The 60,948-nt window shown below is 38.5% G+C and overlaps 1 protein-coding gene across 1 annotated transcript; it reads right to left on the bottom strand.

The window, feature by feature from the left end:
- Positions 1-17,283: 17,283 nt before the first annotated feature.
- On the bottom strand, positions 17,284-21,498 carry LOC113303017. Its single transcript, XM_026552003.1, has 2 exons — positions 18,217-21,498; positions 17,284-18,054 (listed from the first exon to the last, which is right to left on the bottom strand). Exons 1-2 carry the CDS (start codon positions 19,473-19,475, stop codon positions 18,021-18,023), a joined length of 1,293 nt encoding a protein of 430 aa, XP_026407788.1. The 5' UTR covers positions 19,476-21,498; the 3' UTR covers positions 17,284-18,020.
- Positions 21,499-60,948: the final 39,450 nt, after the last annotated feature.

Below are 60,948 nucleotides of genomic sequence, written 5' to 3'. Positions count from 1 at the left end.
CATCTAACGGTGAATATTGAATGCTTTGTTACCAAGGTAACTTGTTGGGAAACCTAATCCCCACACCTCCTGTGTGTTACTAGTTGCATAAATAGAGTCGATTCTCCTTTAACCTTAGGTTTCTTCTCTTCTGTAGGTTAACGACTTGAAGACTTCATTGGGATTGTGAAGCCAGACCCAACTATTATCTTTATAGTTACGTGATTTGATCTTGTTGTTTCTATCGTGTTGAGTGCAATTGAAATAATTGGCTCGAGATTTTATATCTCCGATAGGCAAGATAGAAAAGTAATCACAAACAAACTTCGTCTCATCGTTTGTGATTCCACAATAACTTGTTTCGCTAGTCGAATAAGTTTATTGTCAGGTGATTGATAATTCTAGGTCGTTCTTCGGAAATATAAGTCCGGATTATAAATTGGTTCCTGTTCACCTTGATTTATCAAAAGACGGAACAAAAACTCTTGGGTATTTTTGTGGGAGACATATTTATTCAATCCTAAAAGACTTTTCTGTGTGAGACAGATTTGTCTATCAAGTCTTTTATTTTGGGTCGTAGCAACTCTTATTTGTGGGTGAGATCAGCTAAGGGAATCAAGTGTGTAGTATCCTGCTGGGATCAGAGATGTAAGGAGCGCAACTGTACCTTGAATCAGTGTGAGATTGATTAGGGTTCAACTACAGTCCAGTCTGAAGTTAATTGGTAGTAGGCTAGTGTCTGTAGCGGATTAATACAGTGTGGTGTTCAATCTGGACTAGATCCCGGGGTTTTTCTTCATTTGCGGTTTCCTCGTTAACAAAATTCTGGTGTCTGTGTTATTTCTTTTACGCATTATATTTTGTTATATAATTGAAATATCACAGGTTGTGCGTTAAGATCAATCAATTAGAATATCCAACCTTGGGTTGTTGATTTACATTGATTGACACTTGAACATTGGTCTTTCATACCGTTCAAGTTACTCCTCTTATTCAATCGGGCTCACAGATTTCTATTTGCTGATTGCATATTGAATTAAGAGTTAGAGATATTAAACTCTTTGATATACTTTATTATAGATTGAGTTTGACTGTCTAGTTGATTCCATAGAAAGTGTATTGAAGTAAGTCCTCTCAGATTTCCAAACGAATTGTTGGGTGTGGTTGTTAGACCCCCGCATTTTCAATTGGTATCAGAGCAGGCAAACACATTTAAGACCTCATAAGTCTGTGTTTGTAGCGATCTAATGATGGACAATATTGTATCTAAACACGCATCATCAGTTCATGAAAGGTTGGCTAAAAATCCTAATACGCCTGAGTAATCGGTCACATCTTCTTCATCGTCTACACCCACTCTTGACTGGGAAGCTTGCCTTGACAAACAATTAGATGATCTCTCTGATGGGAGCGATTTAGAAAAGGGACAAGATGTTGAAGAAGAAGTGTCACAGTACATCCTCCTTTTTGATCGTCTTCTAAATAAAAAGAAGCCAACATCCTATTTGGCTGATTTTCTAACTCCTTTCTGCGTTGAAAACAGAAAATTGAGAAAATTCTTTAAGGATTATGATAGCCTATTACAAGCTACTCTTAAAGATCGTAAGGAAGATATATGTTCAAAAATGTCTGAATGTGATGATCTTCGTCAGAATCTCGTTGTGTTGAAAGAAAGACTTGCTGAAATCGATGCAAAGTATGTCTCTCAACAAGAATGTTTCAACGTTATAGAAAAGCTTTTCTCACACGGAAAAAAGAATTGGAGACTGATCTTAGTACGGCTCTTAAAAGGATCAAGGAATTAGAAGAGAATTTGAAAAAGTTCAATTCTAGCTCTACAAAACTACCTTCTACGCTTGGAGCGCGCAAAGAACATCGTGATACACGTGGTCTGGGCTATCAAGGTATAAAAGCTCCAGGTACAGGTAAGATAAGTTTTGTTAAGGCAAACAATCCTTCTTGAAAAAGCGGGGGTCTAACAACACCACCCAATATTTCGCTTAGCAATCTGTATGGACAAACTCGAATATACTTTTAAGAGAATCGACAAGACTCAATCAATTAAAAGTATATCAACGAGTTTATATCTCTCTTCTTGATTTGATTTACCCAAGCAAGAACTGCGAGTTCTAATCAAATATAAAGAATAACTTGGATGGTACCAAAGACCAATATCCAAGGATCAATCAAATCAATCAACAACCGAAGGTCGGATTTCCAATTGATTGATTCAAACGCACAACCTGTATTATTTCAATTATATAAACAAATATAATGCGGAAATAGAAATAACACGGACACCAGAAATTTTGTTAACGAGGAAACCGCAAATGCAGAAAAACCCCGGGATCTAGTCCAGATTGAACACACACTATATTAAGCCGCTACAGACACTAGCCTACTCCAAGCTAACTTCGGAATGTACTGTATTTGAACCCCAATCAGTATCCCACTGATCCAAGGTACAGTTGTACTCCCTACGCCTCTGATCTCAGCAGGATACTGCGCACTTGATTTCCTTAGCTGATCTTACCCACAACTAAGAGTTGCTACGACCCAAAATCGCAGGCTTTGACAATAAACAAATATTTCTCACACAGACAAGTTTATTAAAGGATCAATCTGTCTCCCACAGATAAACCCTAAAAGGTTTTGTTCAGTCTTTTGATAATAATCAAGGTGAACATGAACCAATTGATAATCCGGTCTTATATTCCCGAAGAATATAAGACCAGATAAGATGTTTCGGAATCATAAACAATGAGACGAAGATGTCTGTTATTAATTTTTATATCTTGCCTATCGGATATATCAATCTCAAGCCAATCAATCTGATTATACTCGTACGATAGAAGATGCAAGATCAGATCACACAACTACGATAAAAGTAGTATCGGTGTGGCTACACAATCCCAATGAAGTCTTTAAGTCGTTAAAATGGTTTTAGAAGAAGAAAACCAAAGGTTAAAGGAGAACCGACTCTAGCACGCAAACTAGTATCACACGCGAGGTGTGGGGATTAGTTTTGCACAGATACTAGAGTTCCCCTTATATAGTCTTTCAAATCCGGGTTTGTAATTAAGTTACCTAGGTGTAGATGGCGAAAAACGATTTGCTAGTTTTTACGGAATTGAAGAGACGTTCGTGTGGATACTCCTTGAACCGAGCGAAATGTTGAACCTCACACAGATGCAATGCAAAAAGGGAGTTCTTTAAGTTCCAGAGATCAATCTGTAGGACTCCGGCATAAACCAAGAAAAATGGCCGTTCCATAGTCAATTCGGTCACAAGAGAGGATGGGTTGATCTGTAGGAGGGAATCTGAGAAATGTGTGAGATCAATGGTGATATGAGATTGTAGGTGTGTTGTGAATTCAGCGTAAGAACGCTCTGAATGATTGAATTTTACTCAATTGAGAGTGATTGCTCAGACGATGAGTTCGTGTAGACGAAAGATTGTCTGTATGAACTTGCCGAGAAATTCCTTGTTTAGATGAATGTCCTTTTCAATCATGATTTAGAGGTCTTTTATATTGCTAAGTTGAAAACACCATGATCCCATGAAGTGTGACAGTTGCTGGAATCAGAGAGTGGGGAAGTGGGAAATCATGTCAAAGCCAGTTGCTCATCGTGCGGAGACTTGGTTAACTTTCCACCCACTACTTTGCTGACTCTTCCAACTGATTGCACGACTTTCTCACATTCTCGTCGTGTGTATGAACACACGTGTCGTAGAACGCCAAACCAATATCGTAGTTAATATCCCCCATGTGACACGATTGATGTCTCGTGATTGTGGAGTCAGTTGATGACTTTGTGGGACGATGAGTCCATGTATTGCTGAGTTGAACATGATTTGCAAATATTCTGAAACTCATGAATTAAATGCCTGCTGAGACGAGGTATTCTTATGTTGATAACCTAAGACGAGCAAGTGTTGTTGAATTGTTGAATATTGATAGTTGAACCAATATTCTTTCATCTGAGCAAATATGTTGGTTTGAGCAAATATTGCTAGTCTGAGCAAATATTGCCGGTTTGAGCAAATATTGATCGTTTGATGAATTGTTGGTAGCAGGACCAAATAAAATGTTAATTTAAGATACTGACTGCTGAGTCGAGTATAATAAATAAAAGTGTTGATCATGGGATCAACATAAAATTATCAGTATTTAAATTTGCTCAGAATCACGTTTTTGCAGAGCTCTGGATTCAAAAACCTTAATTTTAATTAAATTGATGATTTATTGAAAATCAGCTGCACATAGTGAAGGGACCGGCTACCTGGGATGATAAGTCCACCATGTAATGCCCATATTCTCGAATGAGCAAAATACCAAAGTCTGTTGGGGACCAGTTGGTGAAAGAATGATTAAATGCTGGTTTAATCATTTATTGTAATAATGCTCTTGTGAATGTCAGATAATAAAACCTAGTCATGAAAATATGAGGGACCGATCAAGAGGTCATGAGACCGGCTCTTGGTGGCCGTGGGACCAATTGATGGTCGTTTTAGCAAACCCTCAATTGTTTGAAAAGAGTTTGAACCTAATATGAGCAATTGAGCAAATTAGGTTAAAATCATTAAAACGTATGAGACTGGATGTTTGCAAGCCTTAGGGACACCCTTGGTCGGTCAAGGGGGTGTTTCAGTGTCACCATAGTGTCCGTGTCTCAGTCCTGAGAGTTTCAATATTTTCCGATGCGCGTTTGAGCAACATTTTGAAAAAATATGCAGAATCCAGGGTTTTGCTGAAACTAGGAAAAATACATGAGATGATGAAAAATAATAAATAAAACAGAGAATTGCAAGGGCATGGCCGACCGGCTCACAAGCACGGTCCCACACACTTTTCCCAGTTTTATGTAATTTTATGTATTTTCTCTGAATTGAGGGAAATTCCATGAAACTTGAGAGTTTTATGAAATTAAGGAACTTCCATGAGATGAGAGAAATAAAATAATAATAAAATAGGAAATGATGGAGTGTGGGACCGGAAATGGCCAAGGCATGGACGACCAACGGGCACGGTCCTAGGGCACTCTTCCCAATTTTGTGTAATTTTCATGATTTTAGGGAATTTTCATAAAATCAAAGAGATTTGTTGAAACCAAGGTATTTTGTTGAAATCAGGGAGTTTTTATGGAATGAGGAAAGCAAAACAGATAATAATAATAAAATAAAGAGCATGTGGGATCGGCTAGGGCATGACCGGCCGGCTAGAGCCCGGTCCCATGGTTTCCCTAATTTTATAATAATTTTCATGGGCTTAGGTAAAATTCATGAAATCAGAGAATTTTCATGGGATGAGAGAAATAATAATATAATAAGGAACCGTGAAGTGTGGGACCGGCCACGACCAGGGCACGGCCGGCCGGCTAGTAGGCTTGGTCCCGCGACACCTTTTCTAATTTTATTATTTCTTTGACATAAGGAAATATCATGAGATTAGGGAATTTCCTTGAAACGAAGGAGATTTGCTCGAATGAAAGGATTTTCATGAGATCAGAGAAAAATTGGGCGTGGGACTGGTCACGGCATGACTGGCCGGCTGGTAAGCCCAGTCCCCTGACGCCTTTGCAAATATTTTTTTATTATTATTTTTTTTCCTTCCTATTTTGCATAGGTTCATCGTTCTTTCGTGTTCTGAAATGCTCGTTCGCGCATTCAGATGCTGGTCTGTGCATTATTGCTAAATACACTTGCACCATTTTAGTCAGGGCTTATTCGATGCTCAGATGCCTGCACGCTGAATATTTATTACTAACCCATGGAATTCTGCTGGGAAAACTATAAATTGAAGTAACGAAACATTCAAAGAATCGTAAAATATAGTTGAATATTCAGATACGATTAGAGATAATTAATTAATGGCTCAGTACTAGCAGGGCTTCCTATCTAGGAGCATTAATTAGCTGAGAGTTGATCAGTAAGAACTTGCTGGAGTGTCATATTTCTCCAATATAATCAGGGAAAACCTGGTTGCATCATGAAGACGTTGTTGCTCTATACTAGCAGGCATGCTGTCTAGGAGCCGTCCAATCTTTCGATCCCATACAGAAATAATTACTGAAATTGCTCAGTATTCATGAGATGTGCCGTGGCCTCAGCTGGGAGACTACACATCTACATATACTCTGAGAGACAACCTTCTCAGTCAGAGGTTTTATGGCATGAGCTTTCACGCTTTATTGAGAGACATGAGTTTCAATACTCATCCGATTGCCGGATCCGGAGTATGTATAATTATGGTTTTACGATTTTTCCCCTGTCGAAAATCCACCATATACATTAAGTCCCCTGCTTAATGAGGGACAGTCATGTTCCTCAGTCAACATTAAATGGTGATTTTTAGTTATGAATGAAATAAGTAATTGAACTTAGCCGTAAGATAAGATAAGACGTTACTGTATTTTCGATTGTGCGAGGGGACCATGGCTTGAACGAATATCCCAGTGGCATGATAGAGCATCGTCTAATGAGCATGAATTGGTGTAGCACCGCTGATTTGGTGATGGGACCTTGGTCGATTTAGGATTCACGGGTCCGGGCCCATGAAAAGAAATCCTTGTCTTAGAAACAGACGCTCGTTCGTTCGTTAGTTTAAGGAACAAACAAAATAGACCTGAGTCTAATGATATAAAATTTTGTTTATGAGCTTTCACGAAAACCGAAATTTTATTTTTTAAATATGTGAGATTTCACAAAGTGGAATAAACTCTCGTTTCAAAGGTGGATGCTCGTACGAGAGAAAAGTTTTTTTTTTTTGAATAGACGTGCGTCTGTTAGTAATAAAATTTTGTTTATGAACTTTCATGAAAATTTTTATCTTCGAGCTTTCGGAAATCTTTGAAAATATACTCTCGTTTCAAAGACAGATGTTCATGCGAAGGAGCAAAAATATATAGATATATTTTTCAAATTTACGTGAGTTTCACGTTAAATATTTATATATTTTGTAAAATCATGTTTTGATTTTGAACAACTGTTGAAAGTAGACCATTATACATAGTGAAATAATGTTTGTATGTGAGTTTTCACAATTGTAGAATGGACGTCTGTCTAGTTTTTGAAAAACTAGTGGATGTTAAAATTCACGTGGGTTATTCACGGTTTTATGAAAATCAAGTCATGATTTTGAATAATGAATTTTGCTCTTCTTTGCAGGTTTGAGGGAACGAGCAAATTTTCGAAATTCTGACGTTATTATCACTACAGCTAGTGAAATTGTAAATAGGTAAGAGTTGGATTGTTACCATTTTGTTACACGTTTGTTATTTGTATATCCATGACTCCATGCCTTTCGCCTAAGATAGTGGTGACTTCTGGTTACAACCACTCTTCTGGCCCTTCCGGGGAACGCTCTAAAAATATCAAGTCAAAGATGAAGACTTCTGCAGATGTTCATGCTGAGGTGAATCAACCTTTCAGACGCTGGAAAGATGATACATTGTATGTCTCTCGATCATCTGGGAGTCATCCGTGATGGAATCAATGCTTTTTTAGCCTTAGCGGATGCAGAAGAGAAGCAGGGACGAGATGAGTTATTACTGAAAAGGAAAACTGAAGATGAAAGGCTTGCAGTTTATCAGCAAAACGCCGCCGGCTTTAGTAAATGAGACTAGCGGCTGAAGATGAAGTCTGATCTCGTGCGGAAGGCGTAGCTTCTGATTCAAATGTAGATGAATGAAGAATTTCGTCATAATTCGTCATCAGAAAATTCAGAAGTCAGGTCTTCATTGAAAATGTTGTAGAATCTTCGTCCGATGTCGGATTTTCGTGATCTATCCATGTTTCTTCATCCACAGAAAATTCTCAATCTTTAACAAAGAATATTTTCGGCTTTTAAGCACGTTTAAGGGCCGAAATTGACGAAACAGTAAACTTCCAGGAGACTTCCAGAAATTTTTCAGCTGGTATGTAGTCTAATGTTCTGGCCACATCCTTTTGCTCATTTCTCCAATTTTTATGAATTTTGGATATGTTGTAGAGGACATCTATACGAAGAGAATGGTATATGACTCATCCCTATATTCTTCACCAATTTCTCCCAGATCGCTGCTTTGTGCGTGATAGTGTAAAATCATCTCAGGCGAGCTTGTTGTAAAACACTCATGTTGTGTCTTTAGATCATTCGCTTGTGTCTGGAACGGTTGGTGAAGGATTTTAATGTCATTGATTCATTCGAGATCGGGACCCCTTGATTGATACATGAGCATGGTGCTTGCAGTGCCATCTTGTTTCTGTCAGTCGTAGAAACATCACTTCTGAAACCGTGGTCACGGGACCATAAATGAGGTTTCTCTCAAGAGGGGGTGATGTAATGACGATGGTTGCATGTACAGGTGGTAGCATTCCTTTTATGATGAATACTTAGCACATGAGAGTCTGGTTCCACGGGTCTTGGACTGTGAAACTGATCATCATGATCAGTGGACCGTCAATCCCCAGTATTTTGTTAAATCTCTCCCTTTCGTTTCCCTTCTTCCGGCAAGACCTAGATAGAGGACCCGGGTAGAAAAATTGATGCAAAGACCTAGGTGGTCGAGGTTGGAGGTACCCTGATGAAGGACTTGATGGAAAGACCTGGTGGACACCGATCGACTGTGGAAGTTATGAATCCCGTCCAGTAATTGTTGCCTGCATGTTGTATGCTCTGGAAGCTGTAGGAACCTCATACGATGTCGGAATTCGATGCTTGAACCCAACTTTTGAATCTATGAGACTGAGTTATCACATGAGAAAAGAATCACTCAATTTGGAGTTGTATAGGTCATCCAACGAAGCGTGCACATTTGTAATTTGTAATCCCGTACAAATTTTTCAGATTTCGTAGACCTGACGGTAAATGCCATATCTTTCAGCTCGTATGTCCGATTGAGGTGTACTTTTGATATGTTATAGAAGAGACATAGACGAACATCTTTTGTTGAGGAAGAATTATACCATTCCTCACCCATTGGTACGTTTTTGTAAACCCATGGCCTGAAGTGTGTTGTATCTCATTTGTAGAGGTGATGAGAACATCTTGTAGAAGACTTTGGATTGTGCCCACTAGTCGTGCAAGATTTGGGAAGACTTTCATGTGAGCATGTTATCAGCTCTACACATCTTGATATGAATCATTAGTGCTTGGAGAAGTCCGCTTCGTCGAGCAATACTTCAGAGAATGGTTAATTGATGAAGCCCTGTCATGAGGATGTTGCTCTTGAGACCATTGTTGATGCTCGATCATGATTGAAATTTCTACATAAATTCTTGTTGATGCTGAGACCATGAATGGAGTTCCTCCATATATCCTTGTTGATGTCGATACTATGGTTAGAGTTGCTCATTTGACCGAAAGAGGATATAACCATGATTATCGATATAGCCTTTTGCTCCTTCATTCAGTGAGACTTTTATATTCACGAACTAGTTGGCGAGTTGAGCATTCATAAGATGAAGATGTTCTAGGATTTCATCCCAAATTCTCCTGAATATGACTTTACTGTGAAGTGGCTTCGTCAGGGAATCGATGTTGTTGTGGCAGATAACAGCGGCAGTCTCCATTTTGTATGTGAGGAGAAAAAGTTCCTTGGTCGTGCAAGCCTGTGATGTAGAGAGGTTCCGTTAACGAAGTTTCATGGAATCACATCAGATTGCAAATTCCAAAAAGATCAAGTCCCCAGTGTATGTTGAAGGAGTTTATGCCATCCATGGATGAATGATGTTGCATCTGCTTCAGAAGTCTTATCATGGGATAATGAAGCATTAGTGATTGTAATTTGTGCTGAAGCCAGATGCGCCATTATCGAAGGTGTACTCTTTGATTAGGAGTACAATTTGATGGCTTCTTAGATGCTTGAGCGTTGAAGCGTACATTACTTAAGTATCGAATGTCTTAGGGGTTTGATCATCTCTGCCCTGAAGTATCTTCTGTTGATTCAGTATACCTTTCGTTGTTGTAGTGGGATTCGACAATTGTGCAGACATAAGAGCTTTCTGATTTTGTGGAACACATGGACTTGTAGGAGAAACGCCCAAAGTGTTCTTTGCCATGTTTGGACATCATCTCAGTAATGAATGTCTCAGTGAGATGCTCGATTCGGAGAAATGTCAGATTCAACCACTTGGTAAAATATTGCTGAAGTGAGATTACCCACTTATAGCGTCTTGCAATAGCAGAGATGCTAGCAGAATTGAGTCCCCATGCTAGAATAACATGTGACTAAATAAATGACATAGACATGGGAGGAACGAGACTTCCCTGAGTACAGGACCTTTTGATGAATGTTTATGCATATTTTGCAGGTTCTTGTTTCAACCTCGTCAAAGTTCGAAATTCTTCCAAGTGCTCTGATGATGGAACGTCCGCCAAACCTTCTGGATCGGAACTTTCTTCGTTGGAGAGATGTGTAACCAAAAGCGCTTTGTAAGTACCCATCTTTTCAATATGGATCCACGCTCGTTTGAAGGATATGTCATATCCTGGATCTCCTGATTATGTGAAACTTGGTTTCCATCCAGGTTGAACTTATGTTCACTTTGAGAGTGATGTAGCCATAAGTATTTCCGAGCGTTCCTTCAAGGTCTCTGATTGAGATGGGATCATAAGTATCTCCTTGTCGAGTGATGCCTGTGGATATATGGTTTTCAGTGGAATGTTGTTGATGGCGGTGCCATCATCGATCAACGTTCTTCCAAATTCGTTTCTTCTGGGATTGACTGTGGTAAGCAGTCCCAGTCGTACATCTCTTGGTCTGTGGCTGGAGGCTCAAGAAGTATTTTCGGAATGGACTTCTTGACACGATGTGGTTCAGTACTGTAAACATGTCTCTCCTTTGTGCCTTCGACAGATAAAGCAATTCACGTTCGACCAAGGATTGAACTGCCTCTTTGATAGGTTGTTTAGATAGTGTAAAGGTTCTGTCTGGGAGAGGATTCTTGTGTACTCCTTCAGTCCCCAGTTGAAGCTATTGTGGATCAACTTTTTCTTTGGAAATGTGCTTCAAAACTCCGCAGTCGCTTGTGGGATGATTGACGAACCTTTGGAAGCGGCAGCAACGAGGACTTTCCATGTCTTCTTCAGTTGGTTCTTTCTTGACATATGACAACTTTATTGCACCATATTGAACCCAGACATCCAGGAGTTCGATCACCTCTTCAGTGGAAAAAGGAAAGTTAGGTGATTCTTGATCAGGAACTCTTGTGCGTTGGTAAGAGGCTTGTGCATCTTACTTATCCTTCCTTTGTGCTTTTGAAGGAGCTGAGGTATGCTTGCGTGGCGGTTTGGCTTTCCGTTTGTTCCCTTCTGCAATAGTGTTTGTGGAAGGCTGGAGGTTTTACTGCTTCTTGATCAGACGCCTGCTACCTCGAGTGTCTCGCGGTTCTTCAGCCTTTGTAACTTTTGTTCTTTCCCGTAAAGCGGGTGCAGTAGTTTTCGATCTCTTCAACGCTTCATGAAGCTCTGAGAAGGCCTGAAAACGAAGATTTTCCAATAAATCTCTATAGACTGGGATCATGCCGTTGATACACAAGTCTACCAGTTTTTGTTCCGTGACGTTTGGATCATGACAGTCCAGGGCCTGGACTCTAAATCTTTTCACGTTATCATTGGGATGTTCATTGTTCCTCTGAAACATTCTTTCAAGATCAGAGAGAGTAATTTGCTCTGACACAAAGAAGTACTTTCTGTAGAAGGTGTTAATCATTTCTCCCCAATTGTTGATAATTCCTGGTGCGATGTTGTTGTACCAGGTGTATTCCCTGCCTTTCAAGGATTTTGAAATTTTTTTGAGGCGAACAACATGGTTATGTACATGTTCACCCAAGGATTCCAGGAACCAAGAAATATGTTCCCGAGCATTGCATGTTCCGTCATACAAAGTGAAGGTTGGAGAGGTATAACCTTTTGGAAGAGAAATCCTTTGCGTAGCAGCAGGGTATGGAGGATGGTGACGATGGACATGTGATGTATTATCCTTTCCACGGATCTCCAAATATTCCCGGGTAATGAAATTTGGTGATTCCTTTGCTGATGGATCGTCTGCAGCTTTGCGGACTTCGTCGTCATCCACTGTATGAATTGGAACTACCTCAGGATCATCGTATGAGGATTTCTCCTTTTCTTTTCCCTTTCCTTGAGTTTTCTCTAACATCTTGCCAGTGAGAGTCTTCAGATAGTCAAATAGCTCATTCTGTGCAGTAGCCATATCGTTTTGATTATTTGCAAGAGTTTCTTGCACTTTGATAAGATCAACGATGGTAGGTGGTGGGTTTCCTCTGACTTCCTCAGGGTGTCGGCCAAACATAGGATGACCTTCCGTGTTAGCGTGAGGAGGAATAACATCACCACCGTCAGTGTTAGAGGCCGGAATGGTTTCCGGGATATCCTCATTATTGTTGTTGCTAGTGCTAGCATCGTTTGTGTTGGAACATGTAACTAACCCAGACCTAAGACCAGCCATCTTGTGAAATGGTGAGATTGCAACCAAGAGATTAATCTCCCACTGTGGTCGCCAATCTGTAGATGGGGAAAAACAATTTGCTGGTTTTTACGGAATTGAAGAGACGTCCTTATGGATACTCCTTGAACCGAGCGAAATGTTGAACCTCACACAGATGCACTGCAAAAAGGGAGTTCTTTAAGTTCGAGAGATCAATCTGTAGGACTCCGGCCTAAACCAAGAACAATGGTCGTTCCAGAGTCAATTCGGTCACAAGAGAGGATGGGTTGATCTGTAGGAGGGAAGCTGAGAAATGTGTGAGATCAATGGTGATCAGAGATTGTAGGTGTGTTGTGAATTCAGCGTAAGAACGCTCTGAATGATTGAATTTTACTCAATTGAGAGTGATTGCTCAGAAGATGAGTTCGTGTATACGAAAGATTGTCTGTATGAACTTGCCGAGAAATTCCTTGTTTAGATGAATGTCCTTTTCAATCATGATTCAGAGGTCTTTTATATTGCTAAGTTGAAAATACCATGATCCCATGAAGTGTGACAGTTGCTGGAATCAGAGAGTGGGGAAGTGGGAAATCATGTCAAAACCAGTTGCTCATCGTGCGGAGACTTGGTTAACTTTCCACACACTACTTTGCTGACTCTTCCAACTGATTGCACGACTTTCTCACATTCTCGTAGAACGCCAGACCAAAACTCTAGTTAATATCCCCAATGTGAGACGATTGATGTCTCGTGATTGTGGAGTCAGTTGATGACTTTATGGGACGATGAGTCCATGTATTGCTGAGTTGAACATGATTTACAAATGATCTGAAACTCATAAATTAAATGTCTGTTGAGACGAGGTATTGTTATGTTGATAACCTAAGACGAGCAAGTGTTGTTGAATTGTTGAATATTGATAGTTGAACCAATATTCTTTAATCTGAGCAAATATGCTGGTTTGAGAAAATATTGCTAGTCTGAGAAAATATTTCCGGTTTGAGCAAATATTGCTCGTTTGATGAATTTTTGGTAGCATGACCAAATAAAATATTAATTTAAGATACTGACTGCTGGGTCGAGTATAATAAATAAAAGTGTTGATCATGGGATCAACATAAATTATAGTAAATAGACTTTTGAGTGATAGATAAGTTCAAGTCTTCACATACCTTTTTGTCGAGAAGTTCCACCGGTTCCTTGAGTAGTTCTTCTACTTGTATGATGAATCGCCATGAAGTCCTTGAGCTCAACTACACTTTCTATCCTAGTCCGAGACTTAGATATAATAGACTAGAAATCAAGACTTATAGTTTTGATCACTAGCATTGACAAACATGCTTGAGATAGCAACGCATGCGAGTTCGACCGAGCAATGCTCTAAAAATATCCCCCTTTTTCAATTTTAGTAACAAAACTATCAATACATATGGAATAGAGAAAAGATAAAGAAACTTTAGTAGCTCCTATTCCATATGTCTAATCTTCAACATTTCTCGAAATCTTCGTCACTTCCAAGTACTCCAATGATCCCAAAGGTTGTAAGTTTAGCATCACCGTTGTTGAAGATCGGTAGCTATAATAATGAGAAAACATAGTTCTCGATCATTGTTATACAATGTCATAGTATTATTACACATCGTCAAAGTTCAATTGTATCACAACTTCAACAATAATACTATGGTGATATGTATCACTCCCCCTTAGTCAATACTCCATCTCACATGGAAACCACTCCCCCTTACACAATGATCCAAAAACCATATGTATTTGTAGTGTGAACTACATATTAATTCTCTCCCTTTTTGTCAATAAAATTGGCAAAGGTACAAGAACGGGATCATAATGAAATTTCAGAGAGAGACATTTCATGACAAAAGGAAAAAACTACATACCAACTAATTAAGATGCAATCATAAATCCGAAGCTAAAAGTATTCATCAAGGAGTTTAAAGATACAAGATAACCCCTCTAAAATTCCACAGCCGCATACCCCTCAAGATATGACCATTAAGCACAAGTTCAAAAGAACTCTCCCCCATTTGATGTCATTCCCGAAGGAACAACAAGAGCGACCTTAATTTTGAAAGAAAATAAGGATTTTTATTGGACACAAAAAACCATGAGGATGATTTCCTATATCCAAAACTCAATCAAATTAATCTCAAGTAGACCCATGATTAATTTAATCGGAATACGCAATCAAATTAAACACAAAAAGTGATCAATTCAATTGATTATGCTCAACATAAGAGAACTTATGGAGACACAAAAATACTCAACTAGATTAATTATAAGAGAACCCATAATTAATCTAATCGGAATACACAACCAAACTAATCACAAAAGTAATCAATTTAATTGTCATTTGGTTTGCCCGACATAAGAAAACTTACGGAGCAATAACTAAATAACCTAAAAAGATGATTAATTTAGTTAAATATGCTCGACATAACTGTTTACGGGTGAAAACTGTTTCTGATGTTTTTGATAAATTTGGGTGTATGCGGATGAGAAACGAATCTAAACCCTAAAAAAAATGCACTGCACGGGAGTGCTTTTGATTCGAGAGATGAATCTATACAATTCTGGCCTAAACCAAGAAATGGCCGTTCCAGACTTACATCGGTCACAAAGTGAAGGGGATGGGGTTGATCTTAGGGAGGGAAGCGAAGAAGGTGTTGAGATTATGAAGGTGTTAGATGTTTATGACTTGTATCAGAATGATGAACTGGCTTGCACAATGAAAGCTATCAGTTCTGGTGCTTTCTGGATACTGATGACAACACTTGGTTTTTCTGTGTTTTTTCGTGTTTGGAAATAGGCGAAGGACCTATTTATACAAGTCATTGAGTGCAAACCCTCATCTATTAGGAAGTGGAGGAAGTTGAGTGATGGAGTAGTCGGATCGTGTAGGTGATTGCACGATCACGTCTTAGCTCACTTCCCTCATCATCTTAACCGTCCATGCCTCCTTACACGTTCTTATATATGGGCGCATTGCACGCCGCACGTTGTAAACCGTCAGACCAATACCCCAGTAAGTATCCCCCAGTTTGTGACATGTTTGATGTCTCGAGTAAGTGGGTCGAGTTGTGGGATCCGCAGGAAATAGCACGTGATGCTATTAGGTTGAATAACTAAGTTATTTAAGAAATCGATATTCATAAAATATCATATATATTCTATGTATGTAATGCATCGAATATGATCAATATGTATGAAGCATCGCTGTTTTAAAGCTTAATAGAGTAAGTCGCGGATTAAGCGTCTTAAAATAGCAGCATGTTCAAACATCTTCAAGGGATCGTTTGAAGGAAGCATGGGCAGGCCATCCCTTGGCCGATTACTCCATGTGGTAGAGTGACGGACGGTGATCACCAAGGTGCCTCATTGGCTGTTTAACTCTTAGCCGAGGCTGTCCGACCAAGCTGGCAAAGTTGGACGGACGAGATGATCTTCAGCACATGTTTGCGACCGTTGATGGATTTCAGGGTTGTAAAGAGGTGCACAAGCATCACTCTTTAGCTTGACCGAAATCAAGCATGGGCAAATTTTTTGGTGGGACCGACCGGACATGCGTGTAGAAGGCTTGCCGGTGTACAAGTCCATGCCACTTTGTCTCGCGTAGGTGGGATCTAGGCCACTCAATTTTTCTGGCAAAGGTGAGTGGTCGTGATCGATTTGCGACAGAAATCTTTTGCCGCAAAGGATTTTAGGGGGCCACGGCATGCCATCTTTGGGAGCGCGTTTCGAGGCGCCTGGCCATGGTCCACCTTGGCCAACCGGTTACATGCACAGGTGGGCCCACGGTGATTATGTTGATGCTCTCCGGACCTCCTTAGTCTATATCTATACCCTCCATCCGAGCTGGCGAAGATGGATGGTCATGATCAAACTGCGACATATATGTAATGCCACAAACCCTAATTAGGGTTTTGGATCAGTCACGCGTGCGCAACTTTGGCAAAACGGTTTGGCAGGCTATGTTCCTTCTTTGGGGAGACCGACCGTCTGGGGCCCATGTTGGGCCGACGGTGAACTTATGTGTTCCTGCCCCATGGTCCTAGGCGTGATCTAAGCCATCCAAACATGCTGGCGAAGTTGGATGGTTGTGATCGATTTAAGATGCTAGTGGGGTCTCTGCGACCCTTTAAGCATCACGTCAGCCATACTTCGAGCAAGCGTTCATTGCTCTAGGGCTAGGTCGTGAGAAACCCGATCAGGTGGGTGAGGAGTGAGCTTGCTAATGTGTGCATTAGCGCTTCACTGATCAACCGTGGGATGATCTAATCCGTCCAACCAGGATGGTGAAGTTGGACGATCATGATGATTTTAAGACTGCTTTGAGCGGTCTTGCTCGTTTGAGCCTTCCCCAAAGCAACGCGGCCATCCCTCTTTGGGGCCGGCGTTTGACAGGCGTTAGGGGTATAGCGTGGTGTTCGACCGGCTAGGGAGTAGGCGGGCACGCCGGTGAACATCACGGTGATTGCCTGTTCCTGTTAGGGTTTGTCTAGGCTAGTTAAATTATGCGGCCAACTTGCGTGGCCGCGATCGTTTCTGAGACTGACATGGACAGTCCAGATTTCCCTTAGGGAATTAAACATGCTCGATCGGCTAATATAAGTGCACCGACAAAGGGTCCTCTTGGTTAGAGAATGGTATGACCTGCGGGTATTTCGTGCATACCTCACTATTGACACTTGGAGATTCGTATTACTATGCTGAGAGTAAACACTCATTCGTCATGCCGCACCAATAACGAGAGTCTGTCATGTACCTGAAGACGATGACAAGATGGAATCCGAGATTTGATAGCAATCCTTTGAAGAATAGAGAAATCTGATTCAGAGAACCGGCCTAAGAGGGAGAAGAGATCTAAACTAAATTATATTTCATTAATTCATTAATTGGGTAATCTCATTTACACAGGGTCGCTAGCCTTATATAGCTAGGTTAGGAGGATGACTACTATTAGGCACCCTTACAAAGGATAAATGCTACTAACAGCTAACTACCCCCACAAATACAATATGGGCACTCCACTCATATGCCGGGTACATGACATTCCACTCCTCTTGAAAACATCCTTGTCCTCAAGGATGAGAGTTTGGAGAGTCAGCACAGTGGAGGGTATACTAGTCACATAATATCGCCATTAAAACTCCATTTCACATGAAGACATACTGTTGACATCCCTCCTGATAAAAGAAAACCCATGTGAAGTGAACCCCAACAGTAGAAGTGGACACCAAGGTCTTGCAACTTAGAGCTATGCTGGAGTTTAATTGCCTTAAGCGTTGGACCCACCACTTGCATAACGATCTGATAAGAATCCTGAATAAGACCATGTCTGTGATCACCACTTCCTTAATAAAGAACAAAGTCCATCCATAACCCTGCATTGGTTGGTACCCACAACTTCGTACTTGTCTTGAAATAAACAATTCTCCTTCTAACACAGTATTGAAGAATCTCATTGCAAAGTGCAAGTCCCAACTGTATTTTCTCGGATGAGTTGCTGCAAAATGCCGATGGACCTCCCTCTTGCTTAACACCATCTTCTCGTAATACCAGTTCGTGTCCAAGCATACAACTGAGGTAAATTCCCTATCAACTCCACTCCAATTCCTCGCATTCCATGCACCTGTCGAGCACAAATACCATCTCATGGAGACCACTATAAACACATTTGGAACGTAAATCACAGTGAATGTGGGATGTGGTTCCCACTATATTTTCAAGAGATTTTTCCCAGTTATAGTCTCTCTTAGCTTGACATACTAAACCCACTCTATATAGTACATACCATGCTGTAATGAGTCGAACAGACTGAATTCCATGATCCCCATTACGTAGTAATACGTATAGAAACTGCTCCATGGAGAATCCATGATAGAAGGTAGTGGAAGTACTGAGTTTCTGTAGTTGCACACATTTAGTCATGGCCTTGAACACTGCACTTCCCAGTCTAACAAGGAACTGACCATCACACAAGGTTGGGGTGCTTCTCTTAAGGTCAACTAGTGGACCTGACCCCCTTGTGCTCATTTCCCCAAGGTAAGCTGTACTAAAAGTACCTCTGTCAGCGCCAGTATGGAACTTATGTGCAGTGGGACAATGTATATCAGCAACCCTTTCATAAACTACCAAGAGAAGTACACAATTTAAGTAAGCACCACTAGTTAAAACCAATTGCCACTTCAAAAGGATCACCAACCTCCCTGCAATTGATGATTGAGCACATAAGAGAGCTTGCTTTCTCCACTCTTGATCCTCCAAAGTGATCTCAATACAAATATCAATTCCAACTAGCCTTTCCACTCTCAGAACAAGAGACTCTGCCCAATCGGAACATTCCATTCCACAAACTGTGGAATTAGGTTCAGCATATTGTCTTGCAACAGCATAGATCCTTAGAGATTGCTGCATGATTAGAGAATCACAGAAACTCCATCTATTGCGATGTAGTTGATCAAAGAAGTCTCTCACAACACCAGCTTCATTATTACAATCACTTGAAGTATTAACTTGGACCATAGAAACTGTACCCTGCTGTAACCATTTATCCAGCAACTTGCAAACAGCACCAGTCTCAACCCATGTAACCCACATAAATGTAACCGAGCTCTTCCGTAACAACTTCATTGGGTATCTAAGTTTGAAAACAAGTGCATAAACAAATTTTCCACTATAATTGGCCATTACCCTGGACCTCTTACACCTCTTTCCACAATCAAATAATGAACATGTATAAAGAAAATAAAGAAGGAAACAAACACCACCACAAACAGTGTCACCAATTTTAACCAGCACCATTACCAATGAGTTCATAAGCCACAAATTTAATCCATACCCACATTCAAAAATTACCTCATGAGCAGAATTTGTATTGTAATCATCCAGTAAGATAGAACACATCGTGAATACCCAAACACCAGAAGTAGTGATGATTACAGTGAATGCAGAAACACCAGCAAGGTCACAAAATCCTTTAATAAGTTGGAATCTTTTCCCACGATCAAACACTTTACGCCGTAGAAGCGAAGGCAAGTAAGGAATAATCATCAAATAGTAACTTGGAACTCACCTCACTCGTGTGGATGTAACTTATCCTGACGAATGCAATTACAACATCTTTGACTTGAAAATTCACACTGTTAAATGTATCATCTTTGCAAGGTAGTGACAGCACTTTCCCATGCCAATCTGCAATTAAGACTCCTACATTGTCCAGCATTCTTCTTAACATTGCCATTTGAACCAGATATCTTAGAGTTTGCCATTTTTTTTGAAAGAGAAGTATGGATGTGTAATTGACAGGGACTATGAAAGAGAACGGCTGATGTACTAAACAGATGTGGATGTGCATATTAGTGTTGAGGATGAAAATTTCATAGAAACAACAACACATAAAATGTTCTGTCATTGCTCCTCTCTTCCAAAATCTACCAAATGTGGCTCCATTTTCTGTGAAGACTTCAGTCACGTGCCTGAATACCCTATCTGCTGACTTATAAACTTCAAATTGATTTTGAAGAACACCCCAAAATTCCAGATGAGTGACTGTAACATCCACACAGTGTAGCTGTAGCGGAAAAGATTCTTCACCCAATGTACCAAGCACTCGACCACACCATTGATGTGCCTTCTCCTTTTCTACCACTCTGGCCAACAAGAATAACAAAACTCCAGTTCTCTCAGTCAGTTGATCAAAACACTGATAAGAAATCTGAATTACACCCAATTGCATCCACAGAAGCATCAATACATTTTGAGCTATATTACCACTATTCACAAACAGCTGGCTGCCATCACAACTGTCACCATTCTTAAGAAACACAAACACCATCAACTTTGTAAACTCCAAGTCTACTTGATACCCATTGTCAAGAGCTAACTCATGAATGAAAATTTCGTGGTATCCAGCAAATAAACACACAGAGAATATAAACGAATGAGAAGCAACCATATCACAGAATATAGAGAACCCTTTAGTACTATCTAACTCTTTGCCACGATCAAATACTTTACCCATTTTGAGCTGCCAGAAAGCATCAACTCCACTCAAGGTCGAGTTCAAAAAAATTGCATTTCTCTTAGCCATATTAACAAACACTTCCTGTGCCTCCCCATGTTTAACTATCCATGCCAAAACAAGTGTAAAAGTTCTATTCCTATCTAGCATTTTAACAAACAACTGCCTCTCATCATAAGCTTCAACATCATTAGCACATAAAAGATAAATTGATTGTATAGATAAACAATTGTATGCATACCCAAATCTAGAAGGAAATCGAAGAACCAATTTATCAGCACATTTACCTCGATCAAATAACAAACGAGAATCATCAAGTTTGAAGTGGATACAAGCCATACCTAGAATTTTGCTGTGGAGAAGGAACAATTTGTTCAAACATTCAACAGTTTCCTGGTGTTCTGGAAAAAAATTTGACGCAATCTCGTACAAGTAGTTCATTCACGCCATTGTTTGTGAACAGATTCACTTCCCACACTTTGAATTCATTTGATCTTAAATTGAGAGAAACTTACTCTTTGTCGACAGCGGAAGGAATTGAATTAACCACAGTTGAAACTTCTTCAAAGAAATAAGAAGGAATCAACTCCGATTCTGAAAATTCATCAACAGATGTAGAAGGAACTTTCACTCTGCAAGGAGATGGATAAGATGGAGCAGTACACTTGTGTAATAGGATCGATCTTAATCTCTTTGATACCTTGTCGATATTCTTTAACCACCTCCGAAGGCAAGAATTTTGAGATGGAGAATTAACCCTTTCCAACCAAAACTTATACCAATATATGCATCCTTCTAAATCCTCTGTTGCTAACCTTTCCAATTTCTTTATCGGTACCAATTTTCCATTTATTTGTACCCACTTTTCATTCTGTAAATCCATTTCTGCAACCATGATTAGGATATGGATGGAAACGGCTCTAGATACCAATTGTCATGTACCTGAGTACGATGACAAGATGGAATCCGGGATTTGATAGTAATCCCTTAAAGAATAGAGAAATCTGATTCAGAGAACCAGCCTAAGAGGGAGAAGAGATCTAAACTAAATTCTATTTCATTAATTGGATAATCTCATTTACACAGGGTCACAAGCCTTATATAGCTAGGTTAGGAGGATGACTACTATTAGGCACCCTTACAAAGAATAAATGCTACTAACAGCTAACTACCCCCTCAAATACAATATGGGCACTCCAATCATATGCCGGGTACATGACAGAGTCCTGCTGAGAACATCACAGGAAATACAAGGCAACTCATGCATTAATTAATAATGTTATAAATACACAGAATATTTGGGATTGTTGCTACATGCACCATTCTGAGTGAATTTTGTATATTTATTGAATTGCTTCAAATAAATAAAGCGAGAGGTTTTCTGCAGTCATCACTTATCAAATGGATTTACCCTTTGCAGGATGTCAACATATTATTTTTGGTTTTAAAATTTTAGCGTTGAACTAAAATCCACCATCAACATTAAGTCTCCTGCCTAACTAGTCCTGCACACGATTCGGTTCGGTGCGGTTATTGGTAAAACCGTTCACCTAACCGTGTATGGTGCGGTTATCACAATTAAAACCGCAACCGAACGGTTTAGTATTCGGTTCGGTTTTTAACCACACCGACACTATTCGGTTATTTTACGGTTCGGTTCGGTTATTGTACCTATATCTGCACCTGTGCATATACATTTTGAAATTCTGAAATTCTTAATAAACTGATACATTCCATACTTAAGTCTTAACAAGATAACCAAAGTCTAAAGATTAAAAACTGAGTTGAAGTTCAAAAACAAGGTAACCAAAGTCTAAAGATTAACCAAAGTCTAAACAGAGCAAGTAGGATGAAGAGTTGCCAGTAAAAGACTGCAGTCATCCCCTTAATCTTCATTTCTCAAGTAGCAGACCAGTAAAAGACTGCAGTCCATCCATTTCTCAAGCCAATCATCCCCTTAATCTTCATCCTTGCCCAAAATGTCTGCAACAAGAATGCCAAGAAGAAAAGCAATAAATAAGATAAGAGAATGACTAGTGGAATGTTAACATGGCATTGCAATAGAAAATTCCCAATTTCTGTTATCTTTCTGTCAGATGAATATGTTTCAAAACCACATTCAGTAAATAAACATCCAAGTTACACTAAGTTACAAAGTAACACTAAGTTTCACTACAAGATAATGATGCAAAGTTGCTTCTCTTAACAATAAGACTGAAAGAATGCAAGTAAGCAACTGGAATGGGATGACTGAAACTGAAAGATACAACTAATGCTTATGGGGATAAGATGCAGATTATAACTACAGAATGCAAAAGACTCAAACTGGTTTTGACTTCCAGATTCTACTAAGATCAGATACAAACTGACAACAAATTATAGATGAGATTGAGTGAAGAAGATTTAACTAACAGGGAAGAGATATGACAGTAGTTACCAAAAAGCTAAGAAAAAAAAGAAAGCTACAGATTCAGATTATTAACTAAAACTACAGCAAGTGTCACAGAGCTAAGCTACAGAATGCAATATGCAGTAAACTGAGAAAGTTAAAACCAAACTAGATACAAATATGTACTAAAAGTGGATGACTGAGATTAAGAGTTACATCTAACACTAAGATGCATGCTATAATTACAGACAAGCTATGTGAAAAGCAGCTACAGACTCTCTAACCTAAAAGAAGATAACAAATCTGACTCATCATGCTTAGTGTATCAGCCACAGTTAGTTACTACATTCATTCAAATTTTAAATAAATTACACATAGAAGAGATTCCATTACCATCTTCAATGCTGGCATTGTCATCTGGTACATAGTCGCATAACCATTTATAGCCCCTGCGAAATGTAAACAAGTTAGTTGAGTTGGAAACTTGGAAATGGCTAGCAAGTTCTTAATACAAGCACATATATCTCTGCAAAAAACATCATTTCCAACATTTATTTCTTAATACAAGCACACATATCACTACTCAAGAAGATAAGGAAGAACAAAGGATTCTACTTAAGCTCAAGCAGCAATTTAGGAACCAATCAACATTACAATCATGGATTTCATCATCAAACCCTAGCCACTACTAATTGGTCAGGTATAATTTGCAACTCTAACAACTCAGTTACCAAAATCTCACTTCACAACATAAGTATTACACAAATAGTTCCAACTTTTATATGTGATATGAAGCATTTAGCAGAGATTGAAAAGAGTAAATAAATTCTCAAAGAGTAATTCATATAACAACAATACCTCGTATCAATCAACACCCATTAAAAGTTTAAAACCCTTTTGCTCATAGTCACAGAATCACAGATAATAAATCACTTCAAGGGTTTTACATCAACAAAACCTTTTTCATAATCAACACTGAAGATTGAACTCAAATCAAACAGAATAAGTCAAACTGAAGCACTAGTTAGTAATTACCTGTTTCAGCTGACAATACTCTCTAGCTTTAATAAAGAACTCCAGCTGCTGGTCCTGCTCTTCAAGGTATGAGAACATAATAACAAAAAAAACAAAAAAAAATAACTATAACCCTAAATCGATTGATAAACAGTAATCGATTGACAACAGAAATCGACTGATAAACAGAAATCAAACCATTTCGAGAATAAAAAAAAACCCTAAAAATAAAATCAATCAAGGAGAAAACACTTACTACTTACTAGATCATAGAGGTGGTGGTGCTCTTCAGTCTTGAATCTTGATGGAGGTGGAGGAGGGATATGCTACTGGTGGTGGTGGAGGCGACAGGAGAGAAGTCTCAGAGAGGGAGAAGAAATGAAGAAGAAATGAATAAGCTGCAACTTAATAGTTTAGGGTTTCTACTATTTATACTCTAGGATTACTTGAATTTAGACGGCTAGGATTGATTAGAATAGAAATAAATCAACGACCTACATTAATCGGTTAATCGGTTCGGTTAGGTTGCGGTTATTGGTAGAACCGTTGGCCGAACCGAAGATCTAACGGTTATTAAAATTAAAACCGAAACCGACCGTTGGATTATCGGTTCGGTGCGGTTACGGTTCGTTTTGTGCGGTTGTCGGTTCGGTTTGCTGTTACGGTTCGGTTCTATGCAGGCCTATGCCTAACACATAATGGTTGCCCTATTGTGGGTTAGGCATTAGATGGTGACAAATAAAGATAAAACTTATGAGTCAAAGTTAGATGTTACCAGGAGAGATGGGTCGTCCTGTCCTTGGAACATGTCACGTTCAAGAGGCGTCCAAGTAAGCGTTCCCCTAGCATGATGTCGGTTTATGTCATAATCCTCGACTCTGATGTGGACGAGCCCTATCATGAGGAATATCCTTAAAAGGATGCTGATGCAATTTCTGAAAAGATGTTGAAGCATCTCCCAAAGAGAACGTTGATATAGCTTCCGAAAGGCGTGTTGAAGCGGCTTCTGGAGAGAGCGTTGAAGAGGCTTATGGAGCGAACATCGAACCGGATCCTGGAGAGAGTGTTGAAGCATCTTCTGAAGCGAACGTCGAGGCGGACCTTGGAGAGAGTGTTGAAGCATCTTCTGAAGCGAACGTCGAGGCGGACCCTGGAGAGAGCGTTGAAGCGGCTTCCTCTGAAGAGAACATTGAAAAGGCTTCTTCTGGAGAGCGTTGAAGCGGCTTCTTCTGGAGAGCGTTGAAGCGACTTCCTCTGAAGAGATCATTGAAAAGGCTTCTTCTGGAGAGCGTTGAAGCGGCTTCCTTTGAAGAGGGAATTTAAGAGGATTCTTTTGTAGAGAGCGTTGAAGCGTCTTCCTCTGAAGAGCGTTGAAGCGGCTTCTTCTTCAGTTTAACTTTCCCTTGCGAATTACATGCTCCTTGATTGACCATCTCTCTTTTGTTGAAGAATTCCTTGACTCTGTCCATAGTGGTTGTTGCTATGGTGAATCTCGGGCACTGGTATCAACAAACGAACAACGGTTCTTAGCAGTAGCTGTGATCAGAAGAGACTGGCAGGAAGAGGCGTGATAGCTACGAGCACGAACTTGGCAGTCTTCATATAGTGGTACAGCTTGTCTCGTTATTAAAGGGAGGATTTAATGATGGAACCGATAGCTCCCTTGATGTTGCCTCATGGAATGAAAAATAGGAAGACAGTCCACTGCCCACGAGCATCCACTAAGCCTTCGACTTGATAGACGTTGTCACGCTGGGTTCATGAGGCCGTCCTTACGTCTGCGTTGCGTTTCATAGACGTCCAGGAACATCACTGGTCTTTGACAATACGTCTGCTCTCTTGAGCATATCCTCGTCTTTGGACATCTTGGAATCATAATGATAGCGTGCTTGCATCACTCTAAATTCACCATCTTTGAGATGGGCAGTGCTAAGCAGTCCCCAGTCACACTCCTTTGCAATTATTATTTTTGGATCGTGTATTTGAGGAGTAGGGAAGTTCCTTCATGAGAATGACTTAACTAATAGTTTCTGCAAATATGATGAATCTCTTGACATGGAGAGTCTGTAGGTACCTCTTAATTCCCAGGTGCAGTCTCCTTTGGTAACGCGACTACTTCTCCTACGGGAGACGAAATTCTGAAAGTGTCTCTCGTTGATGTTGCTGCCGTCGATCCAGGTATGGAATATCTTGGACGTTGTTTCATCATTGTGGCAGTCGTGCATGTGGTACTGGAGTTGGAGTTGGCGATTTTGGACGCGCAGGATGTTGTATCTCGGTGGCTTTCCTCTTGCTACTTCAGCGAAACTGCTTAGGAAGGCTAAAGGTTGTATTGCCTGTTGGTGAGATGTATGCTTCCACGAACATCATGAGGCTCTTCTTTACTGGCAGGCCTGGTTCTTTCTGGCAGAGCAGATGCTATTGTAGATGAGCGTTCAACAGCTCCACGAAGTCCACAGGATGACCAAAAGCGCAGATTCTCCAACATAGAACGATAGACATGCACCATCGTCTGACAGAGTGATTCCCCCGGATTCTTTCTCGACATGATGCGCGGACATTGTTATCTTCTTGAGGCTGCTCCCTTGAGGTGTTGGCTTCAATAGATCTGAAGATGTCCCGTGCTCGCTCTCGTCCGGGCTGACATAATAGGCGAACCCTTTATGATGATTTGGAGATGACAATATTCGTTGAATCTTCCGAAACGCTTCCTTGCCCATGAAGCCTAGGAGTTATTTCACAGTTCGTGGAAGCGGCATCGTGAGGATAGATTGGATCTTGGATGGGTCCACCTTGATTCCCTCAGCAGTCACCTGGAATCCCAGAAATTTGCTCGCGTCATGCTCATACATCCTTATCTGATTGTAGCCGCTATATCCATCCATGAAGGAGAACACGCCGTGTCCGGTGGAATCCACTAACATGTCGATGTTAGGTAGAGGAAAATCATCGTTGGGCAGCATCTGTTCAAGTCTCTGAAATCCACACAACACCTGATCTGTCCATTTTTATTTTTTACCAGAACCACATTAGCCAACCAGGTTGGATGATGAATGGGTTTGATGAAGCCAGCAGCTAGCAACTTCTGAATCTCAGCCTTGATTTGCTCTTCTACCTCGTGTCTGAACTGCCTCGGAGACTGTTTAACCGGCTTGGATCCAGGTATGACATGTAGTTGATGTGTGACCAATTTTTCATCTAAAACGGGCATTTCTTCATACGTCCAAGCTAATATGTCCTGGTACTCTTTGAGAAGTTCCACGAGCTTCGTGCGTTCATCCGTACACAAGGTTGAGCTGATAGAGATAGGCCTAGGAGATTTCTCATTCCCGATGTTAACAACTTCAAGCTCATCAGTTGTGGAGTTGGTGCCATCTTGCATCTGTCGAGCATCTAGCACTTCTTCTTATGGCCCATCATTGTTGTGGCATTCCGTTGGGCGGAGAGACTGGGTAACAGTCTCCCCTGCTAATTGCCAATAGCAACGTCGGTACACGGTTCTCCCTTTCTGATCACGGCTTGGGAAAAAAGTTCGTTCCCTCTTAGTGTGAGTGTGGGTCGCGGTTTCACATGATGAGGAAGAATCGGGACGCCTTGTCAGCAAAGATGCATCATGGGGCTTAGCCTGCAATGATGCAAGTCGGTCCTCCTCCTGGATTGCCGCCTACATGGGGGGTGGGATGCAATGAAATTTGTCTGATTCTTCGCGCGGAGCTTCTCTTGATTCAAATAATTCCACTCCATATATTGGTGCGTAAGGAGACAATGATGCAGGAATACGAACGACTTCTTTATTCAGCATAGTCTTCAGGCATTGATGATACGTCGAGGGGACGATCCTATTGTCATGAAGCCATGGTCTCCCCAGTATCATATGGTAGTCCGGATCCTTTTCTATGACTTCGAATTTCACCTTTGACTGGACGGCCCTACAGATAAATTCAGATTGACATACCCGTACGTGTTGGTTTGATTCCCTTCAAAGTCTGTCATCATGGTAGGCTGTCGTACGATATTTCTTGGGCGCACCTTGGACGTCCTGAGAGTCTTGAGAGTAATCACATTCGAAGACGCTCCCGTTTCGATGAGGTCCCTCTTGAACTCTAAATTTTTGATGTGTGCAGTAACATGTAGGGCCCGGTTGTGACCTTCTTCCGCCGTCATGTCTTCTTCTGTAAATGTGACGCTATTCACAGACATCTCTTGTGTTTTCGAGGCTTCTGGACGCAAAGGTGTTAACTGCACATCTAGGGCTATCTGGTTGATTGCAGCAAACGTTTCCGCCCGTTGATTCTTCGAGAGGTGAAATTTCGCATAAGCTTTCCAATAGAGAAGTCGCTTCCTGATCCACCGGCCTCTGGTTCATAGTGAAACCATTGATTTGAGGAGGATCAGTCCCCAGAGTAGAAGTCTCCGTGGTAGGACCGCTCATATCTGACGTCATCTTGATGAGGAGATCGAGTATACCGTTTACCGCTTCTTTGATCAGGTCCATGTTCTTCATGTGAATCTCCTGCACCCGTGCTAACTCGATCAATGTTTGGATTATTCCGGTTACACTATCAGATACACCGTTGGGAAGAGGGGTATCTCCGTTGGAGGAACTTCGATCGGGATTTGAAGTTGTTGGGGGAGTCCTAAGATCAACCATTTGAAATCATCCAAATGGGATTGAGTATTGAAGAAATTGACTTCACAACCGAGTGATTAATCTCCCACTATGGTCGCCAATTGTTTATGGATGAAAACTGTTTCTGCTGGTTTTGGTAAATTTGGGTGTGTGCGGATGAGAAACGAATCTAAACCCTAAAAAAATGCACTGCACGGGAGTGCTTTTGATTCGAGAGATCAATCTATACAATTCTGGCTTAAACCAAGAAATGGTCGTTCCAGACTTGCTTCGGTCACAAAGTGAAGGAGATGGGGTTGATATTAGGGGGGGAAGCGAAGAAGGTGTTGAGATTATGAAGGTGTTGACTGTTTATGACTTGTATCAGAATGATAAACTGGCTTGCATAATGAAAGCTATCATTTCTGGTGTTTTCAGGATACTGATGACAACACTTTGTTTTTCTATGTTTTTTCGTGTTTGGAAACATGCGAAAGACCTATTTATACAAGTCATTGAGCACAAACCCTCATCTCGTAGGAAGTGGAGGAAGTTGAGTGATGGAGTAGGGGGGTCGTGTAGGTGATTGCACGATCACGTCTTAGCCCACTTCCCTCATCATCTTAACCATCCATGCCTCCTGACATGTTCTTATATATGGGCGCGTTGCACACTGCACGATGTAAACCGCCAGACTAATACCCCAGTAAGTATCCCCAGTTTGTGACATATTTGATGTCTCGAGTAAGTGGGTCGAGTTATGGGACCCGCAGGAAATATCACGTGATGCTATTAGGTTAAATAACTAAGTTATTTAAGAAATCGATATTCATAAAATATCATGTATATTCTATGCATGTAATGCATCGAATATGATCAATATGTATGAAGCATCGCTGTTTTAAATCTTAATAGAGTAAGTCACGGATTAAGCGTCTTAAAATAGCAGCATGTTCAAACATCTTCAAGGGATTGTTTGAAGGCTGCATGGGCGGGCCATCCCTTGGACGATCACTCCCTGTGGTAGAGTGACGCACGGTGATCACCAAAGTGCATCATTGGCTGTTTAACTCTTATCCTAGGTTGTCCGACCAAGCTGGCAAAGTTGAACGGACGAGATGATCTGCGGCACATGTTTGCGACCGTTGATGGATTTTAGGGTTTTAAAGAGGTGCGCAAGCATCACTCTTTATCTTGACAGAAATCAAGCATAGACAAAGTTTTTTGTGGGACCGACCGGGCATGCGTGTAGACGGCTTGCCGATGTACAAGTTCATGCCACTCTGTCTCGCAGATGTGCGATCTAGGCCACTCAATTTGTCTGGCAAAGGTGAGTGGTCGTGATCGATTTGCGACAGAAATCCTTTGCCGCAAAGGATTTTATGGGACCACGGCATGCCATCTTTGGGCACGTATTTCGAGGCGCCTGGCCATGGTCGACCTTGGCCGACTAGTTACATGCGTAGGTGGACCCACGGTGATCATGTTGATGCTCTCCGGACTTCCTTAGTCTATATTTATACCCTCATTTCGAGCTGGCGAAGATGGATGGTCATGATCAAACTGCGACATATATGTAATGCCACAAACCCTAATTAGGGTTTTGGATCAGCACGCGTGCGCAACTTTGGCCAAATGGTTTGACAGGCTATGCTCCTCCTTTAGGGAGACTGACCGTTGGGGGACCCATGTTGGGCCGAGGGTAAACTTATGTGTTCCTCCCCGATGGTCCTAGGCGTGATCTAAGCCATCCAAACATGCTGGCGAAGTTGGATGGTTGTGATCGATTTAAGACGCTAGTGGGATTTCTGCGACCCTTAAGGATCACGTCAGCCATACTTCGAGCAAGCGTTCATTACTCTAGGGCTAGGTCGTGAAAAAGATGATCAGGTGGGTGAGGAGTGGGCCCGCTAATGTGTGCATTAGCGCTTCACTGATCAAACGTGGGATGATCTAATCCGTCCAACCAGGCTGGTGAAGTTGGTCGATCATGATGATTTTAAGACTGATTTGAGTAGTCTTCCTCGTTTGAGCCTTCCCCAAAGAAACGCGGCCATCCCTTTCTGGGGACGGCATTTGACAGGCGTTAGGGGTATAGCGTGGTGTTCGACCGGCTAGGGCATAGGAGGGCCCACCGGTGAACATCACGGCGATTGCCTTCTCCAGTTAGGATTCTTCTAGGCTAGTTAAATTATGCGGCCAACTTACGTGGCCGTGATCATTTCTAAGACTGACATGGACAGTCCAGATTTCCCTTAGGGAATTAAACATGCTCGATCGGGCTAATATAAGCGCACCGACACAAGGTCCTCTTGGTTAGAGAATGGTATGGCCTGCGGGTATTTCGTGCATACCTCACTATTGACACTTGGAGATTCATGTTACTCTGCTGAGAGTAAACACTCAGTCTTCATGCCGCACCAATAACGAGAGTCCTACTGAGAACATTATCTTCCAAATGGTTTTTAGAATTTAAATCAATAAACCAAAAAAAAAACACAAGAAGATGAAAACTAATAGCTATGTGTAGTCACAATTATTGTTATTCAAAGCACTAGTTATTCTTCCAACTAAATCAAAAACAAGAAATACTAGGCAACAAACAAACTTATATGATGCATTTCACATACTTTGAAGATTATTCTCCTAATCCCTATATTCATCAAGATCATCTTAGGTTAGAGCAATCCTAGATTCAAGATTATCCATCTTTTCTTCCAGTCTTTTGGAGGAAGCTTCGAGTTCACTTTTCAGGTCACGTACTTGATCCAAGACAAGATTAATGGTTAAAGAGAGCTTATCAAATTGTGAGACTGAAGGATTCTCATCAGACGATGAGATACGCTTGTCATAACACATCTCGTTATCGGAAGAATCAAAACGAATCTTCTTAGAGGGAAACAGAACAGTCCATACATCACTTTCTTTGCTTGAAAGACTAGAGGAAGACATGATAGAGAAGATAAATGAAATGATCACCCAAAAGAGGAGAAACTTCATTTTAAAGGAATGAAGATGAAGAATTTCCAAAAAAAACTTTTACCAAACCCTAACAGAATTCGGTTATCTCTAGAAAAATTCTTTTAAAGAGTCAGAAACCGTACATGAACAATAACGGTACAAGACGAGAATAAACAAAAGCCAAATACTCTTAGGGAATTAACAGACACATTCCAACACAACCCTCTCGAAAATCATGATTCTTTCCTAAAAGGGATAGACGAAAGAATCATGAATAACAAGATTAAAGATCATAATCATTCCAATCCAATAAAGGACTGGGATATATCTCGTGAGGGGGGAAATTATTTGTTAGTCCAAGTTTTTGCTTATTCCTTAGGAAAGAAGAGTTATGCACATCATTCTCTTCCCTTTTAATCACAGTTTTGAAGAAATTGAGTGTTGATTTGCGCAAATCCTGCGTTCTAGAAATCACTTTTTGAGGAAAAAAGGATTTCACAGGAGATTTCTTCTTCTTCTTCTTCTGCACACAGCGTTTGGCAGAGCTGGACTGCTTTTGATCATTTGTGCTAAGATGATACTAATTTTTACACAAGGAAACCGAGAGTTTTGGTAGCATCTTGTGTTTTTCTGTATCACCCTTGTTGTCAAGATGACTAAAGAGTGATACATAATCGGGTGACATTTGCTGACACTGCTTATGAGACTCAGTCGGAGTTATTCGACATGTCGTATAAGAATCACGATTGTGATTTTCATCAAAGAGATTAAGAGAACAATCACAGATTTCATTCTCATGAAAATAATCAAGAGTATTCATCCATGCTTTAGTTATCTTATTCACCTCAGTAAATGGACCTTTGGAAGTATGAACACTTTGACAACACACGAGACCAGTTTCGCCAGTACAGTTTTTCTGAACTCTCTTATCCCTTTTTTGATTGATTGAACTTCTTTTTGAGACTTTCTTTTACTTTGTCTAAGAATTTTCTTAAGTTGTTGTATAAACCGAGACAACATAGAAACAAAGTAATTCTCATTTTTCTTATCAATCAATTTAGGACAATGAGATTTTCCATCAGTAGTAGTAACATGACTACTAGACAAGTGATGTTTATCTCCTGATCTAAGTTCGCGATTAAAAATTTTAAGCTTCCCGACAAGCGTATTTCGCGAAAGAGTATCAAGGTTATTTCCCTCAATGATGACATGTTTTTTAGATTCGTATTTAGATGGCAGGGATCTGAGAATCTTCATCACAATTTCCCTTTCAGGAATAGTCCTACCCAATGCACAGGATGCATTAACAATTTCAGACATTTTGTGATAAACTTCATCAAATGACTCTTCTTCTGCCATATGAAGGTTTTCCCAATCAGAGTTAAGGTTCTGAAGCCTAGCTTCCTTTTCGCTGGTGTTACCTTCAAATACAGTTTCTAAAGTATCCCAAGCTTCTTTAGACGTGGTGCATGAATCCACATGGTGTCGAAGATCCGGGGTAATGGCATGCATAATGGCATTCAAACCGCCGGAGTTTTTCTTTGCAGCAAGCGACTCATCAGTAGTATATGTACCGATGTTTTTAGGCATGGTAGCATTTTCAACTATAACAACGGGAACCTCATAACCATTAACAACATAAACCCATGATTGGAAATCACGCGATAGAAGAAAAGTACGCATAGAAATTTTCCACCATAGGTAGTTTGAGCCATCGAAGACTGGTGGCACGTTTACTAAGATAACACAATTGTCCATAGAATCAGATCGCTACAAACACAGACTTGTAAGGTCTTAAACGGGTTTGCCTGCTCTGATACCGATTGAAAAAGCGGGGGTCTAACAACACCACCCAATATTTCTCTTACCAATCTGTATGGACAAACCCTAATATACTTTTAAGAGAATCAACAATACTCAATCAATTAAAAGTATATCAACGAGTTTATATTTCTCATCTTGATTTGATTTACTCAAGCAAGAACTGCGAGTTTAAATAAAATACAAAGAATAACTTGGATGGTACCAAAGACCAATATCCAAGGATCAATCAATATCAATCAACAACTGAAGGTCGGATTTCCAATTGATTGATTCAAACGCACAACCTGTATTATTTCAAAAATATAAACAAATATAATCCGGAAATAGAAATAGCACAGACACCAGAAATTTTGTTAACGAGGAAACCGCAAATGCAGAAAAACCCCGGGACCTAGTCCAGATTGAACACACACTGTATTAAGCCGCTACAGACACTAGCCTACTCCAAGCTAACTTCGGACAAGACTGTAGTTGAACCCCAATCAGTCTCCCGCTGATCCAAGGTACAGTTGTACTCCCTACGCCTCTGATCCCAGCAGGATATTGCGCACTTGATTCCCTTAGTTGATCTCACCACAACTAAGAGTTGCTACGACCCAAAATCGCAGGCTTTGATAATAAACAAATCTGTCTCACACAGACAAGTCTATCAAAGGATCAATCTGTCTCCCATAGATAAACCCTAAAAGTTTTTGTTCCGTCTTGTGATAATAATCAAGGTGAACATGAACCAATTGATAATCCGGTCCTATATTCCCGAAAAATAACCTATAGTTATCAATCACCTCACAATAATCTTAATCGTATGGTAGCGAAACAAGATGTTGCAGAATCACAAATAATGAGACGAAGATGTTTGTGATTACTTTTTATATCTTTCCTATCGGAGATATCAATCTCAAGCCAATCAATCTGATTGTACTTGTACAATAGAAGATGCAAGATCAGATCACACAACTACAATAAAAGTAGTATCGGCCTGGCTTCACAATCCAAATGAAGTCTTTAAGTCGGTAACCTGGTTTTAGAAGAAGAAAACCAAAGGTTAAAGGAGAACCGACTCTAGTATGCAAAATAGTATCACACGTAAGGTGTCGGGATTAGTTTCACAGATTCTAGAGTTCCCCTTATATAGTCTTTCAAATCAGGGTTTGCAATTAAGTTACCTTGGTAACAAAGCAATCAATATCCACCGTTAGATGAAAACCTGATTTAGATTCAAGCTAATATTTCTCAACCGTTAGATCGAAAACTTATGTTGTTACACACACTTGAAAATGCAGGTTTCTAGGTTTGTTAGCCTTACCCAAACGTATGCACTTGTTGGTTCAATAATAGTTAACCAAAAGGTTAGCCATATGAGCATTTCATATCAACCACGTTCTTCTTCACCATAACTAGTTCAAATAACTTCAAATGAACTAGTTAGAGAGTTGTTCAATTGTAAGGAAATCTCATGTACTACACAAGACACAATTGAAGCAAAGATGATTTGATTCACTTGAATCGGTTCATGAACTTTTATAGCCACGGTTTGCAAACTGCATTCCTTAGTCTTTTTAAGTTTAAGTTCAGAAATCATCTTCAGATATATAACCTTCTCAAGTTCGCAGACTAGGTTCGCGGGCTTAAGTTACCGGGCAGAGTTTACAAACTCCAGCAGAAATTCTCGGGTATGAGAACTTCACCGGTTCGAGGACTGGGTTCGGAGACTGAGTTCGTGGACTTAGTTTCACGCAAGTAGTTTTTCAACTCCAGCAGAAATTCTCGGGTTTGAGAACTTCGGAAGTTCGTGGACTTGGCTCACGCCATTCTTATGGTTCTCTTGATCAACAAAGTTCGCAAACTTTGGTTCAAGGAATAGGACTTATACATAAATGTATTTCCACAACAATGCTTATGTCCACCATGGTTATGTAATCTAAACTCTCATTTCAATCATTGAAACATTCTTAGAGGACGTTATACAGTTGTTACACCATTTCTCGTCAAAGAAATTTTCAAGATGATTAAAACATATCATGACTTTCGTCACATGGTAAAGATAAACTTGGTTAAAGCGAAAAGCTTACAAACTCATATTTCGAGATATAGATAGGCGAGGTATACTCGGCTCGAAATACCCAATGTGTATAATCAAAGTCTATATATATAGCATACGAATTCTTGTTTCAAAGAGTATGAGATAAAGTAGATAGACTTTTGAGTGATAGATAAGTTCAAGTCTTCACATACCTTTTTGTCGAGAAGTTCCACAGGTTCCTTGAGTAGTTCTTCTACTTGTATGATGAATCGCCATGAAGTCCTTGAGCTCAACTACACTTTCTATTATATTCCGAGACTTAGCTATAATAGACTAGAAATCAAGACTTATAATTTTGATCACTAACATTGACAAACATGCTTGAGATAGTGACGCATGCGAGTTCGACCGAGCAATGCTCTAACACTTCTACTACCGCAGATGTATCTGATAGTAAAATTCGTGAGCCTACAAGAATGACTCAGTTGAAGAAAAATAAAAACTCTCCTGTAAACTGCTATTATTGCGGAAAGAAAGGTCATGTTGAAAGAAGATGTCAGCTTCGTGTATGGAATGAAAAACTTCACAACATTCTTATTTGGATGTCGAAAGAAGTCGTTAAACCTGTTCCTCAATGTCCAGTTAAAAACTCATTCCATAATCATGAAAAAGACTGCATAGAGGCTTTTTCTGATTATGACCACAACATTTCTTCTACTTACAACTGTAAAAGAAAATATTTTGTGTGGATGACTGATAATTCTGAAAGACCTGTAAGAAGAAAAGGGTGTCGAAGAAAGAAAAATTCTTCACACTTCTCTCTTTTCCTCAATAATGATCTTTCTGATATTCCTGATTACATTCTATTAGAGCATTGCTCGGTCGTACTCGCATGCGTTTCTATCTCAAACATGTTTGTCAATGTTAGTGATCAAAAATATATGTCTTGATTTCTAGTCTATTATAGCTAAGTCTTGGACTAGGATAGAAAGTGTAGTTGATCTCAAGGACTTCATGGCGATTCATCATACAAGTAGAAGAACTACTCAAGGAACCGGTGGAACTTCTCGACAAAAAGGTATGTGAAGACTTGAACTTATCTATCACTCAAAAGTCCATCTACTCTATCTCATACTCTTTGAGACAAGAAGTCGTATGCTATATATATAGACTTTGATTATACACATTTGGTATTTCGAGCCGAGTATATCTCGCCTATCTATATCTCGAAATATGAGTTGGTAAGCTTTTCTCTTTAACCAAGTTTATCTTTACCATGTGACGAAAGTCATGATATGTTTCAATCATCTTGAAAATTTCTTTGACGAGAAATGGTGTAACAACTATATAACGTCCTCTAAGAATGTTTCAATGATTGAAATGAGAGTTTAGATCACATAACCAATGGTGGACATAAGCATTGTTGTGGAAACACATTTATGTATAAGTCCCATTCCTTGAACCAAAGTTTGCGAACTTTGTTTGATCAGGAGAACCGTAAGAATGGCGTGAGCCAAGTCCGCGAACTGCCGAAGTTCTCAAACCCGAGAATTTCTGCTGGAGTTGACAAACTACTTGCGAGAAACTAAGTCGGCGAACTGGCGAAGTTCTCATACCCGAGAATTTCTACTGGAGTTTGTAAACTCTTCCCGGTAACTTAAGTCCGCGAACCTAGTATGCGAACTTAAGAAGGTTATATATCTGAAGATGATTTCTGAACTTGAACTTTAAAAAGACTAAGGAATGCAGTTTGAAAACCGTGGCTATAAAAGTTCATGAACCGATTCGAGTGAATCAAATCATCTTTGCTTAAATTGTGTCTTGTGTAGTACATGATATTTCCTTGCAATTGAACAACTCTCTAACTAGTTCATTTGAAGTCATTTGAACTAGTTATGGTAAAGAAGAACGTGGTTGATATGAAATGCTCATATGGCTAACCTTTTGGTTAATTATTGTTGAACCAACAAGTGCATGCGTTTGGGTACGGTTAACAAACCTAGAAGCGTGCATTGTCAAGTGTGTGTAACAAGATAAGTTTTCGATCTAACAGTTGAGAAATATTAGCTTGAATCTAAATCAGGTTTTCATCTAACAGTGGATATTGATTTCTTTGTTACCAAGGTAACTTAATTGCAAACCCTGATTTGAAAGACTATATAAGGGGAACTCTAGAATCTGTGCAAAAATAATCCCCACACCTCACGTGTGATACTAGTTTGCATACTATAGTCGGTTCTCCTTTAACCTTTGGTTTTCTTCTTCTAAAACCAGGTTAACGACTTAAAGACTTCATTGGGATTGTGAAGCCAGAACGATACTACTTTTATCGTAGTTGTGTGATCTGATCTTGCATCTTCTATCGTACGAGTACAATCAGATTGATTGGCTTGAGATCGATATCTCCGATAGGCAAGATATAAAAAGTAATCACAAACATCTTCGTCTCATTGTTTGTGATTCTGCAACATCTTGTTTCGCTACCATACGATTAAGATTGTTGTGAGGTGATTGATAACTCTAGGCTGTTCTTCGGGAATATAAGATCGGATTATCAATTGGTTCCTGTTCACCTTGATTATTATCAAAATACAGAACAAAACCTTTTAGAGTTTATCTGTGGGAGACATATTGATCCTTTGATAGACTTGTCTTTATGAGACAGATTTGTTTATTGTCAAAGCCTGCGATTTTGGGTCGTAGCAACTCTTAGGTGTGGGTGAGATCATCTAAGGGAATCAAGTGCGCAGTATCCTGCTGGGATCAGAGGCGTAGGGAGTACAACTGTACCTTGGATCAGTGGGAGACTGATTGGGGTTAAACTACAGTCCAGTCCGAGGTTAGTTTGGAGTACGCTAGTGTCTGTAGCGGCTTAATACAGTGTGTGTTCAATCTGGACTAGGTCCCGGGGTTTTTATGCATTTGCAATTTCCTCGTTAACAAATTTTCTGGTGTCTGTGTTATTTCCATTTACGCATTATATTGGTTTATCTTTATAATTGAAATAATACAGGTTGTGCGTTAGATCATCAATTAGAGTAATCCAACCTTTGGTTGTTGATTGTCATTGATTGATCCTTGGATATTGGTCTTTGGTACCATCCAAGTTATTCCTTGTATTTGATTAGAACTCGCAGTTCTTTCTTGAGTAAATCAAATCAAGAAGAGAGATATAAACTCGTTGATATACTTTTAATTGATTGAGTCTTGCCGATTCTCTTAAAAGTATATTCGAGTTTGTCCATACAGATGTTGTAGTTTTTTTTTCTAGTGATAAGTAAAAGTTCGTTGCTCGGACTTGTAAAGATTTAAAAATAAAAATATATACACATATTTGTCACAGGATCAATAGACACTAGGACACAAGATTCCACCATTAATCATTCACACAATTCATATATTTATTCGAAACAATTATAGCTCAAATCATAAGGACTCTCATTCTTGCAAGGTAGATTTTTAGAATATTTATTGTATATCACTAGCATGATGCATCAAAAGCACTACGACCAAGCATACATCATCATAAGATATCACAACTAATTAAGAAAAATCATAAATCGATTAATAAAAAGTGCAAGTAGTCAAAAAAAGAATTAATTTAATTATCATATGCGTAAAGAACGGCTTCCTCCATCATCCCAGTGTTGGGGTTTAGCTAATCATAATAATCATGTTCTCAAAATATATATTTGATGCTCAAAGTATGATTAAAAGAGTCAAAAGTTATAAAACAGTGGTTCTGAGACTCACAAAACACGTCCAGAAAGAAACGATACCAGAAAACTGCAGCTAAACTGCGACACTTCTCCACTGCTGCTGGAACTGTTGAAGAACGACGGTCTTTGGCCGTCCGTTCTTCGTGTTCTTGAGCTACTCATTCTTCTTCAGCATCAAAAGGTGAACAATCCTGCAAGTCCCGGTTTCTCGCTCCTCTCGGCTCTGGCTCGACCCCAAACTCTTGATCACCTTAACAGACTTCCTAGTATCCTATTTATACATCGCCAACCCCTGTAATCCTCACAATAACTCCAAGAAATACCCATTAATGGTTTTTATTCACGAGAATATTTTCTTTCCCTGTTCACCTTTCACGCGTCTTCTGTTGATTCTCCCGTGTATTTTGTTGCTCATGCACGCTCCAAATCTCCTAAATATTGAGTAAAGCTCGTCCAGGAACATGCCAATCTTCCAAATATAGCTTAAAAATCCTGAGAATCACTCTCAAAATATTCTTCCCTGTTTTGCTCTGTTTTATCTCCCACGGATTCCTTGGCCCAATTTGCTCGATTAAAACAGCTGCACCAGGCCTGTTAAGACATATTAGGTCCATCCCAATCATTTCCAGCAATTGAATTTTCCAAAAACACGTCCAACAATCGGGTTGAAATTCATGCAGACGTGTTTGAGAAGTTCCCGCCAATTTTTCTTTTAAATCGTGAAGGTGGTGTCCCCCTTAGCAAACACTGGTGTCCCCTTAGCAATCCTTCCGGGATATTTTCCGCACTTTTTCGGGGTTCCTCCGGTACATTTCCAGGGTACTTCCGGCACGCTATCAACGGAGCTCCAAACGCCGCATTTTTAACCAATTTCGCCGCAAGGGATTATTTCTCTAAAAACACCTATAAATAAATAAAACACCATAATAAGTACAAAAATGGGCACTAACAGTATATACAAATGAGATATATTAGACACATAAATGCGTCTATCAAATACCCCCAAACTTATTATTTGCTAGTCCCGAGCAAATCAAAACTACAAAATAAAATCCTAACTCACTTTCGCAGGCATCATCGATTGCATTTAGCATATGCAATAAGCCTTTAAACCCCTAGGTGGCCCTAGTGACCGAGTTATAGTCTCAGGAGGGCTTACTAGAGATATACCCAAAAAATCATTACTCCAGACCCTAACTATCTACGCAAAATCTTGGAAAGCACTAAAGAACCTCCTTGGTTGGCATACTTATTAATTACAGGAGGAAGTATCCTGATGCGAAATTCCAATTGTTGTATACGAGTTTGCACCCAAGTATACTAAAATTCATATAAGTGACAGAGCTCTACTAAGATAGTTTCACGATGGACATCATACTCGGAGTCAGACTAATCATATGGATAGATTAAGAGATGGATATAGAAAAAATATAGATGGTTTTGATGTTAACTAGGTGAACGATGTTTCTCATATCTGTCTGAAGGCCACTGCCAAAATAAACCTATCCTAAATGACTGAGATAGTCTGACTAATATCAAATCACTGGCATATACAAGGGAACCAATGTTCGATAATCCTAACTCTAGGTCAACACAACTGGCATATACAAGGGTTCCAGTGGCCGACTTTGTTGAATTTTATTCCGTTTGGTCAAACAGTCTGGTCTAAAATTTTTTTTTTTTTAATTTTTTTTTTCATAACTTTTTTTTTTTCAATACTCAGTCACTCTATTTTACCCTAGCAGTGGTAACAACTTGAATCGTGAGCCCCACCTAATCACCTAGAGAAACATAGTTTAAAAATAAAAATAGAAACATAAATGAAAAGGACTCAACGAGATATGGCGAAACTATCATGTTATTTCTAACACCTGAGCTCTGTGCTTTTATGAATAGACTCTTTAGATGTTTCCATATAGTCAGATTGGTCCCTCAACTCCTAAAACCAAAATGCTTCCATCCACTTAGATTGGTTAGTGCCATCCTAAATAAGCATAAATTTCTAGGCTCTGGAGTTTATTTATTATGCAACTAAAAAGTTTCTCCCATACCCCCAAACTTAAACCTAACATTTTCCTCAATGTTCTAAAGATAAAATTAAAAACATGAACAAGGAGAAATTGTTACCAATGAAGCAAAAGAGATAAGAAAACATATTACCGTGTCGCATGAATATTGGGTTACCTCCCAAGAAGTGCTAAGTTTAACGTCTTCAGCCAGACTAAGCAGGGATTAGTCACCACGTAGAATCATATAGTAACAGTCGAAATAACTGTGGGTCTTCAAAACTAAATAGACCTGACCAAAGGAAACTGCAATGAACCAAGAAAGTGAACAAGACTAGCATGCCCTTACTTAGTTTCCTGATTAAGAAATTTATATCTAATTGTGGTTCAGGTTCAGGTTCTATGAAATGGTCTAAATAGAAAATTTTCATTGGCTGCGTTTCTTCATAGGTGGGATCCGAATCATTAGGTCCTAGAGTCTGGAAAAACTCAAATATGATCTTATAAGCGCACAATAATAACCTAAATAACTGAGGATCCTCTAAGTCAATAAGATTTGACTTACATAATTGACCACAATGAGAGTAGTGGTCATTCTTAAGCAAATGTGTCGATTCTAATTTCCTAAAGCATTTAGGTTTAGTCTCACAACTTAATATTCGACACATTTGGAATATAAACGTTCCCTCAGTTGGAAGAAAACTATTTGGTGGGAAAACAAAGTCAATCTGGGGATCATATCCTGGGCAAACCACATCAACCAGAGGATGGGTTTCTAACGATTGAACTTATTCCTGGACATCATTAGGTTCGGGAAAACGAGTATGAAGGTAATCTTGTAAAATTGTCGAGGCAGAGATATCAAGTCCTAAGTGAAGGGACTTTCTGAGAGTTAAAGGTAAGGCACTAGGAAGGTGATAATCACCCCCAAACTTAGAGTTTTCAGTGTCTCTAGATAGACTAGTTACAATCTCCCTAATTTCTGGATTATTAGATTCTTGAAAATGGTCAATTGATTCTTCTAATTTATTATCAGGTAGTGCATCTTTACTCATCTCTACGGGTATATCTTCTTCATCTAATACTATTGTTTCTAAGTCGCTAGACTCTAAAACAACATTTTCGGAATAAACCCGTTCCTCTAAACCACTATCGGCTTCGGAATCAAAAGGAAAAACTACATCGTCTAAAACGGTGGTATCCCTAATCAAATCTTCGTCCTTTTGAATAGGTGAATAATCATAAAAATTATTTGGATTTGAACTAGAAATAATATAATCATTATAAAGCTCAATTGGATTAATATATTCCTGATCACTATGCCTACATATCTCAGATTCTTCATTACTACTATCCTCATCATCATAATAGTACAAAGATGATTGAACCTTATCTAAATAAGTAGTGTCTTTTATTCTAGCCTCGTCCTCTAAATTAGGCAAATATTCACTATTGATATCAAGGGTAGAATTAGAAACCCTATTTTGGAAATTCAGATTATTTCGAGCAGCATTAGCCAACTGTTCATTTTCTGCCTCTAGACGTGCCTGAATTTCACTGAGCATAACACTTATACGTTTACCACTCTCGTTTATCATCTCAGAATATCTTGTACACTCTTCTTTTGAACTATTCACTGCAACTAAACGTTTATACGTCCTTTCAATCCGCTGTTGGGTCTTTTCTAGAGAAGGAACAGGTTCAGAAATATCATAATCAGGATTAGTTTCCAGAAACGAGTAACCAGTACTACAGTGTTCCTGATTTTCTTGCTCGTAAGACCAATTCGCGTGTGGATAGTAATTGGGCTCACCATGGTATGAACCATAACCTTGAAAAGGTTGGCGTTCCCAACTACTATTCCCACCATGGTCATGATGATGTCCATATTCAAATTCAGATCGATACTCATTGTATTGGCTTCTGTCATACCAGTTCGACATTCTTAATTACAAGGGAATTCTATACAATCACAAACAAGGATGACTCGACCAAATCAAACCTACTGATTTCTAGCAAACAAAAAGCATGATGGCTCCACTTAGATTGTTTCTAGACCAGCTTTTAATCCTTCGAAAGGGAATTCGTTATAATTTAAGCAAACCCATCTGGAATCGATCTGAGTCAAAGTAAGTTTAATTGAGGCGAGGGAAGCTCAGTGGAGCTTTGATACCCAAGGCCTCACCGCTATCACAAGGAGGCGCAGTCACGCATTCAACTCACATAAACCATCATGAACTTCGAAGTGTGCTTAAGAAAGTAACCAATATCCTTCGAAATTTTTTCCTGATAAGCGCGATACCCTATCGGTCTCGTTCTAGTCAAGTTTTAAGCTTGGGTTCGCGTTAGGTTTCGTTTTCCTAAGGCGGGCAAGAAGGGAGTGGTGATGAAATCCGAACCCTTATCTTGAATTGGCCAGGCCTTTCCCTTTACTAGGAATTTAAAAACAGTCCAAATTCGTCCTCAATCAATGAATCACCTTAAGGAATACAGTAAACCCGCTGACATGGGATTCGCGGGTGTTTCGGAAGCTTACCTCCCGTACCAGACGGGAGATGAACCGTTGAAGTCGACTCGGGCCACTGACTCCGGTGTCAGTGTGCGAACCCGAGGGGACGAGACGATATTGTAATCGTCGTCCTTCCCTGCACACAGTTTATATTTATGGGTACCCTTTCGTAGGGTATAAAAAAATAATGTCCCAAAATTTAAAGTCCAAAGTCCATAAAAAAATAAATAAAGTGCAAAAGAAAAATAAAGTCTAAAAAAAATAAAAATACAAATCTCTCTCTTTTTTTTATCAAAATAAAAAATAAAAAAATCTTCTTCTTCCGCCCCTTTCGCTTTGCCTTTTACTCCAGTCTTTAAGTATTCACCAAAAACTTTGGCAAAATTTTCTTTCGCTCCAACTTCCAAAATCTGAAAGAAAAAGACAAAAAACCCAGAAACGTAAAGAAGAACAAAAATAATTAAAAAAATAAAATTAAATCTATACACAAGTCCGCGTCGGCGGCGCCATTTTGTTTTAGTTTTTTTTCTAGTGATAAGTAAAAGTTCGTTGCTCGGACTTGTAAAGATTTAAAAATAAAAATATATACACATATTTGTCACAGGATCAATAGACACTAGGACACAAGATTCCACCATTAATCATTCACACAATTCATATATTTATTCGAAACAATTATAACTCAAATCATAAGGACTCTCATTCTTGCCAAGGTAGATTTTTAGAATATTTATTGTATATCACTAGCATGACGCATCAAAAGCACTACGACCAAGCATACATCATCATACGATATCACAACCAATTAAGAAAAATCATAAATCGATTAATAAAAAGTGCAAGTAGTCAAAAAAAGAATTAATATAATTATCATATGCGTAAAGAACGGCTTCCTCCATCATCCCAGTGTTGGGGTTTAGCTAATCATAATAATCATGTTCTTAAAATATATATTTGATGCTCAAAGTATGATTAAAAGAGTCAAAAGTTATAAAACAGTGGTTCTGATACTCAGAAAACACGTCCAGAAAGAAACGATACCAGAAAACTGCAGCTAAACTGCGACACTTCTCCACTTCTGTTGGAACTGTTGAAGAATGACGGTCTTTGGCCGTCCGTTCTTCGTGTTCTTGAGCTCCTCCTTCTTCAGCAGCAGCAGGTGAACAATCCTGCAAGTCCCGATTTCTCGCTCCTCTCGGCTCTGGCTCGACCCCAAACTCTTGATCACCTTAACAGACTTCCTAGTATCCTATTTATACATCGCCAACCCCTGTAATCCTCACAATAACTCCAAGAAATACCCATTAATGGTTTTTATTCACGAGAATATTTTCTTTCCCTGTTCACCTTTCACGCGTCTTCTGTTGATTCTCCCGTGTATTTTGTTGCTCATGCACGCTCCAAATCTCCTAAATATTGAGTAAAGCTCGTCCAGAAACATGCCAATCTTCCAAAGATATCTTAAAAATCCCGAGAATCACTCTCAAAATATTCTTCCCTGTTTTGCTCTGTTTTATCTCCCACGGATTCCTTGGCCCAATTTGCTCGATTAAAACAGCTGCACCAGGCCTGTTAAGACATATTAGGTCCATCCCAATCATTTCCAGCAATTGAATCTTCCAAAAACACGTCCAACAATCGGGTTGAAATTCATGCAGACGTGTTTGAGAAGTTCCCGCCAATTTTTCTTTTAAATCGTGAAGGTGGTGTCCCCCTTAGCAAACAGTGGTGTCCCCTTAGCAATTCTTCCGGGATATTTTCCGCACTTTTTCGGGGTTCCTCCGGGACATTTCCAGGGTACTTCCGGCACCCTATCAACGGAGCTCCAAACGCCGCATTTTTAACCAATTTCGCCACAAGGGATTATTTCTCTAAAAACACTTATAAATAAGTAAAACACCATAATAAGTACAAAAATGGGCACTAACAGTATATACAAATGAGATATATTAGACACATAAATGCGTCTATCAACATATTGCTAAGCGAAATATTGGGTGGTGTTGTTAGACCCGCGCTTTTTCAATTGGTATCAGATCAGGCAAACACGTTCAAGACCTTACAAGTCTGTGTTTGTAGTAATCTGAGTCTGAGGACATAATCTCTTACGGATACTAAGATGCCTCCTAAAGCTTTCAACTATGTCAGTTGTCTCGGGAATACCTCAAAGGATTGCTCCTTAGTTGATTCTTTTGAATCCCGAGGTAAGAAGATTGTCTCATCTTGTGTTGACCACTCTTCCTGACATTGGACACAATGGAAAAAGCTGAAACGGAGCTCACCAGTATCGGAAAATATTCTACTGAGTTTGTTGATCTTCAGAATCATGATCAGCTCATCGATGAATTTGAAAAGTCTATTGATCGAGAACGTGTACTCTATAACATCATTGAGTTCTTCTCTAAGCATATTGAGAAACTTCTTCAAGAAAATAATCTACAGCGTGAAAATATTTGTGATCTTGAAATTTTTTTCAAAGAGGGCTCAATTAGAGAAAAACGTTTGATCAAGACGCATTCATCTGATCTTGACAGGTTTCGTTTTGAAAAAGAGAAGCTAGAAGCATCACTTTCACTAGCCCATGAACAGTGTATGACCTTGGAAAACGAAAACTCTGTCTTTAGGAAAAATTCTTCTGTTCCGATTGTTCCTCTTGACATACATTACATGAAGAAATATCCTCCAAAAGAAGACTGTGTCGAGAAAATTTTATATAACTTACAATCTTCTCACATGCCGTCTGTTGCGTCTTCTCCACGAACCTGTACTTTCTGTGGAAAAGGAAATCACTATGCTATCCGTTGTTTTTCCAGGAAGAAACAAATTTCTACAGTTCGTAATTTGCTTCTTTCCACTGTCAATGGAGTAAATAGTCAGTCGACTGCTGCAGTGAACCTCATGCTCACAGGAAACCAGGCATCTTATAAGAGTGATCTCTTTCCTAGAAATCATTACAGGACTCTTATGCAGTCCAGTGTTATAAATTCTTGTGCTGCTAATGAAAGCATTTCCTGTGCTTATAAGAACAACTCTGTTAAATTTAAGTCTAGAGTATGGAGACCCATTTCGGAAAATCCACTAGAACCGATCTCTAGAGGTCCTAGACTTTGTAATCAGAAAGTTCCTTCTCATGTGCTTTCAGGAAGGGGTGTGAGAAATTTCCCTAAATTTGGAAACTGCCATGGGAAGACAAGAAATGCTGAGATCAAATATCCTGGTGGTAATCACAACTATTCTCTCAAAACCTATGGTGAGACTATGTCTCACTCTGCTACCTAGTAGCAGAAAGTTCCATTTCTAACTTGAGAGATACAAGGATGATGTTTGAGAGATGCTCAAGTATTTAGTTTATTTTCATCGGTTTGTATGTTTGATATCTTATGATGTGAGTTTTTAGTATTTCTTTCTTTCATCACTGTGGCCTTTCTTTTTGGGGCTGGAGAAATTTTAAAAGTGATACAGTATGCAGTTTTCCTGGTTGGGTCCATTTTTTTGGCGTATGGCTTAGTCCACGAACGTCTATATCCCCTCAAGGAACTCTAGTGTTTCTATCTAGGGTGTAGACTTGAACATATATGTATCTCATATATGCGTCCATTAATCTTCAGAAAGGAAATCTATGGAAACTGTTCGTAAAGAAGAAGATAACCCTATTATGGAGGAAGATCTCAAAGGAAGTGATCCAGCTCAAGAGTTTATTCTGCAAAAGATGCTTGAAAGAAAAGAGTATAACACTTGGATTGGAGAATCTGTCAAGGATTTGATTCTCGTTCAGAATGAAGTAAAGAACGAACTTGCTAACCTTCAACTGCAGATAAACCAGCTTATTGATAGATACGCAAAAATCCTTGGTACTCAGAACATCTTGATTAGGAATCAGAAGAAAGTTATTCTTGACTGCGCTAAGGCTCGACATTTTGCTCGCATAGTTGATCGAAAAACTAACGTTCTAACTCATGAACATGGTGTCTCTACGATAAACAAGATCAAGGATATCAGTGATTCCTATTTCGATGAACCATTCCAGAGGTATGAAATTATCAAGGAAAACTGAGTTTTATTTTTATTTTCCTAGTATGTCTTCTTTTATTTAGTTGGAAGAATAATTAGATCTTTGAATAACAATGATTTTGACTACACATAGCTATTATTTTTCATCTTCTTGTTCTTTTTTAGGTTTATTGGTTTAAATTCAAAAACTATTTGGAAGATGATGTTTTGCAGTATTAATCTTTATGATTTGTTATGTTGCAATTTGTTATGGGATATTGGTGTTTATGTCCGTGAACTGTGTTTGTCCCATACTTTTTCAAAAGTAAAGTCGTTCGTGATCGTTATTCATGTACTAGTAAAAGAATGAATGTACTTTTGAAAAATACAAAAGTTAAGCATATATTGTCAAACATTTGATGGAAGATAGGTTAAAATCTTTTGTTTTCAAGGATTATGTCTATTAATATCGTTATGCAAATAGTGGTGGAAAATAGAATGAATCCTTGTGTATTCCGTAGTATTGCATCCCTGATCCATATTTTATGTATTACTGTGAGGCTCCGTAATGTATCTTATGTTGAGCACCATACGACCAAGTTGATTTTTTAGCTTAGTTGGTGTTCCGTGAGATATGTTATGTCGAGCATATTGAACTAAATTAATCATCTTGTTTGGTTATTTAGTTATTGCTCCGTAATATTTCTTATGTCGAGCAAAACAAATGACAATTAAATTGATTACTTTTGTGATTAGTTTGGTTGTGCATTCCGATTAGATTAATTATGGGTTCTCTTGTAATTAATCTAGTTGAGTATTTTCGTGTCTCCATAAGTTCTCTTATGTTGAGCATAATCAATTGAATTGATCACTTTTTGTATTTAATTTGATTGCGTATTCCGATTAAATTAGTCATGGGTTTACTTGTGATTAATTTAATTGAGTTTTTGGATATAGAAAACCATTCTCATGGTTTTTGGTGTCCAATAAAATCCTTATTTTCCTTCGAAATTAAGGTCGCTCTTGTTGTTCTTTCGGGAATGACATCAAATGGGGTAGAGTTCTTTTGAACTTGTGCTTAATGGTCGTATCTTGAGGGGTGTGCGGCTGTGGAATTTTAGAGGGGTTATCTTGTATCTTTAAACTCCTTGATGAATGCATTTAGCTTCGGTTTTATGATTGCATCTAAATTAGTTGGTATGTATTTTTTCTTTAAGTCATGAAATGTCTCTCTTGGAAATTTCATTATGATCCGGTTCTTGTACCTTTGCCAATTTTATTGACAAAAAGGGGGAGAATTAATATGTAATTCACACTACAAATACATATGGTTTTCGAATCATTGTGTAATGGGGAGTGGTTTCCATGTGAGATGGAGTATTGACTAAGGGGGAGTGATACATATCACCATGGTATTATTATTGAAGTTGTGATACAATTGAACTTTGACACTGTGAAATAATACTATGACACTGTGTAATAATACTATGACACTGTATAACAATGATCGATACCGATGCTTTCTCATTGTTATAGCTACGGATCTTCAACAGTGGTGATGCTAAACTTATAACCTTTGGGATCATTGGAGTACTTGGAGGTGACAAATATTTCAGGAATGTTGAAGATTAGACATGTGGAATAGGAGCTACTAAAGTTTCTTTATCTTTTTCGTATTCCATATGTATTGATAGTTTTGTCACTAAAATTGACAAAGGGGGAGATTGTTAGAGCATTGCTCGGTCGAACTCGCATGCGTTGCTATCTTAATCATGCTTGTCAATATTAGTGATAAAAATTATAAGTCTTGATTTCTAGTCTATTATAGCTAAGTCTCGGACTAGGATAGAAAGTGTAGTTGAGCTTAAGGACTTCATGGCGATTCATCATACAAGTAGAAGAACTACTCAAGTAACCGGTGGAACTTCTCAACAAAAAGGTATGTGAAGACTTGAAATTATCTATCACTCAAAATTCCTTCTACTCTATCTCCTACTCTTTGAGACAAGAAGTCGTATGCTATATATATAGACTTTGATTATGCACATTTGGTATTTCGAGCCGAGTATATCTCGCCTATCTATATCTCGAAATATGAGTTGGTAAGATTTTAGCTTTAACCAAGTTCATCTTTACCATGTGACGAAAGTCATGATATGTTTCCATCATCTTGAAAATTGCTTTGACGAGAAATGGTGTAACAACTGTATAACGTCCTCTAAGAATGTTTCAATGATTGAAATGAGAGTTTAGATTACATAACCAATGGTGGACATAAGCATTGTTTTGGAAACACATTTATGTATAAGTCATACTCCTTGAACCAAAGTTTGCGAACTTTGTTGATCAAGAGAACAGGAAGAATGGCGTGAGCCAAGTCCGCGAACTGCCAAAGTTCTGAAACCAGAGAATTTCTGCTGGATTTGACAAACTACTTGCGTGAAACTAAGTCCGCGAACTGGCGAAGTTCTCATACCCGAGAATTTCAGCTGGAGTTTGTAAACTCTGCCCGGTAACTTAAGTCCGTGAATCTAGTCTGCGAACTTGAGAAGTTTATATATCTGAAGATGATTTCTGAACTTAAACTTAAAAAGACTAAGGAAAATAAGTCACAAACATCTTCGTCTCATCGTTTGTAATTCCACAATATCTTCTTTCGCTAGTCGATTAAGATTATTGTGAGGTGATTAATATTTCTAGGCTGTTCTTCAGGAATATAAGTCCGTGTTATCAATTGGTTCCTTTTCACCTTGATTTATTAAAAGACAAAATAAAAAATCGTATGTATTTCTGTGGGAGACAGATTTATCTATTACCGTAGACTTTTCTGTGTGATACAGATTTGTTTAATAAAGTGTTCGACATTGGGTCGTAGCAACTCTTGGTTGTGGGTGAGATCAACTAAGGAAATCAAGTGCGTAGTATCCTGCTGGGATCAGAACGTAAGGAGCGTAACTGCACTTTGGATCAGTGTGAGGTTAATTGGGGTTCAACTACAGTCCAGACCGAATTTTGTTTGTAGTAGGCTAGTGTCTGTAGTGGCTTAATACAGTGTGTTCTCTGGACTAGGTCCCGGGGTTTTTCTGCATTTTTGGTTTCCTCGTTAACAAAACTTCTGGTGTCTGTGTTATTTCTTTTCCGTATTATATTTGGTTATATGATTGCAATATCAAAGGTTGTGCGTTGAATCGATCAATTTGGAAATCCAACCTTTGGTTGTTGATTGAAATTGATTGATACTTGAACATTGGTCTTTGGTACCGTTCAAGTGATTTCTCTTGTATTCAGTTAGACTCGCAGATTTCTATTTGCTTTAGTAAGTATTGAATCGAGAAAGTGAGATATAACTCTTTGATATACTTTTATTAAGATTGGGTTTGACTGTCTAGTTGATTCTCTTAAAAGTGTATTGGAGTTTGTCCATACAGATTGCTAAGCGAAATATTGGGTGTGGTTGTTAGACCCCCCGCTTTTTCAATTGGTATCAGAGCAGGCAAACACGTTTAAAGACCTTACAAGTCTGTGTTTATAGCGATCTGACTCTATGGACAAGAGTACTATCTCTGATAAACGCATCACCAGAAATTAAAGTTCTTTCTCGACTGTATCTATTAAAGAGAAAGATTCTTCAATCTCGAATATAGACGAACCTAATATTCTGACGAGACAGACACTGATATGTGTTATTCCGATTACCCTTCAAAAGAGTCTATTTCTATTAATGAATGAGAAACATCTGAAGAGCGTGAACTGATTCAAAATCTTGTTAGAATCCAAGATGATAGATTTAATCGGTTGAAAAACCATGTCGAGGTTCTTCTTGGTGTAGTAAGAGACTGCAATTCCAAAAATGCGGAAGTTCAGTCTTCACGTATCCTACTTGAGGCACGCCTTGAAAAGGATACTTTGGAAATTGAACATCGCTTGAATAAACTCTCGATTCAAGGATGTTTCAAAAAGTTCTCTATACCATCTAATTCTATTGAAACTAAAATAGTTCCAGGTTCAGAAGTAAAACTGGAAATCTTCTTATCGAAAAAGATGTGCCTATAGCTTCCTCTGACCAAGGTTGTTTCACATCACATGGAAGGAAGAAATCTTCAAACAATGATGTTAAGTATGTACTATCTAATCACCCTCGTGATCAGAAATTATGTCTCTCATGTGATTCAAAAGGGCCTGTTATGCAAAAGAGAAACTCTAGGTTGAATAAAAATTCCTTTGTTCAATTTCAACACACCTTAGGATTAATTCTCAAAGGTGTAACTGACATTCGCATGTCTAAACCAATTGCTTTTCGTGCTTACCCTGAGTATGCTACCAGGAAAGTCAGTTCAATGAGTTCCTCCAATGCTCAGAAGAAGAACAGACGTCTCAACAAAATTCGTCCAAGAAGAGATCCGGAATTCACTTCTGTCAAGAAGGGATATATGGCTACTTTTGATGTGAACAAGGTTTCAAAATAAGGGAGCAAAAATGATGATATGAGAAATAACCTAAAGGTAATAATTGAAGGTTATAAGGAAATCGTCAACAGACTGTCAACTTCCTCCAGTCAAAATTCTTCTGGTAAGAACTCAAACCTTTTCTCGTATTACGATGCCAGTAAGTTTTATGATAATTTCTCACATCAAAAAGAATTCTTTCCTAGATTCGAAAGGAAAAAGAGACCCAACTGTAAACACAGTTCATTTAATGAGCTTAGAGCTCATACTTGTGTCAATTAATCACAAGGATTGAAAACTTACTCATGAAAATCATGTTGAGCAAGATGTGTTAATAATCAGGTATACTGCTCAGGAAAACAGGAACTGAAGTCCGCGTACCAGTACGCGCACTATCGGAAGTTCACATCCCGTGAATTTCTGCTGGAGTTTGTGAACTGAAAACAAACTTATTCCGGGTACTTAAGTCCGCGTAACAGTACGCGTACTCAAGTGGATTAGTTTTTAAAAATGATTATTCGTGAACTTAAACTTATATACACTAAGGAATGCATACTTTAAAACCGTGGCTATAAAGTTCATGAATAGATTCGAGTGAATCAAATCGTTTTTGCTTCGATTGTGTCTTATATACTTCTATGAGATCTAAGCAATTGAACAACTCTCTAACTATTTATCTTGAGTCATTTTAACTAGTTATGGTGAAGATGAATATGGTTGACATGAAAGTACTCATATGGCTAACCATTTGGTTAACTACAGTTGAACCAACTAAGTGTACATGTTTGGGTACGATTACAGAAACCTAAATAAACATGTATTTCATCTGTGTGTAACAAGCTAAGTTCGATCTAACGGTTGAAAGATATTAGCTTGAATCTAAGCAGTTTTTCATCTAACGGTGAATATTGAATGCTTTGTTACCAAGGTAACTTAGATTGCAAACCCTGATTTGAAAGACAATATAAAAGAGAACTCTAGCAACTGGGAAACCTAATCTCCACACATTCTGTGTGATACTAGTTGTATTAGATAGAGTCGATTCTCCTTTAACCTTAGGTTTCTATCGAGACCCTATAGGTTAACGACTTGAAGACTTTATTGGGATTGTGAAGCCAGACCCAACTATTTTCTCTGTAGTTGCGTGATCTGATCTTGTTGTTTCTATCGTATTAAGTACAATCGTAAGATTGGCTTGAGATTGATTTCTCCAATAGGAAATATATAAAAGAAGTCACAAACATCTTCGTCTCATTGTTTGTGAGTTCGCAATATCTTCTTTCGCTAGTCGATTAAGATTATTGTGAGGTGATTGATAATTCAAGGCTGTTCTTTGGGTATATAAGTCCGGGTTATCAATTGGTTCCTGTTCACCTTGATTTATCAAAAGACAGAACAAAAACTCGTAGGTATTTCTGTGGGAGACAGATTTATCTATTACCGTAGACTTTTCTGTGTGATACAGTGGTAGGCTCGGAAACCTACAATAATATACTGCAAGTGCACAACGTCTAACTAGTAGACAATGGGAAGTACAGGTCGTTCCCACGGGGAGTGTGAAATACTCTACCAACTAATACCAAAAATTAAGTAATCAACGAGATAATGTTTTAAGGATTTTTAGAAATTCGAAATGATAAATAATTTAAAGATAAACAAAATGAGTGTGGGTTATTAGGTTTTTCGGTTTCCACCAATTAATTATGCAAATTCTACTATTCGTTAAAAATAAATTCCATGCATTTTCAAATATTGTTTCTCCGCTATAGTTTTCTTCGCTTCATGGATAACGATTCTAAAGCATTACCTATCAATCCTAAAGCATATCACGTCAAGGGATTTAACCAAAGCATGCCATATCAATTGAAAAGCATAAATATCAATGAAATCACATGAAAAATAAAATACCATCTATATGAAGAAAAACTACTAGTCATTCAAATCATTATTGAGCATATAAATATAGAGTTTACACAATTTATTGGTTTCTACCTAAACCCTAAGATAACACTAGCTAGAAATGGCTTTCTCAAAAGCCATAAACATATTAAAATTAAACTCTAGCTAATGAAAAATGAAGAATCGCAACCAAAACTTCAAAACCCTTCCTTTGTTGCGGCACTGCGGCCGGGTGCCCCCCATTTTCATTTTGAAACAACACATAAATATAGCCCACAGATGAATTCACGTCGTCGCCACATCACCTCCCAATAGAAGTATGCCACATGTCATGAAATACAATCCGCCCAATAATACTGTACCGCGTGTCATAATATGACGAAACATTGTAAAGTATCAGCGAATCTGCACTTTCCATAGTATATGAAACCACCAAGGAAATGAATTAATTTCATTTAAAAAGCATGATATTTTCTTGCATGTGTTGGGCCCACCTTAACTGTATTTTCACAAATGACGTCATTTGGTCTCAAACATTCCTTCAGATTCTTTATATATATATATAGCAAGAGAACTTATGTAAGGAAAAGATATGTTAATCTTTCCTTTTTCTTCATTTGCACTTCATTTGCACGTGGTCATGGAGGTGATATTCTTCCATTCTTATGCTAACAATAATAAAGTCACTCTTGACCAATCTCAGGTGGCATTAGTGTGCTGACGTCGACTCGCTTCATCATGCAATAATTGAAGAGCAAATTAAAACTTGTCTGCCCATTGTGACCTCGGCTGTGAAAAAATTCTATGCTGCTGATATATATGGAGATACCAGGCCAACATAATAAGTGCTGCTGATATATAGAAATACCAGGCCAGCATAATAAGTGCTGCTGATATATAAAAATACCAGGCCAGCATAATAAGTGATGTTGATATATAGAAATACCATGCCAACATATTTGATCATTGTGGTTGCTGATACATGGAAATACCAGGTCAACCACATTTCATCATTGTGGTTGCTGATACATGGAAATACCAGGCCAACCACGTTTCATCATTATGATTGCTGATATATGGAAATACCAGGCCAACCACATTTCATAATTGTGGTTGCTGATATATGGAAATACCAGGCCAACCACATTTTGCAAATTTCGTTGCAAACACCATTAAGTCTCACATTTTTTTGTTTATTCGCTGGATGATCGAATTCACTTGTACTTTATATAAAAGCACTAAAATAGTATTAACAACTAAAATATTGTATCCTAGCTAATATAAAGATGGGTATAAAAAATGTATCATTTACATGCTTATCAACACCCCCACACTTATATTTTGCTAGTCCTCGAGCAAAACAGAGATATTATGCAACAACTTTTTTTTCTTATAAATAAAAATCCTAAAAAAAGCGCCACTCCCCCACACTTAAACATTACATTTTCCTCAATGTAATTGAGTCATCCAACGTAGAAATTAAGGTGGAAAATTCTAAAATACATATGCAAAAACTAAAGAACTAAAAATAAAAGATAGAGTGCAGGGAACAAATCTGATGGGTTGAATCCCATGAAGCGAAATGTATTTGTTTCCGACTTGCCAGTAGCACGTTCTCAAACAATGTGGGGTTATATAAATCCTGTAGAGTTGGGGATCAACCCAACTAATCTGATTAGTTGAAAACATGACCCTACAGTAAGAAAGATTAATACCCAGAGAGATAAAACTAACTTCAATCTTATTTAAAGCATAATTCAAACCTTGAATATGAAGTAAATCAGGTTTGCATATGATTACTAAAGATTGTCTAAAGAATTGAACAGTTATTGCACTCCTTAAATCTGGTTCTAAGTCAGCGAAAATAACTTCCACGACTGATATTTTTTCAAATTCACTCGCTGAATAAGGCCTCAATGGAGCAATAATATCACGACTCTTAGACCCATCATCATCTAAAACGGTTTCATTATGAATATCATCAAGACGAAAAAAATCAGAACTTAATGTCTTATGAGTCAAGGTAGGAGCATTCTCGACTGATTGAACTAGTCGAGATTCTGACAGAACTAGAGGTTCTATTTTGGGCTTCCATTTATTAGTGTCTAGCAGAGGTGTGGAGTCTAATAAGGTATTGACTTCAAAAATAACACTATCATCATCAAAATCATACCCAAAATGAGCTAGTTAAACCTCTAATGGATCTTCCAAGTGGCTCTTGTAATGTTTTGCGAGTGCATACTTTCTTTTCGCCCGCACTTCAAACTAAAGTACCTAAAAAAATCAAACAAAATGCGTAAAAAGACCTAAAAGAAATCTAAAAGAAAAATAAAAATAAATTATGTACAAAAATTAAAAATAAGCTATATACGATGATATCAACTAGTGAGTATTTTGCTACCACTCCCCGGCAGCGGCGCCAAAAACTTGGTAGGCTCGGAAACCTACAATAATATACTGCAAGTGCACAACGTCTAACTAGTAGACAATGGGAAGTACAGGTCATTCCCACGAGGAGTGTGAAATACTCTACCAACTAATACCAAAAACTAATTAATCAACAAGATAATGTTTTAAGGATTTTTAGAAATTCGGAACAAAATGAAATGATAAATAATTTAAAGAACAAAATGAGTGTGGGTTATTAGGGTTTTCGGTTTCCACCAATTAATTATGCAAATTCTAATATTCGTTAAAAATAAATTCCATGCATTTTCAAATATTGTTTCTCCGCTATAGTTTTCTTCGCTTCATGGATAGCGATTCTAAAGCATTACCTATCAATCCTAAAGCATATCACGTCAAAGGATTTAACCAAAGCATTCCATATCAATTGAAAAGCATAAATAATCAATGAAATCACATGAACAATAAAATACCATCTATATGAAGAAAAACTACTAGTCATTCAAATCATTATTGAGCATATAAATATAGAGTTTACACAATTTATTGGTTTCTACCTAAACCCTAACATAACACTAGATAGAAATGGCTTTCTCAAAAGCCATAAACATATTAAAATTAAACTCTAGCTAATGAAAAATGAAGAATCGAAAACAAAACTTCAAAACCTTTCCTTTGTTGCGGCACTGCGGCCGGGTGCCCCCCATTTTCATTTTGAAACAACACATAAATATAGCCCACAGATGAATTCACGTCGTCGCCACATCACATTCCAATAGAAGTCTGCCACATGTCATGAAATACAATCCGCCCAATAATAGTGTGTCGCGTGTCATAATATGACGAATCATTGTAAAGTATCAGCGAATATCCACTTTCCATAGTATATGAAACCACCAAGGAAATGAATTAATTTCATTTAAAAAGCATGATATTTTCTTGCATGTACTGGGCCCACCTTAACTGTATTTTCACAAATGACGTCATTTGGTCTCAAACATTCCTTAAGATTCTTTATATATATATATATAGCAAGAGAACTTATGTAAGGACAAGATATGTTAATCTTTCCTTTTTCTTCATTTGCACTTCATTTGCACGTGGTCATGGAGGTGATATTCTTCCATTCTTATGCTAACAATAATAAAGTCACTCTTGACCAATCTCAGGTGGCATTAGTGTGCTGACGTCGACTCGCTTCATCATGCATTAATTGAAGAGAAAATTAAAACTTGTCTTCCCATTGTGACCTCGGCTGTGAAATAATTATATGCTGCTGATATATATGGAGATACCAGGCCAACATAATAAGTGTTGCTGATATATAGAAATACCAGGCCAGCATAATAAGTGCTGCTGATATATAGAAATACCAGGCCAGCATAATAAGTGCTGCTGATATATAGAAATACCAGGCCAACATATTTGATCATTGTGGTTGCTGATACATGGAAATACCAGGTCAACCCCATTTCATCATTGTGGTTGCTGATACATGGAAATACCAGGACAACCACGTTTCATCGTTGTGATTGCTGATATATGAAAATACCAGGCCAACCACATTTCATAATTGTGGTTGCTGATATATGGAAATACCAGGCCAACCACATTTTGCAATTTTCGTCGCAAACACTATTAAGTCTCATATTTTTCTGTTTATTCGCTGGATGATCGAATTCACTTGTACTTTATACAAAAGCACTAAAATAGTATTAGCAACTAAAATATTGTATCCTAGATAATATAAATATGGGTATAAAATGTAGCATTTACATGCTTACCATACAGATTTGTTTATTAAAGCGTTCGACTTTGGGTCGTAGCAACTCTTGGTTGTGGGTGAGATCAACTAAGGGAATCAAGTGCGTAGTATCCTGCTGGGATCAGAGACGTAAGGAGCGCAACTGTATCTTGGATCAGTGTGAGATTGATTGGGGTTCAACTACAGTCCAGACCGAAGTTAGTTTGTAGTAGGCTAGTGTCTGTAGCGGCTTAATACAATGTGTGTTCAATCCGGACTAGGTCCCGGGGTTTTTCTGCATTTGCAGTTTCCTCGTCAACAAAACTTCTTGTGTATGTGTTATTTCTTTTCCGTATTATATTTGGTTATATAACTGAAATATCACAGGTTGTGCGTTGAATCGATCAATTGGGAAATCCAACCTTTGGTTGTTGATTGAAATTGATTGATACTTGAACATTGGTATTTGGTACCGTTCAAGTCGTTTGTATTCAATTAGACTCGTAGATTTCTATTTGCTTGAGTAAGTATTTAATCGATAAACTGAGATATAACTCTTTGATATACTTTTATTAAGATTGAGTCTGACTGTCTAGTTGATTCTCTTAAAAGCATATTGGATTTTGTCCACACAGATTGCTAAGCGAAATATTGGGTGTGGTTGTTAGACCCCCAAGTTCATCTTATATAAATGAGAAAATTGCCAAGTAACATCTTACATGATTTGTGTGATACAATCATTTGATATAGGCTTGGAATTTTTCGATAATGATTATTTCAATATCTTGAAAATTGCTTTGATGCTAATAGTGTGTGAAAAAGGCTATTGTCATCCTCTAAGAATGTTTCAATGATTGAAATAAAGAGTTTAGAATCTTGTAACCATCTTGGGATGTAAGCATATTGTGTTCGCACATTAGTGTATAAGTCCAAAAATTGGACCAAAAGTATGCATACTTGTGTATACACAAAATGGTTGAAGGAGTCTGGGTAAGTATGCGCACCCGTACGCATATTGGCGGAAGTTCACGTCCGTGAATTTCTGCTGAGTTTGAAAACCAAACCAAACTCATCCGGTTACCTTAAGTACGCGTACCCATACACATACTGGCGGAAAATTCACGTCCGTGAATTTAACTGAGTTTGAAAACCAAACCAAATTCAAATCCGGTTACTTAAGTACGCATACCTGTACGCATACTTAAGTGGTTACTTTCTAAAATCTGTTGTGTACATGAACTTAAACATTTATTAATAAGGAATGCAATCTTTGGAAACCGTGGCTGTAATGTTCATGTATTGATTCGAGTGAATCAAACCGATTTTTCTTCATTTGTGTTCTTGTATAATTCTATGAGAATATAGCAATTGAACATCTCTTTAACTAGTTTCATTTGAGTCATTTGAACTAGTTATGGTTAAGATGAATAAGGTTGATATGGAGTAATCATATGGCTAACCTCGATTAACTATTTATGAACCTACATGGTGTACACGTTTAGGTACGGCTACATAAACCTAAATGAGGGTACATTTCATTTGTGTGTAACAAGCTAAGTTCGATCTAACGGTTGAAAGATATTAGCTTGGATGAATCAGGTTTATCATCTAACGGTGAATATTGAATGCTTTGTTACCAAGGTAACATGGATTGCAAACCCTGATTTGAAAACTATATAAAGGAGAATTCTAGAAACTGGGAAACCTATTTCCCAAACCTCCTGTGTGTTACTAGTTTCATAACTAGAGTCAATTCTCCTTTAACCTTAGGTTTCTTCTCGAGACCCTTTAGGTTAACGACTTGAAGACTTCATTGGGATTGTGAAGCCAGACCCAACTATTCTCTTTGTAGTTGCGTGATCTGATATTGTTGTTTTTATTGTGATTGAGTGCAATCGTAATGTTAGAGCATTGCTCGGTTGAACCCACCAAGCGTTGGTATGTCAAGTTTGGTTGTCATATTTTAGTGAATAAAAAATCATGTTAAGAGTCGTTTGATTATGTACTAGAGTTAAACTTCGTATAGGTTAGCTTGAAAGTATTAGGATATGAGACATTACAAGTATTGCGAAGTCTTGAAGATGTGAAGAAGCAAGGAGCTACAACAACCACAATCATCCTTCCACTTGAGGTTAGCGATATTTGACTTTAACTGTTTCATTCCCTAACGTATCTTTCAAGTCGTGCATATTGAAAACATAACTGCGAAGCATATATGAACTCTAGATAGACATAGTATTAAGGAATACAATACGAGGTTTATTGCTTAACCATTAAATTTTGTAGATAAGACATCGCTATAATCATTTGAATGTTATTGTGATTATGTATGGGTATGAGGTGAGGATTTCATCCTAGGGACAATGTTTACATGTGTTCTAAGGAAGTAAGTTCATAAACTTGTTTTTGAAGCGAAAAGGAAATTTCCAGGAGTTATTGGTTTTGTTATTCATTGCATATCTTATGAACAACCAATATGTGTGATGGAGTATAACCGCTCACAACTTGTTGTGTTCTTGCTAGAACTATTTACAAAGTCCTGACTTTTGTATTGGTATAAATTTTATTAGTAAAACCAATCTTAAGTAATCACCTGTGGTATGATCGGATTATGTTTGACATTGGGGAAAGGGAACCGATCCTAGTAAGGGAAAGGGAACCGATCCTTGTAAGGGGTGCGGTACATCAAGGGGAACCGATCCTTGTATGGGGTGAAACAAGGTTTATAGAAGAAAGGAGAACCGATCCTATGGACATGTGCAACACATATAAGTTAGATACCATATATATGTGGGGAACCTATCCTAGTACCTAGTCAACCGAATCTTTGGGAAGCTAGTGTGACTATGCATAATACTCACATGGAGGTAGAACCGAAACTTGTTTTGGTAGAACCGTTAAACCCATGATTGTGATTGAATGTTGGTTTGATCAATCACATAGTTCTTGTAAGTCAGATGAACCA

Source organism: Papaver somniferum, chromosome 8 (genome assembly GCF_003573695.1).
Source record: "Papaver somniferum cultivar HN1 chromosome 8, ASM357369v1, whole genome shotgun sequence".
Lineage (NCBI taxonomy): Eukaryota > Viridiplantae > Streptophyta > Magnoliopsida > Ranunculales > Papaveraceae > Papaver > Papaver somniferum.
The sequence above is the reverse complement of the archived record's forward strand: the minus strand, read 5'-3'. Positions and strand labels throughout refer to the sequence as shown.

Excerpts from the sequence above, each read along its gene's own strand:
- LOC113303017 (XM_026552003.1), bottom strand. The coding sequence starts at position 19,475 with ATGATTATTCCTTACTTGCCTTCGCTTCTACGGCGTAAAGTGTTTGAT. Across the intron at positions 18,055-18,216 it reads GTTCGACTCATTACAGCATG|GTGCATGGAATGCGAGGAAT; the intron begins GTATGTACTATA and ends TGTGCTCGACAG.